The 60638-nt window shown below is 46.9% G+C and overlaps 4 protein-coding genes across 4 annotated transcripts; 2 read left to right on the top strand and 2 right to left on the bottom strand.

Annotated features, from left to right (window-relative positions):
- Nucleotides 1-4509: 4509 nt before the first annotated feature.
- Nucleotides 4510-34212, bottom strand: Utp4 (UTP4 small subunit processome component). The gene is made up of 17 exons (XM_051168897.1): nt 34122-34212; nt 33304-33464; nt 29951-30142; nt 28136-28220; nt 26590-26679; nt 21848-22059; nt 20815-20986; nt 20613-20704; nt 18533-18629; nt 16252-16316; nt 14389-14511; nt 13112-13268; nt 10618-10724; nt 9729-9824; nt 8214-8399; nt 5193-5303; nt 4510-4673 (listed from the first exon to the last, which is right to left on the bottom strand). The coding sequence occupies exons 2-17, from the start codon at nt 33460-33462 to the stop codon at nt 4557-4559; spliced, it is 2061 nt and encodes a 686-aa protein (XP_051024854.1). The 5' UTR covers nt 33463-33464; nt 34122-34212; the 3' UTR covers nt 4510-4556.
- A 33-nt stretch (nt 34213-34245) lies between these two features.
- Nucleotides 34246-42245, top strand: Chtf8 (chromosome transmission fidelity factor 8). Its single transcript, XM_051168586.1, has 4 exons — nt 34246-34328; nt 41074-41129; nt 41394-41511; nt 41912-42245. Exons 2-4 carry the CDS (start codon nt 41107-41109, stop codon nt 42134-42136), a joined length of 366 nt encoding a protein of 121 aa, XP_051024543.1. The 5' UTR covers nt 34246-34328; nt 41074-41106; the 3' UTR covers nt 42137-42245.
- Derpc (DERPC proline and glycine rich nuclear protein) lies at nt 42133-44163 on the top strand. Its single transcript, XM_051168585.1, has one exon. The coding sequence runs from the start codon at nt 42133-42135 to the stop codon at nt 43741-43743; it is 1611 nt and encodes a 536-aa protein (XP_051024542.1). The 3' UTR covers nt 43744-44163.
- Nucleotides 44164-50331: 6168 nt separating this feature from the next.
- Nucleotides 50332-59872, bottom strand: Has3 (hyaluronan synthase 3). Its single transcript, XM_051168998.1, has 4 exons — nt 59433-59872; nt 55794-56432; nt 52395-52496; nt 50332-51290 (listed from the first exon to the last, which is right to left on the bottom strand). The coding sequence occupies exons 2-4, from the start codon at nt 56430-56432 to the stop codon at nt 50367-50369; spliced, it is 1665 nt and encodes a 554-aa protein (XP_051024955.1). The 5' UTR covers nt 59433-59872; the 3' UTR covers nt 50332-50366.
- Nucleotides 59873-60638: the final 766 nt, after the last annotated feature.

Raw genomic sequence — 60638 nt, 5'->3', positions numbered from 1 at the left:
GCTTTTTTGTTAAAAAACAAAAACAAGCCTACCCCTAATAAAAAACAAAAGCACCACCACCACCACCACCACCAAAAACTCCCAGGATTTAGTAACAAACGCCTTTAATCTCAGGACCTGGAAGGCAGATAAATCTCACTCTCCGAGTTTGAGGCCAGCCTGGTCTACATAAGTGAGCTGCTGTCTCAAAACAAGAAACAAACCAAGCCCCCCCCGAAAAAAGAATAAAACAAACAAAAAACAAAACCCAGAATCTAGCTATGTATTTGGCACTCACTATATTGACCCTCCTGGCCTTGAGCTTGGGGTGATACTTGTGGGGTGCTGGGACCACAAGTGTAAGACACTCGCTCGGCTTCTAGCTCCGTCTCTCTCCTTTCTGGACACCTCATGAGAGGTGATTCTCTCTTTCCACCATGCATGTCCTCAGGTTTGAACTCATGTTATCAACTGAACCGTTTTGCAGCCTTTTTTGTTTTTTTGAGACAGGGTTTCTCTGTGTAGCCTTGACTGTTTTGGACTTGCTTTGTAGACCAGGCTGGCCTCGAACTCAGACATCTGCCTGTCTCTGCCTCCCAAGTGCTGGGATTAAAGGCTTGTGGCACCACTCCCAGCTTTCTTGCTAGACTTTTAAAAGAGGGTTCTCAATAGTCCTGGCTGGCCTTGAACTTGCTGTAATGCTGAGGATGACCTTGAACTCTGGTCTTGAAGAGAATCTCCACACCCAGAAACTGACCCAAGCTCCCCAATGTGAGCAATAGGAGACTACCAGGCCCTTCTTTACAATACATGATTAGATAGATCAAAAGCAGCCTGCCCATCTAACTCAGTATTAAAGGGAGATCAATGCTCAGCCAGAGTAAGAATGCTTGAAAATCGTGCCTGAAGCCTACAAAATCCTGAGTACTCTGCTTGCTTGTCATATTTACAATCAGATACCTACGACTAGGAGACAAAGTAGAGAAAACCCTGGGAGCGCTGTTGTCCACCCTAAGAGTTCTCTGTGACCGTGGGAGTGAAATTCACCTGCTTTTCCCCAACTTCTTCTCTACTACACAAACAAAAGCTCCTGTTTGCTTCTTATTCCCTAATTAACAAGAAAGACTCTCTACTGTGGTTCAGAATAAAATTCCATTTGAAAAGCTGGGCACAGTGGCTCACACCTTTAGTCATAGAACTCTAGAAGCAGAGGCAGGCGGATCTCTGTGAGTTTGAGGCCAGCCTGGTCTACATAGTGGGTTCCAGGACAGCCAAGGCTAAACCCTGTACCCTCAAAACAAAATTCCGTTTGAGGTCTTGTTTGTTTGTTTTTTGGTGCTAGGGATTGAACCCCGGGGTTCCTGCACCTCGCTGAGCACACTCCCAGCCCTTGAACAACAGTTGTTTTGTTTTGGAGACAGGGTGTGTGGTGTGTGTGTGTGTGTGTGTGTGTGTCCGTCCGTCCGTCTGTCCCCGGGTCCAGGCAGGCCTCAAACTCAGTATGTAGCAGAAGCTGGCCTTGAACTCCTGATTTTCCTGTTCTGCCTTTCGGGTTCACCCTCACAGCCACCTGAACAGCTTGATGCTAAAAAATAAGCGTCCTAAAACTCCAGAACTGGATGGCTTCTACCTTTCAGTACTCCAAGGTCTTAGTTATTCCTGGTCTAAGTTTTGTTATTTCCATGGTGAAGAGATCATATTCCCTGTCAGCATATGGGAGAAATGAGTTGCTGAGCCATTTGAGCAGTGTTGGCAAGAAAGACCACGTCTAGGCCAGTCTCTGGTCAGAACCTCTCTGCAGAACTCAAGTAAAAGCAGCAAGCTGCAACCGATGCCAAAGGGGAGACTGTTCCAGCAGCTACGCTACACAAACCCTCATAATGTGGGAACTATGCACCGAAATGTTATTTAACACTGGTTTATCGTCCCTTCCCCCAGTTTCTCTGACTTGGCCCAATCTATTTGGACTTTGTATGTTTGTATCGTTTTCTCCTTAGGAAGACTTTCAAGGCCTAAAGCTCTTACTTCCCATACCATTTATGGAGTCCAAATCACTGCCTGGCAACTTTCAGAAGTTATTACTTCACTCTGTGAGCCCTCTCCGTCAGAAACAGATCCTTCACAACCCAAGAGGTTTCAAGTCAGTGTCAGGTGTGCTTGGAGCACAGCACCTTACTACACATCCAAAACTGTTCAGGGCTCTAGGTCCCACCCCCAGCACAGAAAAGTAAAATAAGCCATAAACCAGCCCCCAGCTAACAGGACTCTGAATTTACAGCTCTACAGCCAGTGAGCACCATATGAAGTTAGGTTTTGTGGCATCCTAGACTTATTCTCTTAATGTTCAGTACAGACTAGTAACTTCAACTTTGATCTGTTCTGTTTCAGACAGGGTTTCTCTGTGTAGCTCTGGCTGTCCTGGAACTCACTAAATAGACCAGGCTGGCCTCAGAATCAGAGCTCTGCCTGCCTCTGCCTCCTGAGTGCTGGGATTAAAGGTGTGCATAACCACACATGGTTTTGAACTTTGGTTCACACATTTGGAGGTGTGGGGGGGTGGGGGGGTGGGGGGGCGGTGTCTCACTACATAGCCCTGGGTGTCCTGGAGTTTCTGTGTCTCTTTCGCTTTGTGAGATGCGAGCTCACACTGCAGCCTGGGTTGGCCTTGAATGCTCACTCTTCCATGCCTCTCAGGCATATTCCATCACATTGCAGACTCAAAAACATGTTTCTAGGGAGACCAGGATTAGTTTATTAGTTTTGTTCTGCTGAAGGCCAACAGCCCAGTCTAATACAAACTAGGCAAATGCCCTCCCCAACCCAGGGTTTCTCTGTCTTGAATAGCGCTGGCTGTCCTGTAGACCAGGCTGGCCTCAAACTCACAGAGATCCACCTGCCTCTGCCTCCCATCACACTGGCTGCCTTTTAAAGATTCATTCATTTATTATTATGTATACAGTATACCTGCAGGCCAGAAGAGGGCATCAGGTCTCATTATAGATGGTAGTGAGCCACCATATGGTTGCCTGGAAATAAACTCATAACCTCTGGAAGAGCAGTCAGTGCTTTTAACCTCTGAGCCATCTCTCCAGGCCCCTCCCTCCTATTTTAAACAGAAGGAAACTCATTCAAGAAAGCGAGTGGTGGGTCACACAGGTGCTTAAACTACTCCTGTCACTGTAAAACCTAAACAGGCAGAGCAGAAACTGTTGACTACTGTAAACCTCATTGCATCCAACCAGACACACTGTGCACTGTAAATGCTCTATTCTAACCCCTGTTAAACTGTTGCCCACAGATCTGCCTTGAACTCTCACCTTCCCTCCCTCTAGACTAGATAGAGATGGGGTTCATCGCAGCAAAAGCTTCCCCCAAGCACTTTACATGACGCCGTCGGAATCCACATTCTCAGCCCTCCATCCCTAGCCACACAAAACTCCACACACTGGGTTTCCACAGCATGCAACAGAATACAACCACTGAGATGGTAAGGAAAGCCATCTGCGTCTCATTTAAAGATCACATTCAAAGCTAGCCCAGCCGGGCGTGGTGGCGCACACCTTTAATCCCAGCACTTGGGAGGCAGAGGCAGGTGAATCGCTGTGAGTTCGAGGCCAGCCTGGTCTACAAAGCAAGTCCAGGACAGCCAGGGCTACACAGAGAAACCCTGTCTCAAAAGACAAAAAAAAAAAAAAAATCAAAGCTAGCCCATTGAGAACGCCCCTGGAAACAACGACATAAAGCAGGTAGAACAGAGAGGATGACAGGCTAGACTGCCTCTCAGGTCCCCACCCCTAGTCCTAATCTCTAGAAAGATCCCCACCCAATGCTTTCTTACCGTCTGCAGCTGGCACATGGCAGGCCAAAGGACTGGTAATAAGGATCGAACCTGGCCTTGTCCATGCTAGACGTGCAGTCTCCCTGTACACCCCCAGGCTCTCTTTAATGATTGCCAAAGGCATCTAATTTTTGAATGGAGCACTTCCTTATGATGCTGCAGGTGAAATTCTTCCTTCAACTATAAAGCAGCCTATGGCTATTAGTAGCACCCTCCAGGGCGACCCTGGGAGGCTCCTATGCCTTTGAATAGGTGGCAGGCTAGTAGGACACCTCAGTTCTTTGATACCCCAGCACAGACAAGACTCCAAACAAGCAGCATGCTAGCTTATGGCTAGTTCAGAGCATTACTGCAGCTCCAGCTGCCTTGGGGTTCAGCTCACACTACCCTGTGCTGGAGCACAGGGCACATGGGATGTCAGAGGACAACCTTCCAGAGGCGGCTCGCATTCAGCCACGGGTTCTAGGGATCAAGTGGAGTCATAAGGTTTGAGGGGCAAGTGTTTGTACCCAGCCATCCTGATGGACCTACAGATTTATAATGACCTTCCATTCCATGTCACTCAATGAGAGGAAATCCCTGTCACTATTCTGGAAAATAAATGTTTAAAATGATTAGTCCTAAAGAATAAATTTGTTTTATTATCATGATTTGGGAAAAAACAAACAAACAAAACAAAACAAAATAAAACAAAAACAAGAGTAGACAGTTCAAGAAAGGACACAGACATTGCCCTGCTTTAAGTTCCAAATTTCTTCTTTTTGATGGGTGGTGGGAGCTGAGCAATGATGTCGTCCAGGGGTCGCTCTACGGCCACAAGTGTTCTTTCATCCAAAAGATCCATAAAGAGTAAGGGCTGCAGAGAAAGGACAGTGACGTCACCAGGGATCATTCCCCACCAGCTTTGAATCAAGACTCAAAGAATGGAGCGCCCTGACAATCTTCCTAGCTCTTAGACTCAACGGGGGTGGGAAGGCCAGCGCTTCAGGGCAGTTGGCTCACAGGGGTCTGACTGGGGACCTGAACCCCGCCAGACAGCTGCAGCACCAGAAGCTCAATGGACACTTACTGCACCCTTGAAGCGTTCTCTAGCAGAAGCTCCGCTAGGAAGAGCGCTCACTCTAACAAAGACCCGCTCCACACGAGCATCAAGTTCACTGCTCACCACGAACAATTTCTCTCACACAGACAAGTATGCTTTGCCTGTTCTAGCAAACTGAGTCACAAAGAATGAAACATGGCTACAGATACAGACAACTCCCCCAAGTCAGGGTCTCTGCATGCAAAAGGAAGACACACCTGTCTTCTAATTGTTAGTTAATACAATTTGGTAACAGCACAGGGAAGCAACCGTCTAGGGTACAGAAGTTTTTACCTTATATATCTTAGACATTTTAAACCCATGGGCCGTGCGCCTCAGGAAGACATCTGATTCATTTTTGGGGGGAAGTGGATTATAGAGCACAGTTTTGTCATTTGGAAGTGGCTGAAAAGACAAAGATTTATTATTTATTTGCTAAAGCAGTCTAAGGGGCTGAACACACACAAGAATGCTCTCATGGTATCTTCAAATGTTCTAGTTTTCATTCAGTACTTCTTTTCTTCTCCTGTTTTTTTGAGATGGTCTCACTCACTATGTAGCTCTGGCCATCCTGGAACTCTCTATGTAGACCAGACTGGCCTTGAACTCAGAGATCCACCTGCCTCTGCCTCCCAGGCGGGCCATGAATTCACTCGTACTCCTTGCATCTGTGAGGCTCCTGCCCCATTCTCTGGCATTACTGGCATTACAGGCCTGACCCATTAGGCCCAACAATATACACTATTTGAACTTTTATTGCCTAGCTTTTGTAAGACCTTGGGTTTGATCCCCACACCACAAAAATAGCAAAGCTACTTTCACTGGCCACTATAGACCTAGCTAATGGTCCTCCTTCTTTTCTTCTCTCTCTCTTCGGTTTTTTTGAGACAGGGCTTCTCTTTATAGCCTAGGCTATTCTAGACTCACTTTTTACACCAGGCTGGCCTCCACCTCACAGCAATCTGCCTGCCTCTGTCTCCCAAGTGCTGGAATTAAAGGCGTGCACCAAAATGTCCAGCCTTTGTTTTGCCTTTTTTTCTTCTGAGACAAGGTTTCTCTGGGTAACCTTGGCTATCCTAGATTCGCTTTGTAGACTAGGCTGGCCTCGAACTCACAGAGATCCGCGTGCTTCTGCCTCCCTGAGTGCTGGGATTAAAGGCGTGTGCCACCACGCCCAGCCTCTTCATTTTGTTTTTAAGGCAAGGTCTCATTGTAGTTCTCCTGATTCTGGTAGAATGAATTATAATTATGAACAACTATCCATGTCTTAGACCAGTAGTTTTCAATCTGTGGGTCTCTAGCTTCTCCACTTTAGTCTTTTATTTTTTTGGGGGGCAGGGGTTTTCAAGACAAGCTTTCTCTGTATAGCTTGGTTGTCCTGGACTTGCTTTGTAGACTAGGTTGGCCTTGAACTCACAGCTATCTGCCTGCCTTCCAAGTGCTGGGATTAAAGGCATGTGCCACCATGCCTGGCTACCACTTTAGTTTTTAGCTAGACTCAAACTGATGACAGAAGCAAGATGACTTTGAACCTCTGATCCTATCTGTATTTCCAAAGTGTATTCTACCACACTTGGTTTACACGTGCTGGGAATCAAGTAAGCATTCTAAGCCGCATCCCCAGCCCTCAAAGAACTGTCTTATACACAAATGGGGTTAAAGAGATGGCTCAGTGCTTAAGAATGACTACGGTTCTTGCATAGGACTCAGGCTTAGTTCCCAGCACCACTGCGGTCCCAGAACGTCTGCCTCCACAGGCACTACACTCACATGGTGCACATAAACTCACGCAGGCATGTGAACAAACATAAAAGTTTTCTCTTTCATTTTTTGGTTTTTCGAAGGATTTTTCTGTGTAGCCTTGGCTGTCCTACAACTCACTCTGTAGATCACGCTGGCCTCGAATGAACTCGTAAGAGTAATATTTCATCTGTATAGCTAACTTACCCAAGGTCATGTGAAAGTGTGTCAGTCAAGAGGGGCTATGATGGGCAGGATGAAGCAAAAAAGGGCTTCATACTATAGCAAGATGAAAAACAAGCAAGCTCAAGGCCAGTCCTGTAAGTAACACTTTGTCAGAAAAGAACAAATGTGCATGTGTAGGATCTCAGCCCAGAGGCACTGTGCTTCCTACACCTCCCCCAACCACACTGAAGACACTAGCCAAATGGCTAAGGTTCTCCCTCAGGGAGAAAGAACATAGGCCAGCCCTAGTGACGTCACTGACACTTCAAGAGATGGCCAGATAAATGACTCACCTCACCTCCGACTTCCCTGGGAACTAGCCCTACTTGTACATGAGGGACTCAGCTCCAACGCTTGGGAGGAAGCCTTCTGGGCTGAGTTACAGAGAGATGAGTGAGAGAGCGGGAGGGGCTCTTCCTGTACGACCATCTCACAGAAGGTGCCTGTCAGCCAGCTCTGCTTCCCACATCCCAGGACACAGGGCCCATGAGATGAGAGTCAGTGACACATCCCTGCACACACCTCCTTTGGAGCCATCTGCTGCCTTACCCACCCACATTCCACCCCCACCTTCACAGACACACTGGAACAGCTGGTGCTGGGTATGACTGAAACCCAAGTACAGCACAGCCATGGCTGTGGGCCACAGGCCTCCTAGGAAAGAAAGCCTCTGTCCAGAAAAGATATGTATATTTGGGGAAAACTAAAATAGCAGCTAGCATTTCAAATTAAAGAAAGCACTTGTACCTCTACCACAACCACTGACGCTGGACTCTCCCACCTGGACTTTTGAGACACAAAGATCAAGGTTTGAAGTGTCTTCAGCTAAGGGGCAGGGTGGCAAAAACACCAGCCAGTGTCTCCTTTACTCCGTAGCCCAAGGATGAGAGTTAAGTGAGTCAGTCAACTCAAAGGTGTTCCCTGAGGAGGCTTGCCTTCTGAACACACATGTAACTTCAGCAGCACTCAGGAAGCAGAAGCAGGAGGACTGCTGTAAATTTAACTTCAGGCTAGTGAGGCTACACAGCAACATCATGTCTCAAAAAACCCAAAACAAAATAGGCTGCTAGACAGATGGCCCAGCAATGAAGAGCATTTGCTACTCTTGCACAGGATCTGGGTTCTGTTCCCGACAGCCATGGCAGGGTACTCACAGCAACCTGTAACTCAGCTCTAGGGGATCTGAAAACCTCATCTGGACAGATGGACGTGCGCGCACGCGACACACACATGCACACACACACACACACACCCAGCTCTAGGGGATCTGAAAAACTCATCTGGATGGGGATGAGGACAGACAGACAGACAGACACACACACACACGTAGGTAGAGGCCTCCAAGCTCACCAAGGACTTGTCAATGATGCAGAACATGTAGGCATCGTGGAGAAGGATGTGCATTGGTCTCTTGGGATGAAAGCTGATGTGTGTGATGGGGGTATCCCTTTGCAGCCACAGTTGGTGAAATCCTTGCTTCTGGACAGTCCGGCTCCACTCTGTATACTGCTTGTCTGGGATGCTGAACTCAAATATCTGAAGACACAGCAACAAACAAATTCATATTCAGCCATACATTTTACCACCACATAAGAAATGCTTTTAAAGGAAAATTATAGACAATAAGTCACCTTGAAGGTTTCCTTTGTTTGAGAGAGAGTCTTACAGTGAAGCTCTGGCTGGCCTGGAACTTGCTGAATAGACCAGGCCGGTCTAAAATTTGTGATCCCCCTGCCTCAATCTCCCATAGGATGGGATTACAGGTCACTGCCACTAAACTCAGAGCACCAGTTTCAGTGACAAAAGCACTCAAGGTACTGTCTTTAAACACTCTTGGTCAAGGATGAAACCCATGAAAGTGAGAGACTGCAAGCTTTAGATGTGTGTACATGAGAGCATAACTGTTCAAAACACTAAGCATTGTTTGCTTAGAAGTCTAACTCAATGTGCCTCTCAGATATGTTGTATCTCAGCGAGACAACAGTTGATGCAATCATCTCCATTTTATAGATGAAGAAATACAAGCCTTTTAAAGATGACTTCTGCAGCCGGCCATTGTGGCGCAAGCCTTTAATCCCAGCACCAGGAAGCAGAGGCAGGCGATCTCTGCGAGTTTGAGGCCAGCCTGGTCTACAGAGCGAGTTCCAGGATAGTCAAGGCTACAGAGAAACCCTGTCTTGAAAACCAAAGGAGAAAAAAACCTAAAACAAAAAAAGCTCTGCACAACTCAGCATAAAAAAAAAAAAAAAAAAAAAAAAAACCCGCTGTAGAGCCGGGCATGGTGGCACACGCCTTTAATCCCAGCACTCGGGAGGCAGAGGCAGGCGGATTGCTGTGAGTTCGAGGCCAGCCTGGTCGACAAAGTGAGTCCAGGATGGCCAAGGCTACACAGAGAAACCCTGTCTCGAAAAACCAAAAAAAAAAAAAGCTGTAGAGTTATGTTCTCACTCTGGCTGAGGTTAGATACTTAATTTCTAGTAAGGCCTGACTGCTTCATGAAGGTAAACCATACAAATTTAAGTCACTTTCAAAAAAAAAAAAAAGGTTTTTCAAGACAGGGTTTCTCTTGTAGTCCTGGCTGTCCTGGACTCACTTTGTAGACCAGGCTGGCCTTGAACTTACAGAGATCCACCTGCCTCTGCCTCCGGAGTGCTGGGATTAAAGGCGTGTGTCACCATGCCCAGCCTCAAAATTTTATTACATCCCACATCAAGTTTAATACCTGGGCCCATGTCATTGCATAGCACAAACCCGCATGCATACCCTCCAACATCTTCAAGGGAAGGTTCCTCCAAAGGGCCCATCATGTTGGCCTCCAGGGGACTGCCTAGCAGGAGGGAGCTGGGAAGCACTGGAACCTCTTACCTGCTGGTCAGAATGAGCGATGACAAGGTTGTTGGTATTGGGGGCGATGGCCAGGGCAGTCACTGGGAAATTGTAAGCAGGTACTGTGCAGTGGAGCTGGGAAGAGAAGACAAGGGGCAACTCCATGGGACATCCTCCTTTAAGAAAGGCAGCGTGAGCTGGGCATGGTGGCACACAACCACAGAGACAGAAGCAGCTCTGTGTGTTTTAGGCCAGCCTGCTCCATACAGTGAGACCCTATCTCAAAACAAACACCCGCTCCCTGCCCCCACACACACCCCAAGACAAAACTGGATGCCAGTTATTTCTGGTACTTATTATTTTGTTGTTTTCTGGTACTAGTCTTTGAATCCTGGGCTGTGCATACACTATGTAAGTTACTGCACTAAAGCCTAAGACCCATAGTCAGTTTTTTAGTTTGTTTTTGTGAGACAGGGTTTCTCTGTGTAGCCTTGGCTGTCCTAGACTCCCTTTGTAGACCAGGCTGGCCTCAAACTCATAGTGATCTGCCTGCCTCTGCCTCCTGTGTACTGGGATTAAAGGCATGCACCACCACACCCGGTTTATTTTTGTCTTTTTTATCATTTTGTTATTTGTTTGTTTGTTTTGTAGTAGCAGGGACTTACACTAGGCAAAAATACTCTACCATTGAGTTGTATCCTTAGCCAGAAAATGGATTCATTGCTCACGTGCCTCAATTTTAAGTCTGAGTACAGCTTACACTGTTCTCATTTGCTTTGAGGCTCTACATAATTCTAAAATAGGAATCCATAAGGCAGGAAAAAGTCTAGTAAATTTCCAGGTCACTCCAATCTGCTTCAAATCTTAACATGACTAGCCAACTGCCTCTTGTATGACTCAAACTGCTGCTATGAAATCTGATGCTCACCTTTAGATGATTCAGATCATATATGTGGACTCCAGCGCTGGTACCCGATGCAGCTAGCCAATTCCCATCCGGACTGACAGCCAAAAGACACATGGCCTCCACTGTCCCTGGAATGACAGAGGGAACACATTCTTGAATTAGACATCCACAGTCTGCCCTGTCCAGGAGACGATGCAGAAACCAACAAGACCCACATGGCTATAAACCATTTACAGGAGAATTTATAGGGGTTTTGCAAATTAATTATAAAGGTTAACCTGTTTACTTTTAAGTTAAAACATTCTGAGGCAAAAAAAAAAAAAAAAAAAAAAAAGACATTCTGAGGCAAGAAATTAGTTTTGTAGTCCAAGACAGCTTTTAAATTTATGATCTATGTGCCTCAGCCTCCCAAATGTTAGGTGTCTCTCTGCTTTTTAAATTTAACTAGGAGCCGGGCGTGGTGGCGCACGCCTTTAATCCCAGCACTCGGGAGGCAGAGGCAGGCGAATCACTGTGAGTTCGAGGCCAGCCTCGTCTACAAAGTGAGTCCAGGATGGCCAAGGCTACACAGAGAGACCCTGTCTCGAAAAACCAAAATAAATAAATAAATAAATAAATAAATTTAACTAGGTGTTGCTTGCTGAGGTTTAGGAGGCAGAGAATAGGAGTTTGGGGCCAGCTTGGTCTATATAAAAACTTTCAGGTCATGAGATACGGTACAAACAAATAAATACAAAAACAATTTACCTAGTTGCCACTCATGTGAAACGAGGCCAGAAAGATAAAACTAGAGGTGTCTCTGGTTCAGCCCTGAGTAAAGCATTGAAATTATACCTTAACCTACTTATTTCAAACCACCTTTTCTTACTCAATATTTTAAAATTAGTTATAAACACAGTATGTTTAGCAGACTTGAAGCACATATTGAAATGCCTGCTGTCTGTTTAACTGTCAAAGGGTCTTGAATCAATTTGCAACATGAAGATATGGGATAAAAATCAGATATCAACACTATATGCTAAAATGTACTGAATCTAAAAATCCCAAATAATGAGAAAGGCTTTACAATAGCCACAAACTATCTGCTGAAGGATGAATAAAGATTGTAAAGACACCAGGCAGTGGTGGCGCACACCTCTGATACCAAACCTTGGGAGGCAGAGGCAGGCGGATCTCTCCAAGTTTGAGGCCAGCTTCATCTAAAGTGAGTCCAGGACAGCCAAAGCTACTCAGAAAAACCTTGTCTCAAAACACCAACAATAACAAAAAACAAAACAACAATAACAACAACAACAAAAAACCCAACGTAAACATCTGACTCCTAAACGATAAGTTTCTCCTGAAGCAGCTTTTCTTTTCCTTAGCCACCATGTGGTTGCTGGGAATTGAACTCAGGACCTCTGGAAGAACAGCCAGTGCTCTTACGCTGGCCTCAAAACTCAGAGATCCATTTGCCTCTGCTTCTCAAGTACTGGAAGTAAGAGTGTGTGCCACCACACCTGGCCTGAAGCAGCTCCTCTTTTATTCTTTTTCTTTCTTTCCGTCCCAGCAACCCCCCTACCCCCTGCCCGCCGCCCCAGTTTTTTGAGACAGGGTTTCTGTGTTATCTAAGCAGTCCTAGGCTCACTTTGTAGACCAGGCTAGCCTCTGTCTCCTGAGTACTGGGATTAAAGGCGTGCACCACTACGCCCATTTAGCTCCTCTTTTTTTCTTATTTTTTATTTGGTTTTTCGACACAGGGTTTCTTCGCGTAGCCTTGGCTGTCCTGGACTCAGACCAGGCTGGCCTCCAAAACCTCAGAGATCTGTCTGCTTCTGCCTCCCAGAGTGCTGGGATTACAGGCATGCACCCCTGCACCCCACTTGAAGCAGCTTTTCAACGCGTTAATGTTAAATGTTGACAACCCAGGCTGGGCCTAAATGGTAACAAAGCAGCTAAATGCCAGAGGGGGCTCTAAGGGACAGATCATGGGATGTATCCAATTACAACGTAAAGTGGATGAGAAGCTTAAGTCAACAGTTAACTTGGCATTGGCTGGAACATAAATATAGTCACCTACTGATGCAATCTGTGTTCTTAAAGAACATGAAAAACAGTCACAAGCACAAATGATCCCAAATAAAACTATATGCATAATAATATTTTCATCTTAGCATGTCCAAAGAACCTCTACAGACATACGTGAAAAGAACAAAATACTCAGGGGTAGCTGTTCAGTGTCAGGATTGTAGGTGACTTTCACTTCCTTCCTAACTCTGCTAACAAAACTAAGGATGATGAAACTTCTCTGGTCCCAAATAAGGAATCAAAAATGCAGTGGGAAAGGAGTAGGTGCCAAGATCACTGCAGATCTCGAGTCTTCGTCTGCCAGATGCCTCCTCCTACCTTCAACTGCAAACACGCGAGTGAGTGTTTGTGAGGCGACAAGAGCCCAGCGCCCAGCACTGGGGTCTGAAGACACAAATGTCACACCAAAGACAGCAAGGATCCCCTCTGTCCAGTTAGAAACCCTCACCTGACTGAGGCTGGAAAGTATGCAAGTGCTTGAAGCTTCCATCCAACAGATGGACAATGTGTAGAGACCCTTGATTTGATGCCACAAAGAGCTTTGTTGAATCTTCAGAAAACAAAATATGAAGGGTGGAGCGAAGGAATGCAGGCATTTTGGAAACCTGTGGGTAAATCAACAGTGAAAGCCAGTGAGAGAGTAGCCACCGAAACCCTAACAGCCAGGCTTTAGTTACACCAACTCTTAGACTTCCCCAGCAAGGGCCCATGAAGGGCCTGGAACACTGGTTCGCTTCCTGCAGCCTCTGAGCCTTCTCTCCATCCAGATGGTAACTGCTTAACTCTCAACATTACTAGGAAGGCTTCTTTATTTCTTTTTAATGTACTTAAATATATCAGCCCTAAAATCACTTACACAAAACAAAAACAGACTCAGCAGGGTGTATTTATGTGTTCATGTGCATGCACACAATAATAATAATCACAAAAAGTGGCTATCTATTTGCAAGTGGAGAGTAAGAAGAGTTAGAGGAAAGAGGCTTGAAAGAGAATGGAGGGGGAAAAGGAATGTAATTTTATTTTAATTTAAAATGCATAAAAAATAAATAAAATAACAATAAATTTGTATTTAGCATTGCAGTGATAATGCTGAAGACTGAACCTTGAGCCTTCTATAAGTTTGGGTTTTTTTGTTTGTTTTTTGTTTTTTCAAGACAGTGTTTCTCTGTTATACTGAGCTCTGGCTGTCCTGGACTCTCTTTTGTAGACCAAGCTGGCGTTGAACTCACAGAGATCTGCCTGCCTCTGCTTCCCAAGTGCTGGACTGTGTAGGGCTAGAGAGTTGGCTCAGTGGTTAAGAGCACTGGCTGTTTTTCTAGAGGACTTGGGTTTCATTCCTAATACCCACACATACAACAGCTCAGGCTTGTAACTTCAGCCCCAAGAGGGGATTCCCCCTATCCCGGGCTCTGCAGGCATCAGGCACATCCATGGTAAACAGAGATACTTACATACAAGCATACAAAACACCAATATACACAAGTAAATAAAATGTTTAAGTATGTGTCATGTGGGTCCTGGAGATGGAACCCAGCCTGCCAAACTTAGAAACAGGTCCCTAATGGCAGTCCTGAAACAGCCGTGGCCATCTAACTTCACGGAGGACCCGCATCCTGCTCATTTCCATTCAAACAAACAGTACACATTTAGCAAGTTTCTTCTTGCGCAGGAGCACCGTGCTCCCTCCCTCCCTCTTGCGCAGGAGCACCGTGCTCCCTCACTCACTCTTTGGAGGCTTATGTTGTCTCGCTCATATTTCAGTCGATAGAGAAAAAACCGAGAAGCTGTAGAATAGGCTATCCAACTTCCACACGGGGAGACACAGCTGCAGATAATGTTCTCAGGGCCCTGGCAATGGAGACAGAGACATGAGAAAGAGAACCAACTTTCAAAGTCTCACTCTGTTTCACTACAATTTCCTTATATTAGACACCAAATGCTGGGCTCAGAGGAATTAGCCACCAAACCTGGCAAAACTTCTTATATAACACAGTTCCTGTAATAGGACTCTTCAAGGTCTAGGTGCTCTGCACATCTCCACAAATGCACACAATGTCTTTTCATTTTGTTGTTTTTGTTTTTGTGACAGGGTTTCTGTGTAGCCCTGGCTGTCCTGGACTTACTCTGTAGACCAGGCTGGCCTCGAACTCACAGAGCTCCACCTGCCTTGGCCTCTGCTAGGATTAAAGGTGTGTGCCACCACATCCAGTTTGCTTACATACAGTCTTAAAACCTCATGTCCTGGGTGTACAATGACTAAACCCCAAGCAGAACACCTCATTGATGACGGTTTCCAAACCCAACACAGGTCTGCAGTTAACTGTACTTTTTATCTTAGGTCCTTGAGAAACTTAGAGCCTCAACCTAGGCTCAACATGAGCAGGGAGGCATCATGTAAAGGCAGAGGACAGAGGACTGGCAGTGCCGCCAATTGTCTGTCCTGTCCATGATGACCTGCTTCAAAACCTCTAGACGGGGGATGTTCTGGTGCACGCCTTTAATCTCAGGAGGCTGAGGCAGGTGGATCTAAATTCAAGGCCAGCCTCACCAATAGATGGAGTTCCAGGACAGCCAGTGCTACACAGAGACAACCTGTCCCAAACTGTGCCCCCCAAACCCCAAGACATCTAAGAAAGAGAAGAAAAACACATGTTTATATAGAGTTCATTCAAGCTGAGTGTGAAAGTCCATATTTGTAATCCTAGTATCAGGGAGACCAAGGCAGGACCAGAACTTTAAGGCTAACCCTGATGACATAGTAAACCTGGACTCAAAGTCCATTTTTTGGGGGGGCAGGGGGAGGAGGGGAAGGATGGCCTAGCCACGGCGGACTTCAGACTCAGCTCGATCCTCCTCCCTGAGCCTCCTGAATGTTGGAACTAACAGGCATGTGCCACCACAAATGACCAAAATCTTTTATTTTATAAGTTTTGTGGGGCTGGAGAGATGGCTCAGAGGTTAAGAGCACTGTCTACTCTTCCAAAGGCCCTGAGTTCAATTCCCAGCAACCACATGGTGGCTCACAATCATCTATAAAGAAATCTGGTGCTCTCTTCTGGCCTGCAAGTGTACATGTAATGTAGGCAAAAACACTGTACACCTAAGTAAATAAATCTTTAAAAAAAAAAAAAAAAAAGTTTTGTGTTGGAGACAGGATTTAATGCAGCCCAGGATGACTTTAATTTCTCTACTAGCCAAAATAACCTTGAACTCTTAAACTTCCTGCGTCACGTACTCGGATTACCACAAACAGCTAACACACTTTTATAAAAGAGAAAATAAATGAAGTTGACATGGCACGTTGCTAATGTAAAAAGGAAGTGCACACTTTTGTTTTTTGGGAGGACACATAAGAAACTACTAGAAGTGCTTATCTTTGAACAGTGGAACAGGAAGATATGGGGTGAACATTAGGTTCAGATTTGATTATAGAACCTTTGTACCATCTTAATTACTAAAAGAATGCATGGTATTTTTATAATATCCAAAGGAAAAAACCAATTTTCTGTATTCATTCATCAAATTCTCCTTCAAATAAAACTACAGATTGAGCAATGGTCAGATCCACAAGAAATGGAGCCTTCTCACCTTTGTCTTGAGGTGCAATAGATGGTCTGCGTTTTTAGAGAGTGGAAGAGTATCTCCATTCTTGCCTGAAAACAGAAAGCTCCCTGAGTTTTTTTTATCAAAAGAAAATTAGTGCATTTTTCCATTTTAAAGTCAACCTTCAGTAATAGAGTTTCTACCAGTGGGAAATCTGGCCTCTCCACGTACGTCCGTACAGTCTGAAGGGCTATGTGAAGAGCTGCAAAAAGAACAGGCCGCTAAGGCACACAGTCGGCTAAAGCCCCACCCCACAGACATGCAGGTGGGTAGAAGAAGATTTTAATACATTCTAAGGAAGAGAATTCACTTTCTAAACTATTTACTTACAGCAGGACCTTTGTTTCCATGCAGAACTGCTACCACATGCCGTTCTACCTTCTCATTTTTCTTTTCTTTTCTTTTTCCTATTTTTGGTTTTTTGAGATAGGGTCTGTGTTAGCCTTGGCTGTCCTGGACTCACTATGTAGACCAGGCTGGCCATGAACTCACAGCAATCCGTCTGCCTCTGCCTCCCGAGTGCTGGGATTAAAGGCATGGGCCACCATGCCTGGCTTACCTTCTCATTTTTCTTTTCTTTTTTTTTTTTTTTGGTTTGGTTTTTCGAGACAGGGTTTCTCTATGTAGCCTTGGCTGTCCTGGACTCGCTTTGTAGACCAGGCTGGCCTCGAACTCACAGAGATCCGCCTGCCTCTGCCTCCCGAGTGCTGGGATTAAAGGCGTGTGCCACCACGCCCGGCTCACCTTCTCATTTTTCAATAGCCTGCTTTTATATCAGTCAGGCCAGGGCAAAGTACGATTCCACCACTGTCATCTCTACCTCCTGAGACCAGGCTGGCCTTGAACTCACAGCGATCCACCTGCCTCTGCCTCCTGAGTGATGGGATTAAAGGCTGCGCCACCAGGCCTGGCACTCTAGGATCTTATCTATTCTTAGTTAGACGTTTGTGTGTGGGTATGCACATTTCGGTATGCACTTGAAAGACAGAAGAGGCTGACAGGTCCCCTCAGGCCAGAGTTATGTGGGCTTGTGAAATATCTAGTGTGGGTGCTGTGAACTGAACTCTACAAAAGCAGTATATACTCCTTTTTTGTTTTTTCTCAAGACAGGGTTTCTCTGTACATCCTTGGCTATCCTGGACTCCCTCTTTTGACTAGGCTGGCCTCGAACTCGGCCTCCGAGATGCTGGGATTAAAGGCGTGCACCACAATACCCAACCAGAAACTTAAACTCTTAAGACACAATCAATATCCAGGGTAAAATTTGAATGCTCTTAAGATAGCCATGATGGCTCATACTTATAATCTCAGGGGACTGCTGAGTTCAAAAACAGCTCAACTGTAGAGTGAGATCCTATTTCAGAAAACCAACACAAGATTTTAACACTCTGATTTGTTTTCTTGTACATGGGAGAATAATTTCCCATGGACATAATACAATCTGTCCTTTAATAAAAATTGTGTGTGCAAGATGTGATGGAGATTGATTTACATTAGGACTTTTAGATGCACCAAGACAGGAAAGATGTTTTCTTCAAGGCTGTCAAATATAAATAGCCAAACCACTAAGAATATAACATTTATATAATTCCTGATTGTTTCATGGTTCTTCTTGCTATAGGTAGTTTATTATATATATGTGCAATATTATAAATGTATATGTAAAAAATAAAAAATGTTTTTAAAAATTGTGTGTGCATGCTTGCACACATACAGGGACTGTTGACATTAGGTGTTTCCTCAATTGCTCTCTACTTTATTTTTTCCGAAGTGAGGGCCTAACTATGTAGCCCTGGTTGGCCTGGAACTCAATATGCCGGCCATGATGGCCTTGAAATCAGAGACCCACTTGTCTCTGCTTGCCAAGTTGTGAGCTGCCAAATGGGTGCTGGGAATTGAACCTGTGTCCTTTGGAAGAGCAGACAGTGCTCTCAACCACTGAGCTACCTCTCTAGTCCCAAATTTGCCAGTTTTTAAAACCTTGTTTCGGGGGCTGGAGAGATGGCTCAGCTGGTAAGAGCACTGTCTACTCATCCAGAGGTCCTGAGTTCAATTCCCAGCAACCACATGGTGGCTCACAGCTATCTATAATGTGATCTAATGCCCTCTTCGGGACTGCAGGTGTACATGCAGATACAGCACTCATACATAAAATAAATAATAATAAATAAAATCTTAGAAAACAAAACAAAACAAAAAAACACATTCAAAACAAAAAACAAAACAAAACAAAAAGCAAACCAAAAAACTCTTTTTTCCAACATACCTGTCGCAGCTGTAGACCCTAGTCTCCAAAGTTCCAAGTGATGAGCGAACTGGAAAAGGAGAAGCTGCCTTTTTTTCGAACAGGAAATGAGACGCCGCTGTATCCAAGAATTGAGAAGTTGTAAGTAGGCCAACCTGGTCATCTTCTGCTTTGTTTCAGATGCAACATCTTAGTGCATCCCCTTTTCTACTGCTGAAACCCATTTATTTAGCTGGCTGGAGTGGCCCAGCACTTGGGAGGCAGGTGGATTTCTGTAAGTTCAAAGCCAGCCTGGTTTATATAGGAAGTTCCAGGACAGCCTGGCTTACATACTCAGACCCAATCTAAAAAAACAAAAACAAAAACCAAAAAACCCAAAACCACTGTTACACAGAGAAACCCTGTCTCAAAAAACAAAAACAAAAACAAAAACCCCAAAAACCCAAAACCAGACCAAACCAAATAAAAAACATAGGCACGCATCTCAGGATGCTTCTAAAGACATGCCACAGACTAGGCAGTCATGCTACAGTATGGCACAAGAATGAACATGGGTAAACATGGGATGAGCGGAAAGGACATCTAACCTAGCCTGTGGAACATACAGGTCAGATCAAGGTCACTAGGAAAACTTAGCCAAGCAGAGGAGGCAACCTAAGACGTTCCAGGGAGGAAGGGCACGGGAAACAGGTCCAAGGCAAAAGCACTGTGGAAAGGCTTTGGGGATGGAAAGGCTGAGATGGGCCAGTCACAGTCACCACAGGTTCCTACAACCACATAAAGACTTTTGGGCTCTAGGCCGAGGACAATGGTCACAGCCAAAGGCTTTGAAACATAGAGGAATGAACAGATGCTTTCAACACGACCAATAGAGAACAGTCAGAATGACACAGATGTTGGTGAGTGGAGGCCATGCAAGCCGGTCCTAGTGCACAGCCACCCATGGCTACTTATTGAGATCCTATCGTCAAAGAAGAGAGAGGTGGGAGCAGAAGGGAGGACTGTGTCTGACTTCATCAAACCATGTACTGAAATATGTGAATATTTTTTTAAATATATTTTTTTGGTTTTGTTTTTTCGAGTCAGGTTTCTCTGTGTAGGCTGTCCTGGGACTCACTCTGTAGACCAGGCTCGCCTTGAACTCAAGAGCTCTGCCTGCCTCTGCCTTCCGGGTGCTGGGATTAAAGGTGTGTGCCACCAACTGCAGGCCTGAAAACATGTTTTCTGTTGTACGTGTACAGGTCTTTTGCCTGCATGCATGTCTGTCCATTGCACTCACACAGTGCTCAAAGACGCCAGAACAGTGTCAGTTCTTGAACTGGAGGTACAGATAGGTACTAGCTGTCAGATGACCCACGCTCATCTGAAGGAGCACAAAGTCCTCTTCACCACTGAGCCACCTCTCCAATCCCAAAATGTGTGTTTTAATTGCACACATCATTCTGAGTTTACTTTCTGGAGAAACACTCCCTCCTTTCAATAACTGTGCTTTCTGGGAATTTTGTTAGGGTGGAGAACCTAGGCTTACTGTGTTCCTTTTAAAGTAAATGGTACTATTGCCACAAGTTCAGAGGACCTCCCCAACACCTAAATCAGATCTACCTCATTATCACACTATGCATATACACATATACACTTAAGAAGTGTCTTCAAGCCCTACATGGTGACACAGGCCTTTAATCCCAGCACTCAGGAGGCAGAGGCAGGCAGACTGCTTTAAGTTTGAGACCAGCCTGGTCTACAAAGCGAGTCCAGGACAGCCAAGGCTACACAGAGAAACCCTGTCTCTAAAAAAAAGAAGTGTCGTGGACTGGAAAGATGGCTCAGTGGTTAAGAGCGCCACCTGCTCTTCCAAAGGTCCTGAGTTCAATTCCCAGCAAACAGACGGTGGCTCACAACCATCTGTAATGTGATCTGATGCCTGCTTCTGGCCTGCGTGTGTACATGAAGGCAGAGTACTGTACATATAATAATAAATAAACAAATCTTTAAAAAAAAGGTGTCTTCAAAGAAGCTTGCGTCAGAAGAAAACAAAGATAGCTCTACAACATGTGAGCTGTAGAGGGACAGGGAGAGGCTGAGGGTGGGTGGGGATACTCACATGGGGGAAAGTGATCTTTCGGAGAGCAGCGTCATAATTCTTTACCTCTACTTTCTCCATGAGAGGACGAATAACTAGGTGGGTGTCGGTACCTGAGGTGAAGGGCAGCAGAGAGGGAGCACACAATGAGAGAAGTTCTCCATGCAGAGAAAGCAGCCAGAGCTGAGCAGAGTAGAGGGCAGCTGGCTGGGGGAGGACCTACCTCCCGAGATCAGAGCTGTTGGGCTGTGGGCCACAGTGCGCACGTCGTGAGTGTGATGCTGGAACGGTTTCGTCCGCACCCACTGCTTCTCACTGCTGTTGGAACTCACGGAGACCAGCTGAAAATGGAATACTGTGCCCTCGGCTGTGCCCACCACAAAACTGTCTTCTTGCTGAGGAATAAACCATGAGTGGGCAGATGTTAACAGAACAGGGTGCAGATGGGAAAATATGCCTCAGGTTTCCTCTCTGGTCAGCTCAGGGGAAAGAAAACCCACGGCCAGAATTAGAAGGGAGGTTCCCAGGAGCAGTTCCAGCAGTGGCACAAGCTCAGACATAGGTAGCGGTGTGCCCCCTGCTGACAAAGTTAACAAATAGTACTGCCAACTGTGTTGTGCAGCCACATGCCACACATTCAATGGCAAGCCAAATATACTGTCCATAAGAATCTAATGGACCATAAAAAGATCCCATTTCCCAGTGACGTCATAGCTGTGGTACTAAATGTTACTCACAATTTACAATGATGCTGGGGCAAACGCACCTTTCAATTGTACCTTAAGTTGGTTTGGGCGGGAGATTTTTATTCTGCTGTAAGATTTTTAAAATTACGGGGCTGGGGGAAGAGGAAAGTGGGACAAGAGAGGGGGATATCATCAGGATGTAAAGTGAATAAATTTAAAAAAAAAAAAAGAATTACAGAGCTGCTGGGCACGGTGGCGCATGCCTGTAATCCCAGAACTTGGGAGGCAGATCTCTGTGAGTTTGAGGCCTGCCTGGTCTACAAAGCGAGTCCAGAGCAGCCAAGGCTACACAGAGAAACCCTGTCTCGGAAAAAAAAAAAAAAAAAAAAAAAAAAAAAAAATTAGTTGTGAGAAAAATCTAAATCACATAAACAATATATGGGAAAAGAGAGACCCTAACACTGACCTGGAAGACAGCCTTGGTTACACAAGCCTGTAATCCTAGCTACTCAGGAAGCAAGGCAGGAAGACCCTAAGTTCAGGATCTACCTGGGCAGGGGCCATACTCACAGCAGCGACAGCTATAGAGTGCACATCAGCGTTTGCGATGAGGTGGCTCTTCACAAGTGTCCCGGTCCCAGAGTCCCATAGCTGCACCTTTCCCACAGAGTCCACGCTTATGACAGTGCCGTCCGACAGGAACCCAACACCCCATACTATACACCTTGATTTAGTCACTCCCAGGTGCTGCCTATCTAAAACCATCTTACGGGTAATGCTCCCTGGAAAAAAAAAAGACACACATGGAGATGATTTTTAGTTTTAGTTTTTCAAAATTTATTGGGAGTTACATGCCTGAATATAGCTAGCCAATACATGACAGGTCTGTTAACTATTTAAAAACCTCTAAATGGGTACCTGAAGAAGAAAGAGTGAGGTGAGAGGGAGGGAGAAAGAAAAAAACAAGAGAAATCTCTTCTGGGGGAGTGAAATGGAAGCATGTGGTGTTGACTTGAAAGCTAGCACACCGCACATCCACATTGCACTCTGCTCTTTCCCATACTCTCTCTGTGTATAGGAAAGGGAGAGAAGAAGATGGTGACAAAACTCAAGGAGTGCTGACTAAGCAGACCCTTGAAACCAAGACAGGGTAAGCCTTAAGGAGCGCCAAGAAGCCCCCTGATTTATGCATGGAACCCTCAGGAGCTGCAGGCCTGGTACTTGAGAGACAGGAGGCAGGAGGGGCCTCCAACGAGGGAGGGATTGATGGAAAGTGAATCTAAGAGGCTGCTGGACACTGGGGTACCGCTCTCCTGAGTAAGCAGCCAGATATTAACTAAACTCCATCTCCACAGAAGAATTTCTTACATAAAAGGTATTGTGAAACTGAGAGTGGGATGGGGTGTCTGGAAGGAAAACAGCCAAGCGAAAACAAATGTTGAGAACAGCAGATTTCATCTCCTCAGAAGGTGACAGATGGGCCTGTACTCACAGGGGAGGGGCTGGAAAGGGAGTCTGAGAGGGAGCTCAGTAGTGGAGCACACAAAGCCTGGAGCTGAGTTGATCCCAGCACTGGATGGGGGGTGGAGGTGGGGTAAGGAAAGAAAAGAAAAGGAAAGGAAGCTAGGTGTGGTGGCACACGCCTTTAATCCCAGCATTTAGGAGGCAGAGGCTGCCAGATCCATGTGAGTTCGAGGCCAGCCTGGTCTACAAAGTGAGCCTAGGGCAGCCATGGCTACACACACAGAGAAACCCTGTCTTGAAAAACCAAAAGAAAAAAGAAAAAAAGAAAAAAGAAAAACAACAGCTGGGAGTGGTGGTGCACACCTTTAATCCCAGCACTCAGGAGGCAGAGGCAGGCAGATTGCTGTAAGTTTGAGGCCAGCCTGGTTTACAAAGTGAGTCTACGAAGCCAAGGATACACAGGGAAACAGTGTCTTGAGAAAAAAAAAAAAAAAAAGAGAGGGGAAAAAAACCAAAACAACAACAACAACAAAACAATGGATTGATTTCTAGGAACCAAGTCATAGAACAAGAAAAAAACAAAAACAAAAACAAAACAAAACAACAAAAAACAAAAAAAAAACCCAAAACCCTAAGATCCTGACTTCACAAGTTCCCAAACAGGCCACCCAGGTGACTCTTCAGTGAAGGCCAAGCTTAAGAGAAGGCTCAGCTGCTGAGAGCGCTTGATGCTCTTGCTAGGGCTTGAGTTTGGCTCTCAGTACCAACAACAGCTTATTACTATGGCTTTAGCAAGTTCTTGCATTTGAATACACAATAAAAAACCAAAACCACAACTCTTTAAAAAAAAAAAGAAAGAAAGAAAGAAAGAAAGAAAGAAAGAAAGAAAGAAAGATCGGGGCTGGAGAGATGGCTCAGCGGTTCAGAGCACTGACTGCTTTTCCAGAGGTCCAGAGTTCAATTCCCAGCAACCACATGGTGGCCTACAACCATCTATAATGTGATCTGAGGCCCTTTTCTGGCTTGCAGGTATACAAGCAGGCAGAGTACTGTACATATAATAATAAATAAATAAAATCTTAAAAAAAAAAAAAAAAAAAAAAAAAAGCAAGGCCAGCCTCGGAGGCTGCAGGCTTAGCCACAGAACACGGCTTGGCAAAGGCCTGTGTTCAATCTCCACCAGCTGAAAACAGAAAAGACCCTTGGTGATGCCTAAGTGAAAACTCCACTGCAAAGATTAAGATACAGAAATGACAAACTTGTATTAGCAAGCAGTGAAGTCAAAAAAGATGAAAAATAAGAGTGACTAGGAAAGTTAGAGGACCTATACTGAAGCAACAAAAACTCCAGGAAGAAAGAATAGGAACTGACCTACAAATTAATTCAACAATTCCCCTCAAAACTGAGGGTTTAAATTAAGATGATCTCCTAGCACAGCTGAACGACACAGAAAAACCAACCAAACCAAAACCAAACCCCATACATCAATGAGTATAATCAAAATTTCAGTGTAAGCCTAACAGGGCCCGGGGCAGAGGGCTCACCCGCTGCACACAGGGCCCGGGCCGAGGGCTCACCCGCTGCACACAGGGCCCGGGGCCGAGGGCTCACCCGCTGCACACAGGGCCCGGGGCAGAGGGCTCACCCGCTGCACACAGGGCCTGGGCTGAGGGCTCACCCGCTGCACACAGGGCCTGGGTTGGATCTCCAACAAAGAAAGAAAACTCCCACAAAGGAAAGGGAAGGGGAGAGAAGAACACATGCCGCAGGGTCCTAAAACCAGACAGAAGCTTAACTCTGTGCGTCAATAACCTGAATGGCACCTGAGTTTCTAAGAGGGAGAGAAGAATCCTAACCACACAGAACAAGCCTGAGAGATGGAGGGACACCAGTCCTCCTTCCTCACACGTGCACAGCATGGCCCAAGTGGCCAAGCCAGACCGCAAGAAGTCAAAACAAAGAAACTTACTTTTAAGGATATAGAAATGGCAGGAAAAGCAAACAAAACCACAAAAATACTCAGATGTGTTTTGTATCAATTTATATAACTGAAAGCATTTAAGGATGAAGTAGCAGAAATGCACGGAGAAGATGAATATTAAACAGGAAGTGACAGGAAGGAAAGTAACTTGCTATGCGAGCAATACACATAGGCCATGAGAACTCCTGACACTCATGGCAGAAGATAAAAAGAGAAGACTCAGGTATCGAAGTCAATAATGTGCAAAACTTAAAAACTGCAATACAGACTCATAAGCATGTTGTTTACGGCAGAGATAAACCCCAAGAGAACCAGCTAAGAGTTGAGGTGGCTTACTTTGGGGGGCGGGAAAAGGGATGGGGGGGAATCCCCCCTTTTTAAATTTTGGGTAAAAAAACATTAATTTAGGAGTTCTTTGGTTATAGGCATGTGTAACTAAGGACAAACAAAATAAACACACAGGTCAGACATTGAGGAAAAAGAAAAACAGAAAGACATGTCTGACTCATTTTGTCTGTATCTTTTTTTTTTTTTTTGGTTTTTCGAGACAGGGTTTTTCTGTGTAGCCTTGGCCATCCTGGACTCACTTTGTAGACCAGACTGGCCTCGAACTCACAGCAATCCGCCTGCCTCTGCCTCCCGAGTGCTGGGATTAAAGGCATGTGGCACCACACCGGCTTTGTCTGTATCTTATACATAGAAATAAGCTCACCTAACAAGTTAAAGACAAGCTTACACTGAAGAGGTCTAGTAGCCCAATTTTCCAGGCCAAGAAGAAGGGGGGGGGGGGGTCATTAGAGTTTGTTTGTTTGGAGACAGAGTTTCTCTATGCTATCTTGACTGTCCTGGACTCGCTTTGTAGACCAGGCTGGCCTCGAACTCACAGCGATCCATCTGCCTCCCGAGTGCTGGGATTAAAGGTGTGCGCCACCACACCCACCTAAAAGTCATTAGAGTAAAAGCTCCTGTCATATCTTATAAAGAAAGTACTACCAGACCCCACCAAGGAATGAAGATTCCCCCAAAACAGCAGTAGTAATTAAAAACAAAAATGAGGGGCTGGAGAGATGGCTCAGAGGTTAAGCACACTGACCACTCTTCCAGAGGTCCTGAGTTCAATTCCCAGCTCATAACCATCTATAATATGATCCGATGCCCTCTTCTGGCTATATACATACTAATAAATTGGTTGCAAGCGCAAAAAAAAAAAAAAAAACCAAAAAAACAAAACAAAACAAAAAACCTGAATCCCAGAACATGTGTAAAAGCCGGGCATGACCTCCTGCATGCCTGAAATGAACGTAAGCATGGAGGGGGCTGGAGACAGGAGGATCACTAGGACTAGCTTCCTCCCAGCTTATGTTAAAAAAATAAAAACCTTCCACCTCCAGATTCAGCAAAAGACTGTGCCTCAAAAAGAACAAGGAAGAGTAAGTAATAAAGGAGGGCAGCTCTCACTCTCTGGTCACCACTTACAGAGACACAGACACACAAATCACACAGAAACGCAGAGACAGAAAGCGCATACACACAGACACACAGACACACACACACACACACACACATAGACCAAACACATGGGAAAGAAGGGCAAAACTTGTGATGGACATGTGGAGATAATAATGGGGACGTAGGTCATCAGGGTCATTGAAAGAGTGACAAAGTCAAGGTCTTAGAAGCTGAGAAGTAGCTGGGCATGGTGGCACACGCATTTAATCCCCGAGACACAGAGGCAGAGGTGGATCTACAAAGCAAGTCCAGGACAGCTAAGGCTGTCTCCATACCCTGTCTCGAAAAAACAAAAAGAAACTGAGAAATATGAATCTGACAAAACCTGCACCCAAATGTACTAAACAGAAAAAGTTACCCGATTTGACATCAAACACGATAATGTAGTCTATGGAGCCAGCTGCAACCTGGGTACCGGCAGGGTGCCAGCAGAGACTCAGGATCCGACCTTAGGGGGGACAGAAAGTGACATTTAGATATATAGTGAAAACTAACTGAGCTCTCCTTCCACAGTTACCTACAGGGCTTCCTCATCCACCATGACTGATAAACTGTCTTGGTACCCACAGTGAAGTATCTGACAACTTGCTTTAATAATGTAGAAACAGTTGAGGATAATGTGTGACCTCCTAAGTTGTATCGCCCAGTGACCTCAGTCACGTCAGTTTGTGGAAGCATGCCTGATTACGTTCACTTGATGAGAACATTTAACATTACATTTCTCCGAACAGATCCTTGCTGCTAACCAACCATAATTGCTTGTTTTTTTTTTTTTTTTAGTGGTGGTGCTGAATAGTCTTTTGTCAACTTGGCAAAATTACCAAATCACACAGAGAACACAAAGCATGGTCACCACTCTCCAAAGCAGGCACAAACAAACTACTGCCCACTGCTGGGTCTTGTATTGTCTTTGGCTGTTTCTGGACCCAGAGACTATATTGCCTCCAAAGCCTCAAGTACTGTTGTGCTCTGTACTTTACAGAAATGGCTTGGAGCACCAGTAGTTGCTCAGGATACTCCTCATGACATTTCAACTGGCTCGTAGAGCTAAGAACCACAGCTAGCACAGCCTAGAGGTTGCACGCCTGGAATCACACCGGAGGCAGGGCTACCATGAGCTTAAGACCAACCAAGGCTACACAGTGAGAACCTGTATCACAAACACCAGAAGGGGAGAAATGTGCCAGGCATGGTGGCGCGCCTTTAATCCCAGCACTCGGGAGGTGGAGGCAGATGGATCGCTGTGGCTGTGAGTTCAAGGCCAGCCTCGAAAAACAAAACAAACAAACAAAACACCTCACTTAAAGAACCTCAACTGAAGAAATGTGCCAGCCAGACTGGCCTGTGAACAAATCCATGATACGCTTTCTTGTTCAGTGATTAGTGTGGAAGGGGCCCAGCCCTCAGACTGGTGCTCCGGGGTGCTGTAAGAAAGCAGGCTGAAGCAGGGCATGGTGGTGTGCCTTTAATCAGGAGGCAGAGGCAGGCAGATCAAGAGTTCAAGGTCAGCCTGGTCTACAAAGGGAGTCCAGGACAGTCAAGACCACAAAAGAAACCCTGTCTCAAGTCCCCTCTCCCTCCCAAAAGAAAGCAGGCTGAGCAAGCCAGTAAGCATCTTCGTCCAGCTATCAGCTCCTGTCTCCAGGTTGCTACCCCAACTAACTTTGACGATGTACTATACTGTGTGAACCTGAGAAACACTAGTTTTCTACTTTGAATTTCTGTATTTTTGCTTAGGCAAGTAATCACAACTATGCTACATAATGAGATTCTTTCTAGAACTTTCCTTGTACTCAGAAAAAACAAAGCATGACTACAGCCATAGGAAAATATCCTATTCCTAGTGGCACAAAAACATAACTTCTCGTTGAAGCTATTCATTACCCCACCAAAGCAACCCTTACTTTTTTGCCGATCAAAATTTCTTGCAAACTGGATTTTGTCTGGGGTGACCTCAAATAGTTTCACGGAGCCATCTTCACAACCAACCTATTTAGAGACAGGTAGAAAACAGACTAAATGAGCCTTTTATAGGACTAATATCACCATATACAAATATATACATTGTTTCTACCTGAAAAGCTATCACTTGCCCTAAAATCAAAACAAATCACAACAGCTTGTCAGAGGGGGAAGGGGGAAATTGATAGTATGCTCCTGTCCAACTTCATAGTCTAGTCAGAAAATAGGCCCAAAGAGTTCTACTCAGCGGCTGAATTTCTGCATATGACACAGATTAGAAGTAGGGCTTCACACACACCTGCCTGAAACCCATAGCCTAGATAAAAGAGCTAATGACCTTAAAAACAAACAAACAAACAAGTAAAGATTAAAAAGCTGGGCATAGTGGCATGCACGCCTCTAATCCCAGCATTCAGGGAGGCAGAGGCAGGCGAATCGCTGTGAGTTCAAGGACAGCCTGGTCTACAAAATGGGTCCAGAACAGCCAGGGATACAAGGAGAAACCCTATTTTGAAAAACAAAAACAAACACAAAACTCCAAAGACCTGCAGGGTAGGAGAGAATCAACTCACACATGTCTTTTCACTATCATCCGCACTCTACGGTATATGTGCCTCAAACACCATACACAAATAATGTAATTTTACACACACGATGTGAGTGCAATCGATTTACAGAGTTTTTTTTTTGTTGTTGTTGTTTTTCTTTTGGTTTTTCGAGACAGGGTTTCTCTGTGTAGCCTTGGCCATCCTGGACTCACTTTGTAGACCAGGCTGGCCTCGAACTCACAGCAATCTGCCTGCCTCTGCCTCCCGAGTGCTGGGATTAAAGGTGTGCGCCACCACGCCCGGCTGAATTTTTTTTTTTTTTTAAAAGATTTACTTATTTATTTATTATGTTCACAGTGTTCTGCCTGTAGGCCAGAAGAAGACACCAGATCTCATTATAGATGGTTGGGAGCCACCATGTGGTTGCTGGGAATTGAATTCAGGAACTTCGTAAAAGCAGCCAGTGTTCTCAACCTCTGAGCCATCTCTCCAGCCCTACAGAAAGATTTAACATCCCATATTTCTGAAACAAAAGTTACTATTAAAACATAGAGCAGGCTGGGTGGTGGTGGCACACGCCTTTAATCCCAGTGCTCCAGAGGCAGACGCTGGAGGATCCCTGTGAGTTTGAGGCCAGCCTGGTCTACAAAGTGAGTCCAGGACAGCCAAGGCTGCACAGAGAAACTCTGTCTCAAAAACAAAACAAAAACCATAAAGCTTATCAAAATAAAACAAAAAATTCTGTTAGTTCCAAATAAGTTTAAGAAATGCTAAAATGAATTAACCCTATCTTTTCATGAAAGAACAAACAAGGTGCAAGCTAATAGCATAAGGGGAAAGTGACCAGGGGTTTGCTATTTTTTAATCTATGTGAATTTGACTGTATATATGTATATGTACCACCTATGTGCAGTGCCCAGAGGCTACAAGAGGGTGTCAGATCCCTTGGAACTTTAGTAGCACTGTATTGAGCCTCCCTGTGGGTATGGCACTCAAACCCAGATCTTCTGGAAAGGAAGCAATGCTTTTAAATGCTGAGCCATCTCTCCAGCCCACCATCAGGGGTTTTAACCTCCAGGGCCAATTGCAATCTTATGTTTTATGATTCTTGGTACAAAGCTAAGCTTGGAGTTACTATGTGACATAATACAAACATGAGGAAGGCCATAAGCGTACTCTATTTTTAATTACCAATACTTGCTTACTGACCAAAAGTTGAGAGCCACTGGGGCTGGCGGTCATACTCCAAATAGGTCCTCCAAAGGCATCCAGAGCATACTTGATGTTCAGCGCCTGTAGGTCATACTCAAGAATCTCTCCATTGAGTCCAGCACTAAAGAGCCGCTGTCCTTCTGCCCAGCACAGGGCTTCGGTAGCCCGAGACTCATGACCTGGGAAAAACTACAGAAACATCGTGATTTCTCAACCTGTCATGAATTCAGAACTACAGAAACATCATAACTTCCCAACTTGCCATGAGTTCACCAATAACCAACATCTGAAAAGTATTTCCCCACAGTTAACTAGTTTGTCCCTATCAGCTTCAGATTCTAGTTACTTAAAATGACTATACTTAAGTTACATATTTAATTTTTTTCTCTTTTTAACTAAGACTAAGCTGGGCGTGGTGGAGCATGCCCTTAATCTCAGCACTCAGGAGGCAGAGGCAGGCGGATCTTCGTGAGTTGGAGGTCATCCTGGCCTACAAAGAGAGTCTAGGACAGCTAGGGCTATTATGCAGAGAAACTCTGTCCCAAACACAAACAAATAAACAAACAAACAAAAAAAACCAAACAAATACACAACCAACCAAGCAACCGAAACCCTGTGGGACTAACTTAGCAGGAGCTTTTCAGTTAAATCAAGATACTCAGGATTGATTGATTCATCCAGGTGTGGGGAGTTAGGACTAGAACCCCAGTACTCAGGAAGCAAAGGCAGGAAGATCATTTTAACCGTGAGGCCAGGGTGGGCTATGGTGAGCCCCCATGCATAAAAAAGCCTGGTTTAGGGGCTGGAGAGATGGCTCAGTGGGTAAGAGCACTGCCTGCTCTTCCAAAGATCCTGAGTTCAACTCCCAGCAACCACATGGTGGTTCACAACCATCTGTAATGTGATCTGATACCCTCTTCTGGCCTACAGGTATACATTCAGACAAAACATAATAATAAATAAATATTTTTTAAAAAGAAAAAATATTAAAAAAAAAAAAAAAGCCGAGCCAGGCGTGGTGGTACACGCCTTTAATCCTAGCACTCGGGAGGCAGAGGCAGCTTCAGATTTTAGTTACTTAAAATGACTATACTTAAGTTACACATTTAATTCTCTCTTATAAACTAAGACTAAGCTGGGCGTGGTGGAGCATGTCCTTAATCTCAGTGCTCAGGAGGCAGAGGCAGAGGCAGGCGGATCTTCGTGAGTTGGAGGTCAGCCTGGCCTACAAAGTGAGTCCAGGACAGCTAGGGCTATTATGCAGAGAAACGCTGTCTCAAAAAAAAAAAAAGTCTGCAATAGTGCGCTATACTATCCTAGACTTTCACAGTCACTGATCAAGTGCTCTAACCAAGAGCACCCTTCAGTCTTAGAAGCTCCATTCAAACTACATTCAGGCCTTTTTTTTCTTTTTTCTTAAAGAATTATTTATTATTATAGAGTATTCTGCCTGTATGTGTCTGCAGGCCAGAACACCAGATCTCATTATAGATGGTTATGAGCCACCATGTGCTTGTTAGGAATTGAACTCAGGATCTTTGGTGGTTTTTTTTTTTTTTTTTGAGACAGGGTTTCTCTGTATAACTCCCCTGACTGTCCTGGACTTGCTTTGTAGACTAGGCTGGCCTCAAACCCACAGAGATCTGCCTGTCTCTGCCTCAGAGTGCTGGGATTAAGATGTTTATTATATTTAGTTACTTAGTGTGTATGTACGCAATATATGTGCATACGGTCAGAGGACAACTGGCAGGAGTTGGTCTCTTCTTCCACCGTGTGGGTTGCAGAGATCAGACACAGGTCATAAGGCTTGGAAACAAGCACCTTTACCCACTGAGTCTTACTTCGCCAGAGGTTAGTAATTGTAACTGAGACATGGAGACAACAGAGACTGAATTAGTTAGCTGTTAAAAATACCCACCGGGGAATGACAGAAGGAAATAAGGGAGGGTAGGTAAGGAATGGAAGGACTGACTGAATATTAACCTAGCAGCAGCTTTGTACCAGATGAAAAGCCGGAGCACAGTTACAACCATGGCGGACGCAGTCCCCATCTTACAAAATCTGAAGTTCAGCAGTGAAAAGAGGCAGTAAGCAAACATACAAATTACACAAGTATAGTGGTTATAAATGACAAAAAGAAGCCACAGCACGCAACAAGTGCACACCCAGAAATCTTTGTCCTATTTCTAGCAGTGACCCTTTGTTGTGGGCAAGGACATTCAGTAAGTCGACCTATACCAGATCCTAAAGCCACCTGCCAATGGGGCTTCTCCCAGCTTTACTGTACAGGTCAGAAACTGGCTGTTTACAGATCTTTCTCCAGGAGTAAGAAGAGCTCTGACACTGTCTCCGTAGCAGTACTCGACACTACTCTTAGAAACATTTGCAGAGCACCTAAACTTCAAGTGCCAGGCTGCTGGGCACTGAAGACTCATCTGCCCATCATTTCTTTTTTGAACTGAGTTGCATGCTGTATCTGAAAAAAAATCAGTAACCAGTGTCCTTGGGGGGAAAGACTTTGGAGATGGAGAGATGGCTCAAAAATTTAGAATACTTGTTCTTTCAAAGGGTTCACAGCACCCAATGGTAGTTCAAAACCACCTTTTTGGGGTGGGGGCGTTCGAGACAGCGTTTCTCCGTTTAACAGCCCTGGCTGTCTTGGAACTCTCTTTGCAGACCAGGCTGGCCTCGAACTCAGTGCTGGGATTACAGGCGTGTTCCACCATGCCCAGCTGCATAACCGCTTCTAATTCCAGTTCGTGGGGGTTCTATTGCTCTCTCCTGACCACCACTGGGCCCCAGGCACACTCCAAGTACGCACACGCATGTAGGCAAAATACTCATGCATATAAAGTGAATGGGTCTTTATGTGCACCCAAAAGAGACATTTCATCTCATTAAAAATCTCCTCTACTCCCAAATACATAATCCAGTTTACATTCTTGGAGAAAGGTGAACTTGGGGGTGGGGTCTACTTGCTGTCATGTTACTAAAGTTTTCTGACATTACAGCAGTTGAAGATTTTCCACTGGCAACAGAAAGCATACTCAGGCCAAAATCACAATGAGCTAAAAAAGTTCCTCTCGTGTAGTAGCCAAAAAAGTCCAGCAAATTTCAGTCCTCAAGCTGCACACAGTGACACGCAATCCCTAGGTAGGATCTTTTAGAACAACTTTAGATAGATCATGCCCAATCAAGGGATCTCAGCTAAGCCACAGAAACTCTGTAGTCCTAACAATTTCACAGCAGGAAAGAGTCACTCGATGAAGACAGGCCATGTAAGTTGCAGAATTGAACTTAAGAAGAAAGTTAACATCGGGAGCGCCACACCAGGCTCCCCAAAGACTTACTTTCTCCTGAAAGTAGTTTGCTGACAAATTATAGATTTCCACCGTGCCATCTGTTCGAGAAACAGCCAATCTGTTTGACTGGTTATTATAAGCCACACAGCGGATGCCTGATGGAACATAATTAAAGAAACGGACGCGATGGACCTTAAATTCACCCATTCCTGGGGGGACAAAAAGAGTCATTGTTAAACATTAACTGGAGAATCTCCAACGATCTCTCGCTTAAACTCAGTTCTAATAATACTGCCGTGCCCGAGCAAGACTCAATCTCCAGAAACTCAACAGGGACGCTTCAGCAAACTAACCCCCATAGACCTACTCCATTCACCCATTTTTTCAATCTCTTGAAAGAAGAAGAGTCTGAAAATCGTTATTTCACCAAGAACTTCTCTCTTCAACTTATTTAGTACTAAGTTTGCAAATCATGGATGGACCCACTCTTAAGACAGTGACGTGAGGCTGATGGGGGAGGGGAAGCCCAGAGCACAAGTGGGCAGCGACAGGACTCGGTGGATTACCCCTGCCTGCCTGATCTGGCATCTACCAGGCTCACACCTACTGGGAGTGGAACTTGTTGGCCCCTCACTCGTCTACTCTCAAGGTTAGGGAGCCGCGGGCAGAGCGGGCAGGTTCTGAAGAGTGACTAAAGAGCGAGAGGTGTCCGACACCCCGGCTCTCTTCCAGGTCCACGGAGTAGCTTCCACTCCGTCTCAGAACCGGGAATCTGACAAGGTCTGCGATCCCCCCGACCCCGGGTGAGCTGCACCTCTTCCGAGCCCACTATTTCAGCCGGCCCGGGAGGCTCTCCCTGAACTCACCTACCGACCGGCACTCGCTAGCCGGGACCTCGCCTCTCTCCGCCCCGGCCCCACGTGCGCGCGCGCTCTCCAGCCCTGTCCCGGAAGTACTAGGCGGCGCGAGGCCGGAAGTGCGCAGGCAATGCTCGCGGCGGCGGCGACGGCGGCGGGAGGTTCGGTTGTCGCCCGTTGGCCGCGCGGCGCCGCGCTCGGCGGCCGCCATTGCAGGTTAGGCCGCGGGCGGGGGGTGCGGGAGGCTGCGGGGAATGAGACCAGAGGCGGGGACCGGGGCGAGAGCGCGGAGGGAGCGGCCAGCTAGGGAGCCGGGGCCGGGCGGGGCGCGCGGCTCCGGGAGAAGAATGGCGAGCGGAGGGGCGGGGAGCGGGCGGGGGAGGGGCGCATGCCGGGCTAGGGGAGCGTGAGGGCTGCGAGGGCCGCGAGGGCCGAGGCGGCCGAGGCTAAGCCCCTATGCGAGCCGGGGGAGCTTGGGCACGGGGAGCGGTGCAAGGACAGAAGGAAGGGAGCGAGCGAGCTGGGTGGAGTGGGAGAAGGGCGAAAAGGCTGGCGGAGCGCGGGCGGAGGAGGAAGCAGGGGGCGGCGCGGGCCGGATCCTCGAGGTACGTGCTGGGAAAGGGGCTGAGCCCCGGGTCGGGCGGCCTGCTGGAGTCGAGTGGACTTGGAACCCAGAAAGTAGCGGGAATGGCAAGCAGGAGGCTTAAATGGGGGGTTGGGGCGGAACTGACAGAAATGTGAGGCTTGTTCCAGGGGACATTTATTTTAAATCATGGTCGGGGGGGGGGGAGAGGAAGCTGCTTGGAGACATTATTTGAAGGGGTGGTGCTTTGTGGGTGAAGTGAATCGGAGAGTTGAGGAGGGTGGTGTCCTAGAGAACGGGTACTGGGAACAATTTTAGATAGCGTTGAGCAGAGAGGAAGGTATAGTTGAAAGAGGATTCTTAGGGAGGAGGGTGAGGGATTTGGAGACCCTTGGGAGCTGTGGAGGAAAGCGGGGATGGTTTCTTAGGGCGGTAGATGGAGGGTTAAATATCTTGGTAAAACGGTTCCAATAGTAGTCTGGGCTAGTTTGAAGGCAGTTGGAGAAACGGGGAAGAGGAATTCGAGAAAGTGGGTGGGGTTACAAGTAGAAAGAGTTTGTCTGGCTGAAATAGTGGGGAGGGGGGCTTCCAAGGGTGGAAGAGGTAGAAAATGGGAGAAGAATCCAGCAAAGAGGTGACCTCCTCCCCAACTGCCGCGCGGCCAGCAAGGGTTGGGAGGAGGAGGCTGTGATGCCAGGAAGAGGAAGAAAGGGTGAGATGGGGTGGCAGAGTAGCAGAAGATGGAGAATGCCGGAGTAACTCACACCAACCGAAGCCATCTTTTCTACCCATTGTCTACAAATAACAGTAATTGATTCCCTCCAATGGAGGAATCCTACCACGTGATGGGAACGTACCACGTGTATGCGTGGTATCTAAACACGTTTTGAAAACATTCTTCACGGTGAACAGTTTGGAAGCATTCATTTCCATCTCCCCTCCACAGCCCCTTTCTGGAGGGGAGCAAGTGTCTCTTGTAAAGTGGTTTAGGCTTAGTAACAACCCTGTCAAGAGAAAAAGTCTCCATAGAAATTAGTGTCAAACATCCCCTTGAGTGACACAACCACCACGACACTGGTAATAAAAATGATTTGTATTCAGTCATATATAAAACTTCCCGAGGTTGTTCATTTGGCAGGAAAGCACATAGAGAAATAGTTGTCATATTTAGAGAAAGGACCTCCAAGAGCTTAATCCCTGAAGCAGTTTGCTAACCCTGAGTATAGTGTTTGAACTGTTCTCCAGTAACGGGTGATTTTGATGACCTAATGAATGTTTTATGTAGGCTTTTTTGTCCATTTTAAAGATTGATTTAGGGCCGGGCGTGGTGGCCCACGCCTTTAATTCCAGCACTCGGGAGGCAGAGGGATCGCTGTGAGTTCGAGGCCAGCCTGGTCTACAAAGTGAGTCCAGGACAGCCAAGGCTACACTGAGAGACCCTGTCTCGAAAAACCAAAAAAGAAAAAGAGAAAAAAAATTGATTTAATTTTTACTTTAAAATGGCTAGGCAATTTAATCCTAATTTTTGTTTGTTTTTTGTTTTTTGTTTGTTTGTTTTTGGAGGCAGGGTTTCACCATGTAGCCTTGGCTGTCCTGGACTCACTATGTAGACCAGGCTGGCCTCAAACTCACAGCGATCCCCCTGCCTCTGCCTCTCGAGTGCTGGGATTAAAGGCGTGCCACCACGCCCAGCTTTAATCCTAATTTTTACAGAAATGAATTTTAAAATGTTTTTTAAAAATTAGAACAGATTCCCCTTTAAATTATCTAAAAAATACTGGTAGAGCTAGGTCTATCTTGTACATTGGTTCAATCCTCAGCTGCAAAAGCTAACAAAATGTTTAGATACATTATAATGGATTTTTTTTTTCTTTTGTGACAGGGTTTCTTTGTATATCCCTGGCTGTCCTGGAACTCCATTTATAGACCAGGCTGACATAATAGTCATGTATAAAACATTTAGTTTTAGAAAATTTTGTGTCATTAGGTCAAATTATTGAGTCACAATCCTTTGTTTTTCTATTTGTATGATTAGGTACATATACTTATTATGAGGGTCATTGGTTAGGCTGTTCTCTAAGACATCAGTAATCCTTTCATATGTAATGATTTAGAAAGCAGAGGATGAGAATTAAAGTGAACCATGGCCCAAAAAAAAAAAAAAAAAAAAAAAAAAAAAAAAGTCCCCAGTCCTGTGGCTTTTCCTCACTGAGGGCCAGAGGGTTTAGGTATCATTTTGAATCCTTAAGGTGGCATTGAATTTGACTTTTAGAGGTATCAAAAACCTAAACATAGGTAAGGTAATAGCTAGCCTATTGTTAACTCCTTTATGTATTAGCTTGGATTATTAGCTACTTTCAGAGCAAGGTACAAGGTTGCCTGCAGGTTGTGTAGGAGAATGAGACCAACTGCAAGGCAGCTGGAGCTCAGAGATGTTCTATATGAGGAGGGGCTGGTGAGAACCACAGAAGGACCATACTTTGGAGTGGTTAAAGGCCACATCTAACTTTACTATTTATTAGTCATGTGACCAGTTGCTTAGCCTTTAGCTGTTAAACCTGTTCCTTATCTGTAAAGGAGTGTGATGACCATGCCTCACTACAGCTGCTTGTCAGGATGAAATGAGGTAATCCAGTAAATGTTCCATAAATATAATTGGTGTGAGCTCTTTGTATTGTAACACTGTACTGCTTTGTAAACAAGCCACATCTTAGGCCAACCAAGAAATTGTGGTAGTCTCTTAGTGTTAGAATGAAGTGAGACTGAAGACGCATAAATTGATGCTATACAGAGAATTTTTTGTTGTAATATTTTTGTTTTTTGTTAACTACTGACAGAATTCGGCTTGTTACAGGTTAAGCTGCATTCAACGTTCACCCGAAAAGTGCTTCAGACATTGGAATATTTGCATAGGTTTAGCATATGAGCATCCCTGAGCTGATAGAACTGAAAAATACTGAAATTTGAGACCTGCACCCTAATACTGTGTTTTGATTTTTTCATATTTGGAAGCATTTCATGGTTTCAATTATAGGTGTTCTGCTTATACTATCCTTGGCCTCCATCTCTTGTTCGGCCTTTCTTTCCTCCTGTCTATTCACGAGGAGATAGGTACAGATTAAGATGATTGCTCTCATGTCCATCTTTGTTTTTAGAGACAGGGTCTTACTGTGTAGCTGGTAGGAACTCAGTCCTCCTGCTTCGGCCTAACAAGTGCTGGGCTTGCAGGCACACACCACCATATCTGGCCTTTCATGGCCTTTTAAATAAAACTGTATGCTAACTGTAATACATGGTCCTACTCCATCAGTTATGTCCTCAGATCAATACTTAATCTAGCCCTATAGACAGTTGTCTAGTAATCTCAAGGAGCAAGAAAAGGAGTACTAGAATTTAGATGCTACAGGAAATTTTAAGGCCTGAAAGTAGAATTTTCAAGTTTACTAAAGAGAATTTAAGCACTCCCCAATGTTTCTTACATGTAAATATACCCTCACATACACAAATGACATAAATACAATCATATTAATATGCAGGTACCTGTATGCTAGACTGACACAGAGCTGCTTTTTATATAAACGTAAACCTTCCAGTTAGAGTCAGTATAAGACAAATTTTACAGGATTGATGTGGCACAGCATCAGAATGGCCAGGCTGTGGGCCACAAAATTACTATTTTCCATCTGGCATTGTCAGATGTTTACCAGTATTAATAGAAATAAGTCGGGCAAGGCCTCCTGCATCTGTATATAAAGATGGATATTTTCGATTACAGCTGCATGGGTAGGTATGCAAGTGCCACCCTGGCTCAGAGGTCAGATGTCTGCTTTTCCTAGTCCATTGTGAATTCTTATTCTGATATGAGACTGTCCAGGAAGTAAAGAATGCACTGAAAATGCCTTGCATCCACGTTATCTCTAACCTATCTCATTCCTGTGGATAAAAACACACGAAGATAGAAATTAGGTTTCAGGAGGTGTATTTAGTAGGTGTGTATGCTGTATGTCTGCATGTGTATATGGAGCACAACATTAGACGTGAGTCCTTGCCTTCTGTCTTGAGTCTTGGGTGTTCCCACTGCACACCTTTAAGCTTTCAAGGATTCTCTTTTGCCTTGCGTCATAAGGCCACTGCAGGTGCAGGTGCTAACCCTGTATGCTTAGTGTTTTCATGGGTGCTGGAGATTGGAACTCAGGTGGCGTTCATACTTGCATTACTGAACCATCTCCCCAGACCCAGGAAGAAGGTTTTTCTCTTCTTTCCTGTGCTTAGAATATCATATGTGACTTGCCCATTGCTTTCCTTAGAGCACTTTATTTTGTTGCAGCATATACTCACCCTATCCCAACTACATCATCAGTCAAAAAAAGCGTAATGGAAAGAACTTGGTCTGTGCAGCCTTTCACAGCCTGGGCATTGCATACTTTATGAATTATAGTAAAAATTAGACTGTCAAAATGCTGAATTGCTTCACAATCTAAAAAAATGAGCTGTTCTCAGTAGGACGGGTCTAAAGGGTCTTGCATGTGTACTGTTTAGTCGGCACACTAATTTAGAGTCACAATGCAGGAGTTGGCCCTCGTCATTCAGCGACCCGTGCGTCGTCATGCAGTAGCTTTTCGCTTTACAAGCCGGGGCCTGAACTTCAGCCTTCTGAACTTGGATTCTTTCACTTTAGAAGTGCTTTGGAAGCAGGGCCTGGTGCTGCGTATCTTTAATCCAGTATTCAGGAGATTGAAACAGAAGGATTTCAAGTTCAAAGATGGACCTTGACTCAAAAAACTACTCAGAATAGGTTCTTTGAATAGTCTTGTTACATATACAAAGATCTTTGCCTTCAAAGCCTTTTCTTAGTGGGTCCACGACCTGTTTGGGTACAGAGGCCTAATGTATTCGAAGTTCTAGGCTTGGTGCTCTTGCTGTTGTGAACAGTACTTGCCACTGGCTGCCTAGTTTCTTGATTCCTTTTTGTTCTTGGTGGCACTTGGTCCCTTCCTTTGGGAAGGGAAAATTAAGTAACTAGATGGCCCAGTTTCCTGTCTTGGCTTTACTATCTGTACTCTAGTTGAGTGTGTACCATATATGAATACGTGATTTTTATGTGTATATGACCCAGTAGCCTTACCTGCAATAATAAGCAATAAGTGCTTATTATCTGAGTTGCCATGTGGGTTGAGATACCATGTACACATGTGCATAGTAAAGAACCAGATATATTAACTGCAGACCCAGTGTGTTTGGTGCTCTGGAGAGAGGTTCTGTCATAATATACTCCTACTGGAGGTCCACAGTGACAATAGCCCGTGAAGACGCCTGTTGCATGGCATGCTGTAGTCCTACTTCTGTGGAGGATAAGGTAGGAGTATACCATACTGAGTCCCAGGCCAGCCTTGGTTGTGTTGCAAGACCTTGGCTTAAACAGGAAAAAAACCAAACAAACCAAAAAACAGAAGAAAAAAAATCCTGATTAGTAATTTGCTGAGTTTGAGTACAGTATAAAACCTGTTTACTTTTTATGCCACGGATGGTAACACTCTGTATATCGTCTTACTCAAAAGACAACCAGAAACTCTGGTTTTGGTCCCCCAACCCAATCTTAGCCTGCCTCTCTCTCAATGAATGGCAGACATAAGGGCAATTGAAGCCAGATAGCTTCATGCTTTTACGGTTTTCCAAGTTGCCACCTGGTGGCGCTGTTGTGTAATGTGAAAGTACAGGAATTTCACCAACCACCATCGCCACACCCCACACATCTAAGTTAAAGGTGATCAGTGTAGTTGAGCTTACTACCAGAAATCAGCTTACTACCAGAGGTGGTGGCACATGCCTTTAAGCATACAACTCATTAGGCAGAGACAGAGGCAAATGGATCTCTGAGTTTGAGGCCAGTCTGGTCTACATAGTTCCAGAACAGCCAGTTACATAGTGAAACCCTGTCTCAAAAACAAAAAACAAAACAAAACAAAAAAGGAAGAAAAAGAAAGAAAGAGAAACCAGCTTATCACTGTTCCAAGGATTGCCATTAATAGCTGTAATCTTTAAATTCAGAATCAGCAAGAAAGCCTAGCCCTTTTGACATTGCTAGGGCAATAGAGTAACAGGTCTAAAAGCACTTAGAATTCTAAGTACATGCCACACATGGCACTGAGAATCTAAAACTCAGTTGGTAGAATGTTGGCCTAGCGTGTGTGAAGCCCTGGGTTGGGTCCCTAGCAACAGGTAAGCTGGAGGTGGAGGCAGAAGAATTGGGAAATCAAGGTCATCCTCAGCTACATAGGGATTCAAGGGCAGCCTGGGCTAGAGATCCTGTCTTAAAGTTAAGGGATAAATATTAGCTGTAATTATTGCTGTCCTAAAAGGTGTTTTCATTTTTTCTAGTTTTTCCGTTGCCTTTTTAAAGAAGGAAGGCTCATGGTGCAAATTGTCATTTCCAGGTGAGTACATTTTAAGATTTGACTCAGCGTAAATGTCCAGGGCTATGCTGGTCTCACACTCTCCTGGAAGACTCAGGGTTCTCAGGTACCTCTCACATAAGTATTCTCCTAAGATCTCTGTTTCAGTTCCCAGAACTGCCCAGTTTCCTAACCACTTGTATTCAGCCAAGAGTTCCCTTGGGCCTCTAGTGGTGGTGTAGGTATAGGACACTACTCATCCTTCACCGCTCAAAAATATTGTAACCGCCAGCCCTTTGCTTGCAGTACGGGGGCTGGAGGCCTGGCAGAATGGGTGCTGATGGAGCTACAGGGGGAGATCGAGGCTCGCTACAGCACTGGATTAGCTGGAAACCTCCTGGGAGACCTACATTACACCACTGAGGTGAGGGGGCTTTTCTTTCCCTGCCTTAAGCCTCAGTAAAGCAAGCTACACCAAGGTGGTGCTCCCAGGACCTAGCGTGAGGACTGTCCTCAGGTTTGTTGTGTGAGGCTTAGCCAGTCTGCAGTACTGTTTGCTTGCTGTCCCCCCAACTTCTACAATAGCAGGGAAATGGAGCCTTGGGGAATCTGTAAGGGTCCTATAAGTAGAAATGCTCCTCACGTGGGGCTAGAAAGAATAAAAAGGGCACAAGGGTGGATTGCCCAATGTGGTGTTTTAACAGTGATGGAGCCAGACCGGGGACTGGAGGTGCCAGCATTGCTGCCAAGAGCAGCTTTAAAAGGCACCTGAGAGGAATGGCCTTGCCCTCATCCTCAGGCATCTCCTTCTTGTTCTGCCAAAGGGAATCCCTGTGCTGATCGTGGGGCATCATATCCTGTATGGGAAGATCATCCACCTGGAGAAACCTTTCGCAGTCCTTGTCAAACACACTCCTGGCGAGCAGGACTGTGACGAGCTTGGTCGAGAGACTGGCACCCGGTACTTGGTGACAGCACTCATCAAGAACAAGATCCTTTTCAAAACTCGCCCCAAGCCTATTATCACCAACGTCCCCAAGAAAGTATGAAAGAACCCCGGATTTTCCCTAGAGAGCGGCCAACTCCTTGGACTCGTGCTCCATTGCCACCTCGAGGACGGCTAGACGGCTCCCTGGGACCACAGGGAGGGCCTGTCATGAGCACAGGCCACCCAATGGGTGTGAACTCAGATCCTTTTCTTATGGCAGCAGGTTCTCTTGGTGGAAACCTGGCTCCATTTCCGAGGAATCCAGCTCCTTTTCCAAGTACATCAGGCTCATTGGGATCGAATCCAGCACATTTTCCTGCTGGTGCTCGTGACCCAAGCATGGCTTCTTTTCCAAGAGGGATGAATCCCACTGGCACAGGTGCAGTTTCCTTCCCAAGGCCAGGTGGCCTTTTGGGACCAGGACCAGGTTTAAACCCTAGAACAGGGACTCTTCCAGGCCCAGGGCCTATGTCTAACCCCAGATTAGGAGGGCTTCCTGGTCCTGGTCCTATGGCCAACCCAAGGGCAGGTGGACTTCTAGGAGCCAGTCCTGACCCTAGAGGTGGTGGCCCCATGGGCCCTGGATGTGGACCCAACCTGAGAGCAGGTGTTTTGTCCTCTGGAACTGGTCCTCCCAATCCTAGGCCAGTTGGCCTGGGCCCTGGACCAAGTCCTAATATGAGGTCAAGCTTTTTAGGTACAAACCCGGCTCCTAGATCGGGTATGTTTCCAGGCTCAGGCCTGGGGCCCAACCCACGAGCATGTGGCTTAGGTCCAGGCCTTGGGCCCAACCCAAGAGCTAGTGGCCTAGGCCCAGGCCCAAATCTGGATACCAGAGCAGGTGGCCTCTTGGGTACAGGATCTGGTCTTAATTTAAGAATGGCTGGACCTCAAGGCTTAGATCTTGCCCCCATTCTAAGGGCAGCAGGTCTTTTAGGAGCAAATTCAGCTGCTTTTTCACAGGCTTCTGGAAACATGGGCACAAATCCACCCACCATGACAAGAGTACCTGGCCCCATAGGCCCAAACACAGGTCCTAGCTCCCGAGGCATTGGCCTTCCAGGGCCAAATCCCTCTTCCATGTCAAGGGCTCCTGGTCCCATGGGCCCTAATTCAGCTCATTTTTCAAGGCCAGGTGGCCCCATGGGGGTAAATGCTGGAGCCTTCCCAAGAGGGTCAGGATCAGGAGGACTGAACCCAACTGCCTTCTCTCAGTCTTCTGGCACATTGGCCTCAAATCCAGGTACCTTTCAGAGGTCTGCTGGCCTCCAGGGCTCAAATCCAGCAATTTTCCCAAGAGCCTCTGGGCCACTAGGCCCCAACCCAGCTAACTTCCCAAGGGCCACCGGCTTGCAGGGTCCAAGTCCAGCCGCCTTCCCGAGGTCTGCTGGTCCATTAGGCCCTGGTCAAGTTGCTTTCCCCAGGTCAGCTGCTGGGCACCTGGGTTCTTCTCCAGCAGGCCCTATGAGTATCAACCCCGCTTTTGCAAGGCCAACAGGGACCCTGGGTCTTAACCCAGCTTCTTTTCCAAGGATGAATGGCCCTATAACCAAGACTTTGGTCCCATTTCCTAGGGTAGGCAGCCTTCCTGGCTCAAATCCAGCTGCTTTCCCCAGACCAGGGGGTCCAATGGCTGCAATGTACCCAAATGGAATGCTACCCCCTTAAATGCCATTTTTCTTCCAGGGCCACTTTGTTTTTCAAGCACCGTGGTTCTGGGCTAGGGCTGTCTCTTAGATAAAAGAGTAGATATGGAGCTACAGTCTGAAGAACATAGCTGGGGCTCAAGTTCAAAAGAGCCTTCTTTTTCCTCTGCTTTTTTCTGGACTGAAGGCAAAATGTTATTTGTGAGACACGGACTATGGCAGATAGGGATGATCCTGGCCTCAAGAAAAAAGGATCTCTGGCCTTCTGGAAGCCTGCTGTGCTTTTCTCCCACGGCTTTCTGCCCCTTGTTTCTTACTAGTTTCTTGAATTGTTCTCCTGGACTCTTCCTCAGGGATATGTTGGCCTGCAGGTCCTAATTCCCCCGCTTACCACTGGAGAGTGGGCTCACTTGCTGTCTAGTGATGCTGCACTGGTGAGCGCTTCAGGAACTCTGACCTGGGTGTGTTCTACTGCCAGACCTTCCCTGGGGGCTTGAACACAGAATGGAAGGTGGGCACCCACAGACCCACCACCCGTTTCTGCTTGACGGGGCCTGCAGCTGCTTTCTCCTGGGACTTAGAGGTGGCCAGAGTTAAGGTTGCTTCGATCATCCAGCTCCCTCTCCACTGGTACTCCCAATCAAAGAACCTCAAAACTTAAACTGATATGGACGGGATTTGGGGGATTAGGGTGGGGGTGGAGGGATGAAAGGGAGAATCACTGTGCTTTGTTCAGCCTGATGTGAAGGATGGTTGGTGTTTTTCCTGCATTGTATCTTTTCTTACTGTTTCTTTAATAAATGGGATGAGAGGGCTGTTGTCATTCCATTCTGTTCTCTGTTCCACAGCAGGTAAATTTACTCTCTGCTTGTCTTTGTTTTGGTTTTGACAACACTCTGTATCACCTGCCATTCAGTATGCTTGCATTTGAGGGAACAAGCTTTGGTTAGTCTTCACTCGTTCTTGTGTTTCTAGGTTGTAGAATACTTTGAAGACTGTGAGACTTGCTTATACAATAGAAAGCAAGTCATCCTGCATGTGCAGTGTCAGGGTGGCCTAAGCAGCTTAGTTTCCCAAACTGAGGACATTGTGACACCCTGCCCTACTTTTGAAATTTTTTTCAATCAACATTTAAAATTTTTGAGTCATGTGTGTACATTCATACTGGTGATGTCACATATGGAAGTTAGACAATTGGGGGTGGGACAGTGGTCTTTTTCTACCACATGGATCCCAAGGATTGAACTCGGGTCGTCGTGAGGCTTGGTAGTTGGTCCCTTGTCCTCCTGGGCCATCTTGCTAGCCTCTTATTCTGCTTTTGAATTACACTGATACCATTTCTACCCCTAGTCATTTTTAAACTAAAGAACTAGGTTTCATAAGTCCAAGAGGACATAGTTCTAAGGTCCCAGCTGTTTTGTTTTAGATCTGAACTTTACCTCCAATAGTCATGTGTTGAAGGCTTGGTCCCCTGTGCAGCTCTCTGGTCCAGGTGGCTCTTGAACATCAGTGGAGAAGCAGCTCTGTTGGTGGAGTCATGCTTTAAGAGGCTTAATTGGGAAATGGTGCAGACTTTGGGAGGCAAAGCACACCTAAAGAGTTAGTTACTGAGGCCATGGACTTGACTGGTATATTTTGTCCCTGGCTTCCTCTCGCTCTCTGCTTCCCTGCAGCTTCTAGGTGAGTAGCTTTGCTTAAGCACCAGCTCCCGTCTATGATATTCTGCCTCACCATGTGCCCAGCTATGGAGTCAATTGATAGGAGACCAAAAATGTGAGCTATAATGAACCTTCCTCCTTAAAGCTTACTTTGGTACTTTGTCATAGCAATGGACACACCAGCAGTATGTAAGAATTTTTATTTTGATAAGTCCAATAAAAATTTCTTGACCTAAAAACAATAAAAAAGCCAATCTAATAAGGACAATGAAAATGACAATGCCAGAAGCAGTCGTTCATGGTTGCCAGCAACAGGATGGTGGCTACCTTGTCACCTGAAATTATTTGCATTTTGTGTTGTCAGGGCTTGGTGGCAGCCCAGTGGGGCCAACTTAGCACTAGGGGGTTATCAATCTCCTCTGAGAGACAGGTAACAAGGACCACTGGTCGCTGACACAGCGGCACCATCAAGCTGTGTCAGCAACATTAGTACAAAGAACAGCACCAGAATGGCACCTGTAGTGAACAGAGGTGGAGTTGGGTCAGGGGGATGGAAACTTGGGTCCTTAATGGCACTGCACAGTACTCTGAGCAGTGGAGAAGCTAGAAAGTGAGATGGCCACTGGGACCCATTGGCTCAGGATATGCCCTTACTCAGCACTGAAACTCTTGAAGGTCAGTGTTAATAAAGAGGGGCTTACAACAACAGCCAGTACCAACCTCCATGGCCTTTGGAAAAGAGCTACAAGGAAGGCACTCCTGAGCCAGGAGTTGGGGGAGAATGACCCCTGCCTTGGGAACAACACAGCTGGATAGTGAGGAGCTACAGAAGGACTTGACAGAAGAGGACCAAGCTGTTGGATGAGGTGGACTAGGAGTTAGGCATCAGCACACTTGTGGAGTAGTTTGGATAGAGGAGTGTACGGTGCCTGAGACCTGTAGGACCTCACTGAGGAAGGCGCCATTAAATCCCTTTTTGTTTGCTTTTTGAGACAGGGTTTCTCTGTGTAGCCTTGGCTGTCCTGGACTAAATTTGTAGACCAGGCTGGCCTCGAACTCACAGTGATCCGCCTGCCTCTGCCTCCCAAGTGCTGGGATTAGACGCCATTAATCCCAAGGAGACTGATCTTTAAGGACGAAAGGAGTCCTGCAAGAGAAGGATGTGCTATGGCTGAATGTGAAGCTGGTGGATAAAAAGTTGGCCAAGAATAATGTGGGGCTGTGGAGGTGCCCCTAACAGCTGCCTTAGGCAGACAGTCATGGCACAGCAAATCTTTGCTTTTTGCTAGCCAAATATGGGGAAGTCTAGAGGAACTGGCTTGACACTTCAATATTGAACTAGGTGATACTAGGTCAACCTACATTTACAAGTTCAGCAGGGCCTCAGCTCACCTCTACGTACCTCACACTCAAAGAGATGGTAACTTTTTTTTTTTTCGAGACAGGGTTTCTCTGTGTAGCCTTGGCCGTCCTGGACTCACTTTGTAGACCAGGCTGGCCTCGAACTCACAGCGATCCGCCTGCCTCTGCCTCCAGAGTGCTGGGATTAAAGGCGTGCGCCACCACGCCCGGCCAAGATGGTAACTTTTTAAGACAACTAAGCAGAAGGGGAAGAAAGTCCTTAAGGAGATAGTAGTGCTGGAAGATGACATTATAGCCTCTTAAGCATTAGACTCAAAAGGGGGACTTAGGTTTCATAATGATAAGCAATGTGGAGACGAGGTGGTCCTCGAGGAAGAGAAGCCAGTATCTTTAGCCTGTATCCCCACTAGATGATGCTGGAGTGGAGAACATGGACATCAGCAAGGTGGCTGACAGTGTTGGAGCTCTGCTGTCAGAGTCCCAGAGGAACAGAAGGACTAGGCAGAGCAGCTCGGGGTGGGGTGGGTGAGAGGACATTAGTTATGGCACCTGCAAATACTACAACTGTAAAACAGGGAGAAAGATTGTAAAACAGGAGAAGGATCATCTTGAGAAAAGGTCTGGTAGAGTTCTATTGTACTTTGTGGGGAATTCCCACCTATTACTTGTCTGGTAACCTGGACTTTGAGTCAAATAAGGACCACATCCTCAGTCAGAATACTTTCTAAATAAACCAGGGAAATTAGCTGGAACATGGTCAGCCTGCATAAGTAGCAACAAGAGTTCTTTCTCAACTTCCTCCATCACTCCTGGACAAGGAGCTTCTAAAAGGCTGGTCATAAGCTCCATTGCAGGACACTGCAGAACAGAACATGGCTCTAGCATGTAGTCACCCGTAGCCATGTACAACAGAAAGAGCAAGATGACCATGAAGTACAGAGAGCAAGACTGCCATGGCTTCATCTAAACATCAAGTTTTAAGTCTGATGTTGAAGTTCTATACATGAATGGGCTAGATAAGAAACTCAGAGGAGGTTTTCAGGCAGCCATGCTGCTTCTTCCATTTGAAGGGCATGGACAAGGTGAAGGTAGAGCAGTAGATAAAAAAGTTTATCTAAAACAGGTGGGCTCCAGCTGCATACCTCTGTGCACTGTGACTGGAGGCCAATGGCCTGTGCATTTGTGCTCAGGGCTGCATCAAAAGCATGATATGATCATTACCTCCAAGTAAAGCCACCTCCCTTCTGAATCCCTCCCATCCTTAATGTTAAAAAAAAGTCCCCTCCTTATCTTAAAAAACAGGTAAAAATAAATATGTTTACAAAGTATTGTAGAAATAATACAAAAGAGACTGAAATTGTCAATGAGGAAAAAACCAAAATGAATCTATTGTATAAAGGCTTTTCCCTCGCAAGAAACAGGGATACAGCTGTAGACTCAGTTTAGTTTTGCTGCTGAAAAACTTAGAAAATAAATTACAAAATCCAATCGAGGTCAAGTGTTGTAAGCTCAGTACTGTACCTGCGTCTTTAATCTGAGGAGAGTTGACCACAGTGCAAGGCAGAAGAGCTCATGGTAGGACAACCAGTTTTCATCTAGAGTCCATTGTCCCATACTAACCTTCAAGTAAAAGCTGAAGAAAAACAAGCCCTTAGTCAAGTGTGAGCACTGCGTTGACTGGCTGGCTGGAGTGCCTCCATTGTGGTGCTCAAAACAGTTCACTTCTTAGCAGAAGGACCCAGAGCAACCATCTTTAACAAATGGCTGCTGCTTCCCAACCACCATAGGTTGGACTTGAGGTCTGTGCTGTGGCAACTGTCAGCTACACCTAGAAAACCCTTGAGTTCATGAGAAGGGAAATAGCATGGATTGCCCGTTCATGGTTCAGAGTGCACTTGATTCCTTTGTAGGAAGCACATGTGTACACTAGTCTCCACCTCAGTGTTGGCCCCTCTGAGAACAAATGTTTGGCAAAAGTATGAACAACCCCTAAAGTCAAAGGCTTAGTCATGATCTCAGGTTTCAAATCCAAAGTGGAGTCTGGTCTTGGTTTCAAAACAATACAAAAGCTTCTCATAACTCCTCAAAAGAAACAGGAAAGTCAAGCAGCTGTGAGGGGTGTGAGGACTGAAGGCTGGTGCACCGGGGCCAGCTCCTAGTTTGGTTTCTGGACGAAGCAGCAAGTGGAGAAGCAGCCACTACGTGGCCGTAGAGTGCCTTGAGAAGCCACTGGGAATGCATGGTCTCAAAGATGACCACCGTGGATTGGAGGGCTCATTTGCACAACACCAGGACATTTCCATTGGGGATGATTGTCACGAAAGTCACATGCTAAAGAGCTGCCAGTGTGCTGACCAGGGCCAAGGCCACGAGCAATATGATGAGAGGCTGTTGGTACTTCCGAGCGTGTAGGCGGGGCGGCCTTGTAGGTCTTGTGAGAGTCTGTTCTCTACCATGTGAAGAAGAAACCCGTGAAAATGAAGAGGTGACTGCTGCACCCCCCACTAGAAAACAACAGCGAAGAACTAGAACTATGTGCCTTTGAAGAAAATGAAATAGCATCTAGGACGTCGAGTCTCGGATTAGAACTGAATTTGAGAGGAGTTCAGGTATAAATGAGCCGAAACAACTACGACTTCTCATCTTATTGGGGTTTGAGCTTCCTGGAATATGGCTAAGACATTTGGTCTGTCCAGCAAAGTCTTGTGACAAGTTTGGGATCTTTGTAAAAGTCCGAGCAGTTTTCAGTTTGGAACACATTCAGTCCAAGGCCTCCCCGGTTTTTAGCACCACAACAATTTTTGTTCCTCCCGTCAAACTAGTTGTGTATGAGAGAGACAGGATCTCATGTCGCCCAGCCTGGCCTTGAACCTCTGGTCTCTTACATCTTCCTTCCAAATGCCAGGATTACAAGTGTGTACCACAACACCTGGCCAAACATTCCTTCTTAGTATGCACCAAAAAAAAAAAAAAACAAAACCCAAAGAACAAAACAAAAAAAACAAACTGAGTATTTACTCTGGGTGACTTGGCTCATCCCTGCGATATTTTGATGTGGAGTGGAGTTGGGTATATTACATAAAGCACCATTTCTTAGACCCTGTTTTTTGACCAAAGGTCAGGCTTCCCAGCCTTGTTATCTCAGGCACAATCTTGATGCATCGATGGCTAATTGGAGGTTGGGGAAAGGGGACAGCAGCTGGCCAGACTTGACAGGAACTTCTCTTACACCTGGTCATGTTCAGCTGGACTAGGAGGACACTTTCTTACAGGCTTCTGTACCAGAAGTTGCCACAGGATGGAATTGAGCACTTGGTTTAGCACACTTCTGGGTTCTCGATAGTTCCCAGAAGGAAGTCAAATCTTCTCTCAGTTCACTGCCTGTGCAAGGGCAAGCAGACAAGCAGCCTGGAAACATCTGCCCTGAGCCTGAAGAATTCGTGCCATGCTTCTGCTAAGCAGAGCTACCCAGGCCACACCACAGTCACCATTCTTTTCAAGTTTGTCCTTTCAGCCATGAAACTAGAACACAACACTCACTCCCTCCTCCCTCCCACCCTGTCTTTTCCATTCCCCTTCCCCCCCTTGCCCATTGCACTTTTCCCACTTTGCTCTGGGGGTTATATTACACTTCTGCAAAAGCCAGGCTATACTGTTCTGGCTTCTTTCCGCACCTCCGGGCAATGATGGCCAGATACAGCATGAGGAGGGCCACCCAGTAGCAGCCGTACAGGATGGCCCCCGAGACCAGGAAGGCTAGCTCAGTCTCACTGAACAGGTCCTGGCAATAAGCTGTGTAGGCTAACCCCCCTAGAAGAACTGCCACCCAGATGGACACTGGGATTAGGCCAATGAAGTTCACCACAATGGTTTTTCGGCCAGAAGTACCCCAGCCAGACTTGTTGATTGTAGCGATGGCAAAGATCTTGGCTGGCAGGAGGCTGGACATATAGAGAAGGGAGTAGAGGGACATGAAGATCATTTCTGCATTGCCTCGGAGGAAGCAGGCATATGTAGCCTTGATAATACCCACCAGCTGCACCGTCAGCAGGAAGAGGAGAATGTTCCAGATGCGGCCACGGTAGAACAGTTGTATGACTGTGGCAATGAGGAAGAATGGGAAAAAGCCTGTGACCACTGATTCGTAGGTCATCCAGAGGTGGTGCTTATGGAACCACAGAGAATTATAGAGCCATTCCCGGAAGTAAGACTTGCTCCAGCGGGTCTGCTGATTGAGCCATCGAAGGTACTTAGTGGGGGTCTCTGTGAGGCACTTAGAGCGTGCTGTATACTTAGTCCGGTAGCCAAGACTCAGGACTCGGTTGGTAAGGTGCCGATCATCCCCAAAACTGCACTTACTGCCTAGGAACTTCTGATGGTACCAGTCCTCAAGGAACTGCTGGAGGAGGCTGTTGCGGTACATGCCCAAAGGCCCACTAATACATTGCACACAGCCAAAGTAGGACTGGCAGGCCCGCTCCACATTGAAGGCCATCCAGTATCTCACACTGCTCAGGAAAGAGATCCAGGAATCATATTTGTTGAGGATCTGTAAGGGAATGGAGATGCTGTGTTCATCTATGGCCTTTCTACCCTGAGTTCTATAGCCTACTGCTCAGATTCCTCAGATTAGTTCTACACTCACTAGACCTGAGGAATCAGAAGCTTAGGGTGGCTATCTAAAACCTTACTCTCCAGCACCAGCTCCCCCTCTACACTGGCACCTGCACTGAGTCCCAGTGAAGGCTCCAGGAGTTGGTGCCTTGGCTTAGGAGAGCCACTGGTAGTGGGAGAGGGAAGGGCTTGAGAAAGACGCAAAAGCCAAAACCACTCTGTCGTCTTTGGTGGTTAGGGCATGACATTGCCTACAGTGTCCTCTGGCAAAACAAAAATAAAAGGTCTGGCTCTGTGTGCTTAAACACTGCCTACAGCTCGTTAGCCTGAGTTCCCTAAAGCTGCACTTTGTGAGGAACTAACTTGAGAGCTACCTGCTACACAGTCAAGTCAAAAAGAAGTGCGCAGTGGCGCACATCTGTAATCCCAGTACTCAGGAGGCAGAAGCAGGCGTTTGAGGCCAGCCTGGTCTACAAAATGAGTAGTCCAGGACATCCAGGGCTACACAGAGAAACACTGTCTGAAAAAAAAAAAAAAAAAAAAAACCCAACAACAACAAAAGAAGTACTTTCTGAGACCTATAGTGGGGAAATCCTATGTCCTTCCAAATCCATTGGGTTTTCAAAAAAAAAAATTTTTTTTTTAATTTAACTTATGTGTGGTATTGCTGCATGTCTGTGCATCACCAGCGCCTGTGTCCATGGAGGCCAGAAGAGGGCACCAGATCCCCTAGAATTGCAGTTATGGCAGGTTGTGAGCCACCATGTAGATGCTGGAGATTGAACCAGGGCCATCTGCAAGAGCAGCAGTGATCTTAACACCTGTGCCCTACCCAGCCCCCCTCCCCTTAAGTTCAAGAAGAGCAGAAAATGAGTTGGACAATCAGTGAAGTGAACCCCTTGAAAATCAGAGAAACTATCAGGGAAAGAGCTCCCAGATACTAATAAATCAAGAGATTCATTTCCCAGGCATACCCCACTGGGTTTGGAAACAGAAAAGTCCAGCCACAACCCCCAGGGAACCCCTGGTTACTTCTTACTTGGACATCTCCTCCAACACCCCCTACTTGGGGATCTTCTTCCAAGACTCGAAGCATCTCAATGGTACAGGCTGGGTCCAGTACAGTGTCAGAGTCACACACCTGCAGGTGAATGCACTGTTAGCATCTCACGCCTGTACACACACCCTCCCACTTGACTTCAGGAAACTGCTCACTGCCTGAGAAGTGTGACCACTCCCCCAATCACTTCCAGCAGACAGCTCTGTGCTAGATAGAAAGGGAGGAGGGAAAACAAGGGAAATCGGGAAACGGACAGCTGGCAGTTCAGGGACCACAAGGCTAAGGACAAAGCCACAGGTGATCCAGTTAACAGTTTTCTCATTTCAACCCCTGGCCTTCTGATGAACCTACAGCCTTGTGATAAGAATGAGTCCACCCGCTCTCGCGTTCTCCCTCCCTTCCTCTCCCTCTCCCTTGAGACAAGGGCTCCCTGTGTAGCCCTGGCTGTTGTGGAATGCTATTGTAGACCATGCTGGCCTTGAACTCACAGAGATCTGCTTACTTCTGCCTCCTGAATGCTGAGATTAAAAGTGTGAGCCACCCTCTTTGAGCTTTATTGTCTTCCTAGGTCCTCAATTTAATACCCTTATTTGTGCTGTCCAGCCGATCCAGCCGTATATAAGTTAAGCTCAGTTTTTCTTTAGAGACTTTGATATTTAAGACAGGTTTTATACCCTCTATGCCGGAAAAGAGGTTCAGGGCTTCATAAAGCCAGTTTCTGTAATTACTATAGAGAAGTGGAGAAACTTTAACTGGGATAAGGAAGGTTAAACAGCAGCATTTACCATAAAAGAACCGAGGGGCCTCAGGACAAGAGTGTGGATTGTAGCCGGGCATAGTGTGCACACCTTTAAGCCCAGCAGGCAGAAGCAGGCAGATCTCTGAGATCCAGGCCAGCCTGGTCTACAAAGGGAGTCCAGGATAGATACACAGAGAAACCCTGTCTCGAAAAACCAAAAAAAACAAAACAACAACAAAAGTGTGAGCCACCATGACCAGCCTTTTTTGTCTGCTTTTTAAAGTTACTGAAATACCCTTGGCATTCCATTGGAAAGGAAACTGGCTTACTAACCCCCTAACTGGGCTCTGTGGACTGTTCTCAAGAGCAGATGAACTCAAATTCTGTTCCATTGAAGCTTTTACTAAAGTTGCTGGCATGAGGCCCTCAGTTAAATTCCCAGAACCAAAATTAAATAAAAGTGCTGGGAAAGAGCCCATTAGCCAGCAAGAAGGCTGCCTCTGACACCTGGGTCTTCCTGTTTGTCTTCATGTTAGAAGACAGGGTAGCACAAAGCAGCAGCAGAGGCTGAGGGGAAATGGCATAGCCATCAGCACCAGTTCTGCTTCCGCTGTCCTTCCCACCAGACTTCCTTACATCCTCCTCGAAATGATGAAGGAAGGTCCCAGAGAGCTTCCAGCCAGACTCAGGGAGCCTCCTCAGTTTAAAGGCCAACTTCTCAATGGTGCTGGTTTGGGCTTGGTGGCCAGTTCTAACCCATTCTTCATGTCCCTTCGCTCCAGGGAGGTCCTCCCTATGCAGAGCTAGGGAAGGAAGAAGAATGTCTACCTGGGTTTCCCACTGGCTGGGCAAGGTTTTTTCCTACAGTGGGGCAGATATATCTTTAGCAGGCCTCTTGGAAGGCTGGCTGTAGCCCAGACCTGCCTTAGGTAGTGGCTTAGGACCATCAAGAGTGAGCATGGCTCAAGTGGCAGTGTGTGTGAGGGTCCTCTAGAATACAGGTGACCAGGAAAAGCAAAGCATGCTTGGTCGGCTCCTATGCTCAGCGAATGGCTGATTCCTTGGAGTGACAGAGTGACTATTGCCTGAGTTGCTGGGTTCTAAGGGAGTTTCACAAAGACCCAAAGCCCTAGAGAAACTGCAAAATCAAAAAGCCTTCTAGGCACATCCTCCTTACATGCCTGGGTCCCTGGAGTAAGGGCAAGACAAACAGGTCAATTCTTACACAAGGATAACTTTAAAACACCCCCCCCCAAATAAAAATGTCCCCAAACTTAATAGTATTCAAGGATTGAAGATGAAGACAGTCAGTGCACAGTGGCTATGGCTCTTTGAGGGGTCTGTGAGCAGTTGGCAAAGCTCTTTGGTGAGTATAGAAGTCATAAGAGCTGTAAGGAATTCTGGTCCAGAACCCGAACTGCTGTGTTGCCTGTTTCTAGTTGGTACTGAGATGTATACCTTTAAATCTTTTTTCTTCTTTCTGGTTTGTTGTTTGAAATTTTAAGCTATGTAAACATTGCCAATCTAATAGAATTTCCAGGCAGGTGCCAGTGACCACTTGGTCAGGATCTGGGCAGGGTCTGTTTAGAGTTCCAGCTGTGCCAACACTGGAAAAAAGGAAATTGGTCATTCCCATACCTGAGGCCCTCCAGCTGCCGTCGTGTCAGACATGAATTTAACGCTAGGATGAAGGGACTTTGTGGTCCTAACTCAAACCAGTGGAATGGTTTTTAGCAGCATCGTTTTAACTCTACACTTACATTTTTAAAAGATTTTCTTATGGGTATGGGTGTGCTGTCTACATGTAAGTCTGCATCGCATGCATGCATTGCCTGCAAAGGATGTAAAGAAGGTGTTGGGTCCTCAGGAACTTAACTTAAGTTACAGAGGTTGTTGGCTGCCCTGGGTGGTTCTGGGAATGGAAGGTGGGTCCACTTAGAATAGGCAGTGCTTAACTGCTGAGCCCTATGTCTAGTGCCCTCTCAGACTTCTTTTTTCTTTTTTAACTTATTATTTTGTATACAGTGCTCTGCTTGCGTGTACACCTGCAGGCCAGAAGAGGGCATCAGACCACATTATAGATGGTTGTGAGCCACCATGTGATTGCTGGGAACTGAACTCAAGACCTCTGGAGGAGCAGTCAATGACTTTAACCTCTGAGCCATCTCTCCATCGCCCCCTCCCCTCAGACTTCTTTATGGTGTTTTAGTCACCCTGTTGTCAGTAGTGAGACACAAGGGTTAAAAGCAGACCTTGAATAGGCTGCCTGGCTGACATTCCGGTCTGCACTATTGCTAGCTGTTTGATGTTAGACAAGTTAACTTCTGTTTTACCTTCTTTCTGTGAGCTCAAAGCAGTGCTCACCTGCAGAGGTATTGGAAGGGTTAGAGTGGCTGTTTGAAGCACCCTGCAGTAGCTGGTGTGAAGTCAGTGCTGTGTACCTTTTGCTGCTATTGTCATGGGAACCAGTTCAGAGGTTTGGTCAACCCCGGTGCTTCTTCAGAACTATTATGTCTTGTTTAGGGAAGAGGAGGAATGGCTTCCTCCAAGACCTACACCAGATTTAAAGTTGCTGGAGGAGAGTATGCCCAGCCACCCACATGTGCCATGTGCACACACTCCTAGAGAGGGAGTCTTACCTGGATGTAGTCCACTGAGTTGCCAAGGGCCTTGAATGCTGTATACATGACCTCTCGCTTGCCTCCCCACTTCTGCATAATGCATGAGAAGGTGCTGGCCCACACCACGGCTCGCACACGCTCCATGCCTTCCTGCAGGCTGGCCTCTGTCTCTCCTTCACCTGCCTCATGGAAATTGCTACGCCACACAAAGAAGCCAGCTTGCTCTGTGCCACCTAGCACCTCATGGAAGATGTCCAGCATGTAGGCATCTTCCTGGCGGTTGCCATCCACGACCATGACCACCTTGAGGTTTGGGAAGGCGATGCGCTGAGCCGAGCGCAGACACTTGCGCAAGTACTCGGGGTCCTCTTGGTAGGCAGCGATGCACAGTGCCACTGAACGCCGCCTCTGAGAGCAGTGCAGCTTCAGTGGGCGCCCTGCCCTGCGCATGCGACGGTGCTCCAGGAAGGCAAACAGGCTCTGGATGAGCAGATGTAGACCCAGGATGGCACCGTAAAGGCCAAAGGACAGGTAGTGCTTTTCTGTGTGGATGAACTGGTAGCCTGTCACATAGGCTGCCAGGATGCCCCCCAGCACCACCAGGGCAAACAGACTGGTGCCCACCACACGCAGGGCTGTAGTCAGCTGCACCGGCATCTGAGAACAGAAGGTAAGAGACAGTGTGGGTCAGGCAGGGGCAGCATTTCCCATCAAAGGCGCTAGATCATTCTCAGAGATAGATCCAGGACAATTAAATCCATTATTACAAGCCAGGCATGGTGGCGCATGTCTTTAATCCCAGCACTCAGGAGGCAGAGGCAGGTGGATCTCTGAGTTTGAGGCCAGCCTGGTCTACAAAGTGAGTCTAGGACAGCCAGAGAAACCCTGTTTCAAAGAACAAAACAAAAAATAAAGTGAACTTGGCTTAGACTGGAAACTCGGAGGCTAAACTGCTGGGGTTTGGGTCCCAGTTGGACCTTTTCTGCCCGATCCACTCCCTTTTCAGCTATTTGACCTGTAGAATGTATTATACTACTAACCTCACAGCATGTTCAGGAGCAAATAGGTGACATGTAAGGGAAGTAGAATAGCATTGTTCATAGGCAGACCAATGGCTAGGATAGGCTAGTCCCCTGGGATATAGTAGACAGTGACCTTCCTGACCCAAAGCTTTTAATACATAAGCTCTAGTGGGACACTGGACCCAGAGGAGACAGCTTTCTAGGCAGTGTGGGAAAAGAGGGGTCAAGTGGCAGCCCAGGGCCTACAGCCACCGCCTCTAGAGGGTGAGTGTACTCTGGGAAGGGGACTGGTTCTCTGTAGCAGCACAGCAAAAGGTCCATGGAGAATGCAGGGAACAGAAAAAGGGACATGAGGCAGACAGACACAAATAATTTCCCTTTCTACCACTTACTCCATAAGAAACTGCCCAGTGTTTGCTTTTGCTTATTTTCTTTACTTACTTGAGAGGCAGGAGAAAAGGCCAAGAGGAAAACTGGCTGACAGGAGACGGGGAGGTCAGAGTTGGGGTGCAGGCAGCCCTGCTGCAAAGCTCAGAACTGAGAGCCTAGGGAACTGTAGCAGGCACTGCAGAGACGGCTGCTGGGGAGCCCCACCCCCTTGGTCCTAGTGCCCTGGTAGGCGCTCCAGCATGTTCCCTGCCCAGCAGCCACTGGGACAAACAATGCAGATTCCCATTTGTAACTAAGTTGGGGTTCCTAGCACCTGCCCTGTTGGGAACAGCTGTGGATTAATGAGAGGAGCCCAGGACTTGGCATCAGAGATCAAGGGTTGGACAAGCTCCATTGCTTCCTGGCTACCTGACCTTGCCCAAAGACTTTGTGTCCCTGTCCCTATGAGAGGCGCTAGTGAGTGAAGCTCTTCAGCTAATCTTGCTTCTCAGATCTCAGTAATCTTCCTGAAAACGGATGCACATTAGTTCTCAAAGGCTTCCCAGGTGGGAGAGGGTATGAAGCATAGGGGTAATGAGAGGCTGCCCTCCACCCCAGTCTCTTCCGCACCTGTCCCATCTGGAGAATCTGTTTCCTCCCTTGTCTCAAACAATGACCTCCCACTTCCAAGCCTGTTTCAACTCTGGTCTCCCTGAAACCAGTCAGTCCCCTATCCCAACAGAAACAGACTTTGCTGCCAGGGACACCCCTCACATAGCATGGATGAGGAAAGGACAGTCACTGCTTAAATCCGCAAAAGCATTTTTCCAGCAATGTAGATTGGAAAGAGCTCCTGGCAGCTTGGCATCTCCGGGAAGCCTGGCTTCTGGGCTCTCTGCCCTACCAGCCCAGGGAGCCGCCGCATGCTTCCTCTCTGTAGGACTCCCAGCCCTCCCTGCATACACCCAACTCAGGAGCCCCAGGCCTATGTCTCCTGCCTGGTCCCCGCTCTAGAGCTGAGGCATGGGGGACGCTGCGGGCACCACTGCCTGCCTCGTTCTGGGAAGGGATTGGAGGTGCTGTGGCCAGCCCAGCAACCTGCGCCCTGGCGCCCCGCCTCGGTGCAGTTGCAGAGGCTGTCCGGTCAGGTCCAAGGCAGCTACGGAAGCTCTCTCGCCATGCTCCGCACCCGGCTTGAGCTTCACCCGGCTGGCTAAGGCCACATGGCCACACCCACGTGCCGGTTCCCCATGACCCAGCCGGGAAGGAACAGAAAACCCAAGAAATAACTGCCAGCCCAGGCCTTCCCTATTCATCTTCCCAGGGGCCCAGGTACCTTGGCGAAAGAGTGCCTGCAAACAAAGGCAGCAACCTGCAGTTGCCGGTCCCCTCCACCCTGCGGCCGGACCCCCTCCCACTCAGGAATTAAGAAGCACTACCTTTGTACCCACCTCCCCATAGAAAACACAACAAGGTTCTGGAACCAGATAGCTTATGTACAGTCAGGCTCTGGCGCCGGCTCTTGTTCAGGTCCTCTGCCCAGAGAGGGGACTGTATTTCCCCAAGCCGGTTGACTAGAGTGTGATCTTATACCCTGGGCGGCTTCCCTCATCCCCTCAAAACAGACCTGAAGAAAGCTCAGCTCAGGCAGTCGGGTTCAAGGGCAAGAAGCTGGGGCGCTTTACAAAATCGATGTCCCTACAACAGAAGGAAGGAAAGAAAAACCCATGCAAGGGCGCGCACCTCCCTACCTAGCCCGGAAACTTTGAGGGGCTGCAATGCTCGCAGCGCCTCTCCCACTGACAGGTGCGCCCTGTAGCCGGGCCCACGCGCGGCCGGTACAGAAACTTGCACTAGCCGCTGGGGCCCCTCCGCCTGCGCCTAGGCGCCCTTGGACCCCGCTGAGCCAGAAAGGAAGGGGAGCTCCCTCACAGACATTTGCTATGGGGACCAAATTGCTGGAGATCTTGGTGTCCAGCAGGTGCGAAGCCCCTGCGGGCTTATGTGGGGGGAGGGGCACTCTAGCCGCGTGCCCCGCACCGCGCCCTCCCCCTTCCTAATTCATTCACAAAACAAGAGCCGCAAGGGAAGAAGGGAGGAGAGGCTGCGGGAGCCCAGGATGTTGGAAGAAAGGGAGGAGGGTTCAGTGGGGAACGTGCTGCAGGGTCCGCCGCGGGAAAGCATAGAGTGGCCCCGGCCCTGGCCACCCGGAGCCCCAGGGTTCCCATGGCGCGGCAAGAGGCGCCCGCCCCTTGGATGCGCTCACCGTGCCCCTGGCTGCCAGCGCTCCGGTGCTCAGCAGGCCCGCGGCGGTTCCATGCCCCTCCACCGGCTCCCCGCCGCCGAGCGAGCGCTACCTCCACGGTGCTGCCGTGCGCTCCGAATGATGATTGCCGGCCCAGCCGAGCTGCCTTAAGTATCGCGCGCGACCCGACAGGAAAGGCGCCCTCCTCCGGCCCCGGGGCCGGGAAAGTTGGCAAGAGTGGGAGGGCTCCCGGAGGCTGCAGGAGCACCCGGCTCCCGGCCACGGGCTGGCTCTCGCCAGACCCAGGGTCCCTCGTGGACGAAGCACCTCCGGCTTAAGGACCTCTGCGCCCTCTAGGAAACTGGCGACCTCCAGAGTAGCCCAAGGCTCAGCTGCTCCACGACCTCCACAACTTCCAGGCCAGCAGCCTTGGAAAGATGGTCATTGTCATCAGCCTAGAACCTGAAGCGTGGTTAACTTTCCAGATGACCCATAGGGACCTCCAAAATCGTTCCTGACCATCTCCACTCCCCACGCCCAGCTCCCGAAGCCTGGAAACCTACTCACCCTGCAAGCTGGCTAGCTCAGAGACTCTTTCCCCCACTTCTGCACGCCAAGAGGCGTGAGGGGACTCCCTAAAACCAAGGTTGTTCTGGAACCTTCCCAGTGGCAAGAGAGAGGAGCAGAAGAGAGAGAGAAAAAAAAAATTGTCAAACATAAAGAGGTTGGTCAAAGAAAGTGTTAACAATTGTGACAAGCTGAGCTCTGAATTCCGCAGTGGGGCGCTGAAGACATTCTGACTGTTTGCAAAAGCTGCAGATTGGTCTAGCAGGAACCCAGGAGGCTCCTGTCTTGAAGCTCAAACAGTTCTTCCTTCTCACCTTCACACCTTTATTTCCGACTTCCCTGACCTCTTAAGTTCTCATTTGACATCCCCACTGGTAGCTCCCTGGTCCCTGGAGAGCCAGATGAGGTGGAGAAGGGGCCAGGAGAGGAGAGTGTCAGCGGAGGAGGAAGAGACTCTAGAAGCAGCTGGAGACCTTGAGCTTTTTGCATCTCAGAGAAACTTGAAGGGAAACTAAAAGACTAGTTTTTAAAACCAGTGTATGTGTCCTCCAAGCATCAGCAGTAACTTCTCCAGCCGAAACAATCCAATAGGTGTTTGAGCTGCAGTCTGGAAGCTCCTCTCTGCCAGGCCTTCAGTCCACACCCTGGCACATCTGCTCT

Source organism: Acomys russatus, chromosome 26 (genome assembly GCF_903995435.1).
Source record: "Acomys russatus chromosome 26, mAcoRus1.1, whole genome shotgun sequence".
NCBI classification, from domain to species: Eukaryota; Metazoa; Chordata; class Mammalia; order Rodentia; family Muridae; genus Acomys; species Acomys russatus.
The sequence above is the reverse complement of the archived record's forward strand: the minus strand, read 5'-3'. Positions and strand labels throughout refer to the sequence as shown.

Bases quoted from the DNA above. Each gene is read 5' to 3' on its own strand.
- Chtf8 (XM_051168586.1), top strand. From the start codon at position 41,107: ATGGTGCAAATTGTCATTTCCAG. The intron at 41,130-41,393 runs GTGAGTACATTT...CTTTGCTTGCAG, and splicing joins GTGCAAATTGTCATTTCCAG to TACGGGGGCTGGAGGCCTGG. The intron at 41,512-41,911 runs GTGAGGGGGCTT...GTTCTGCCAAAG, and splicing joins ACCTACATTACACCACTGAG to GGAATCCCTGTGCTGATCGT.
- Has3 (XM_051168998.1), bottom strand. From the start codon at position 56,432: ATGCCGGTGCAGCTGACTACAGCCCTGCGTGTGGTGGGCACCAGTCTG. The intron at 52,497-55,793 runs GTAAGACTCCCT...ATTCACCTGCAG, and splicing joins ACTCAGTGGACTACATCCAG to GTGTGTGACTCTGACACTGT. The intron at 51,291-52,394 runs GTAAGAAGTAAC...ATTCCCTTACAG, and splicing joins GTGTTGGAGGAGATGTCCAA to ATCCTCAACAAATATGATTC.
- Derpc (XM_051168585.1), top strand. From the start codon at position 42,133: ATGAAAGAACCCCGGATTTTCCCTAGAGAGCGGCCAACTCCTTGGACT.
- Utp4 (XM_051168897.1), bottom strand. From the start codon at position 33,462: ATGGGTGAATTTAAGGTCCATCGCGTCCGTTTCTTTAATTATGTTCCA. The intron at 16,317-18,532 runs GTATGTTGGAAA...TTCTGTTTTCAG, and splicing joins AGGGTCTACAGCTGCGACAG to GCAAGAATGGAGATACTCTT. The intron at 8,400-9,728 runs GTAAGAGGTTCC...CTGTGTCTTCAG, and splicing joins TCGCTCATTCTGACCAGCAG to ATATTTGAGTTCAGCATCCC.